Source organism: Erpetoichthys calabaricus, chromosome 15 (genome assembly GCF_900747795.2).
Source record: "Erpetoichthys calabaricus chromosome 15, fErpCal1.3, whole genome shotgun sequence".
In the NCBI taxonomy this organism is placed as follows: domain Eukaryota; kingdom Metazoa; phylum Chordata; class Cladistia; order Polypteriformes; family Polypteridae; genus Erpetoichthys; species Erpetoichthys calabaricus.
In genome coordinates this window covers 59,102,003-59,174,091 of record NC_041408.2, presented here as the reverse complement: position 1 = coordinate 59,174,091, position 72,089 = coordinate 59,102,003, and the positions used below count along the sequence as shown (strand labels likewise).

At 39.3% G+C, this 72,089-nt stretch overlaps 1 protein-coding gene across 1 annotated transcript; it reads right to left on the bottom strand.

Annotated features, from left to right (window-relative positions):
- Window positions 1-35,904: 35,904 nt before the first annotated feature.
- On the bottom strand, window positions 35,905-53,366 carry gch2 (GTP cyclohydrolase 2). The gene is made up of 6 exons (XM_028820326.2): window positions 52,979-53,366; window positions 49,708-49,817; window positions 46,959-47,014; window positions 44,233-44,264; window positions 41,917-42,001; window positions 35,905-37,063 (listed from the first exon to the last, which is right to left on the bottom strand). The coding sequence occupies exons 1-6, from the start codon at window positions 53,253-53,255 to the stop codon at window positions 36,937-36,939; spliced, it is 687 nt and encodes a 228-aa protein (XP_028676159.1). The 5' UTR covers window positions 53,256-53,366; the 3' UTR covers window positions 35,905-36,936.
- Window positions 53,367-72,089: the final 18,723 nt, after the last annotated feature.

Genomic DNA, 72,089 nt, shown 5'->3' with positions numbered 1-72,089 from the left:
GCATCCTGTTTCTCCTGATCATCTTTGAGATGTTTCTGCAGCTTAATTGGAGTCCACCTGTGGTAAATTCAGTTGATTGGACATGATTTGGAAAGGCACACACCTGTCTATTATAAGGACCCACAGGTGACAGTTCATGTCAGAGCACAAACCAAGCATGAAGTCAAAGGAATTGTCTGTAGACCTCCGAGACAGGATTGTCTCGAGGCACAAATCAGGGGAAGGTTACAGAAAAATTTCTGTTGCTTTGAAGGTCCCAATGAGCACAGTGGCCTCCATAATCCATAAGTGGAAGAAGTTCGAAACCACCAGGACTCTTCTAGAGCTGGCCGGCCATCTAAACTGAGCGATCGGGGGAGAAGGGCCTTAGTCAGGGAGGTGACCAAGAACCCGATGGTCACTTTGTCAGAGCTCCAGAGGTCCTCTGTGGAGAGAGGAGAACCTTCCAGAAGAACAACCATCTCTGCAGCGATCCACCAATGAGGCCTGTATGGTAGAGTGTGCAGACGGAAGCCACTGCTTAGTAAAAGGCACATGGCAGCCCACCTGGAGTTTGCCAAAAGACACCTGAAGGACTCTCAGACCATGAGAAAGAAAATTCTCTGGTCTGATGAGACAAAGATTGAACTCTTTGGTGTGAATGCCAGGCATCACGTTTGGAGGAAACAAGGCACCGCTCTTCACCAGGCCAATACCATCCCTACAGTGAAGCATGGTGGTGGCAGCATCATGCTGTGGGGATGTTTTTCAGCGGCAGGAACTGGGAGACTAGTCAGGATAAAGGGAAAGATGACTGCAGAAATGTACAGAGACATCTTGGATGAAAACCTGCTCCAGAGCGCTCTTGATATCAAAGGAGTGGCTTCAGGACAACTCTGTGAATGTCCTTGAGTGGCCCAGCCAGAGCCCAGACTTGAATCTGATTGAACATCTCTGGAGAGATCTTAAAATGGCTGTGCACCGACACTTCCCATCCAATCTGATGGAGCTTGAGAGGTGCTGCAAAGAGGAATGGGCGAAACTGGCCAAGGATAGGTGTGCCGAGCTTGTGGCATCATATTCAACAAGACTTGAGGCTGGAATTGCTGCCAAAGGTGCATCGACAAAGTATTGAGCAAAGGCTGTGAATACTTATCTACATGGGATTTCTCAGTTTTTTTATTTTTAATAAATTTGCAAAAACCTCAAGTAAACTTTTTTCACGTTGTCATTATGGGGTGTTGTGTGTAGAATTCTGAGGAAAAAAATGAATTTTATCCATTTTGGAATAAGGCTGTAACATAACAAAATGTGGAAAAAGTGATGCGCTGTGAATACTTTCCGGATGCACTGTATATTAGATTAGGATAGATTAAAGTTGTCTCCAAAGGGAAATTAAAGTTTTACCGAAGCTCCCAAAAATGCATGAATAAAATAATAAAAAAACAACTCCTCAAAACACACATAAAAACTTCTGGTTTGGAAAACGGGGAGCTGCCACTGTCAATTACAGGCTTGTAGGTGGCAGTCAGATGAGGTCAGACCTGCTTGGCTTGTGCCACAGGTTTATATTTAAAGTCATTCATATTTGGATAGAGCGGGTCAAGCTTTTGGTGTCCATGGCTGGCTCATGCATAACAGACACTTGATTCCTCATCTGAATTCACCCGCATTCAGAATGATTCATTATTAAGATGTTGGAACAGAGTGAATCATTTTCCATTGAGGAGTCAGCAAGGATGATGTAACTTATTTTCATGAGAAGTGACATGACCGAATTCAGCCTGCATTTCAGTGTTATGATGACACATTTTAGTTTTAATTATATTCTGCTCCCTTTTCCACCATTGCACATTTACAAAACTCTCTGGTCCCTCTCCTGCTCTTTCTGCTCTGTCTGATTAAACCCATGCAGTATTAAAATCTTGAAAGCTGGTTCTCCTGGTTCTCCACAGTATCTGAACTTGTCGTAACTCACTATGGGATGTAACAGTTCAAACAAAGTATATGAAAATCAATATAACATTTCTAATTATGTGAAGTCTGGCCAGGTCAGAATCCTTTCCACGTTTATCCTTGCTCCGGATATTCACTCTTTCGTCCTCTTTATTTTTGGACATGCAGCTCTTCTGGGTGTAACAGGTCTCATTAGGTGGCGGTAATTGCGGTGCTACCAGGTGAATACAGAAAATGTTTAATATATGCCACTTCACATTCCTCACAGCTTCTTCTATTCTCACAGATGTTATAGTCGAAAGTAGCCGTCAGATCTTTTACACTCACCATGTGACATTTCTCAGATTTGCAGCTTGTCTGAGAGACAGTTGAGGTAGGCCAGTGCAAGGGTCTGCTTTGACAGCAGCATCTCTCCATTTTGGTGTGAAAATTCATGTAAAAATGTATGGTAACAAGCCAGAGGCAAAATCTTAACATTACTATTAAAAACATTAACCAATCATATTAAAATATTAATAATTCTAAATGAAATAAGGCAAAAGGAAAAGAGGAAGAGAGCTTCCGTAAAAGTATGGCGCCCAGAAGTAGAAAAAGTAGGTGTCCATTTTTCATATGAAAACCTTTGGGTCTTATGGATAAAGGTGGAAAAACCAAATGGCACCATATCCTAACCAATGGAAGAAGTCCATGTAAGCACTATCTGAGGTGGGCATTGGTAGGTGTGTATAAAAAGCAACTTTCTGATTTCTCAGTGATATCAAAGAAGTCTCTTGTGTGTAGAACATCTAATGTCCTCTAAGTAAAGCTCCAGTGCACAACATGGGAATATACCTCCAGAAAGATGATTCAAACAAGTTGTGTATAATGGTAAGAGAAGAGACTAAGATGGTTTTTCAAAAAGGCTTAAATGAGGACTAACACATAACAAAGTGTTGATACAACAAGTTGAGGGCTGAACAACATCAGGTGGGGACCAGCCAAAGAGAACCAGAAGCAGGTGGAGCTGGGAAGATGAAATTTATTGACAGACCATGGGAATGGAGGTGTTTTAGCACGTAAACCATAAAATGGAAATTTAGTATTGGTATCCAAGTGAACGTACCCCCTCCGTCTATCAGAGTAACAATCAACTAGGCTGGCCAAGCAACAATAAGATCCTGAAAGGGACACTAGAATAAACTAAATGCCCGGGGCAGCATTAAGTTACAATTAATTTTAGTGAAGGAAAGAGTATAGCAAATAATTACAAAGGAGAGGCAGGCATGTTCAACGTGTTAAGAAAAAGTTTAAGGCAGAGACACTTCTACTTACCGCTCCTTTATAGTTATTTTGTGTTTTATATTTATATTTATAATTAGACCTCTTTCAGATTTCCTTTTTCACTTTCATTTTAAAGATTTTTTTTTCTTTTGTTCAATGTCAAAAAGCCAAATTATATCCATTGTGATTTAATGCTGTACAACAATACAATCTGAAAACTTCTTTGGGGGGGATTGGGTGAATGCTGCACGCAAGATCACTCATTCAAGAAAATCGGGGTGCAAACATCTGATAGAACTCCAGTGCCCTCAGAGAAACTTGTGCTGTCTACCATACCATATTACATAGTATACAGTATATAAAGTAGGGATAACGGCTTGTTAGTCAATGTCCATCCATCCATTTTCCAACCCGCTGAATCCGAACACAGGGTCACGGGGGTCTGCTGGAGCCAATCCCAGCCAACACAGGGCACAAGGCAGGGAACCAATCCCGGGCAGGGTGCCAACCCACCGCAGGACACACACAAACACACCCACACACCAAGCACACACCAGGGCCAATTTAGAATCGCCACGTAACCTGCAGGTCTTTGGACTGTGGGAGGAAACCGGAGCGCCCGGAGGAAACCCACGCAGACACTGGGAGAACATGCAAACTCCACGCAGGGAGGACCCGGGAAGCGAACCTGGGTCCCCAGATCTCTCAACTGCGAGGCAGCAGCGCTACCCACTGCGCCACTGTGCCGCCCGTTAGTCAATGTGCTGAACTTATTATTTTCCTTTCTTAGTGAGTTAATTTGGACCAGTATGGAAGACAGTGATGCCTAAGGAAAAAAACGTAGGTGGATGAAGACAAATCCGCTACTGAACCAAGGACTGACAATTCAAAAGCCAGGTCATCAACTGTCTGCTGGGTCTGTCAGAGTCAAAACAAAGGGGTAACAAAGTAAAATTGTAATTAAGAGTTTTAACCAATTAGTGCAATATTGTATTTATTATTATTAATAATATATAATTTGTAATTTGTATTAGATAAACTTGGGAAAAGTTGGAATTTATACAATGAACCTTGGGGAAATAAGGAAAACTGGTTTTTAACTTTAGCTTGGAAATGATTACAAAAATTCTAAAATGATTCTTAAATTTTGATATTGAAAATTACAGATTTGCATACATTTGTGCTTACAGTGAAACATGTATTCCATACAGCAGTACTTAAATAACTGTGTAGCACTGAGTTAATGACACCATTCTATAAACCATCACATATGACATTAAAATGTATTTGACATTCTAATAATCCATCTATCCACCCATTTTTGAATCCTTGTTTTCCATTAGACGATCATGGAGAGTTGATGGCTTTCCCAGCAGCTTTAGGTCTATAGCAGGAACCAGCCATAGATGCAGCATCAGTTCTTTCGAGGGCATTCCATGCACACAACCACATACCCCAGCTTAGAGTACCAATCGTCGTGACTTTTGCGTCTTTGGAATTTTGAAGAAAAACTTTTTACATCAGTGGTTCCCAAACTCCGTCCTGGGGACCCACTGTGGCTGGTAGTTCTTGTTGATTTTGAGGACCACTGGTGAATATCATGTACAGTGTCTGGCCTTTAGGAAGAGGTGATTCTGAAACATGTCAGCCTGAAGGTCACGCTGGTGTTAAAACTTGGATACCTTTGGATAACATTATGGAAGACATTAAGTCTTTGATGGTCATTTGCATTGTTAATAATTTCTGACCCCAAAACCTATAATTATGCAAGCTGATAAACTCAAGTTATAAAGATTAGATGTCTTGGTGCTCAAATTTAATTTTGTTTGTATTTGGAGGTTGGTAAATTTAATGAAAATTTTTATGTAACTTGTTTGCCATTTCTTTGGTGTTTATACTGAAATATACTGAGAGCAGACTTCAGTGTTGAGGGTGTATGTTATATGAAGAAAAACAATACTCCGCCATAAAGGATCAGTGAACCCATTGTGCATGGGAAAGAAGAAAAAAATTAAGTGCAAACATTAAAACTCCACACACACAAAATATTCTGATCAGGAGTTGAAAACTAACTACTGTGCCACCATGCCATTGTACAGAATGAAACTGTATTGGACTGCTGTTTTAATCCAAGTGGGTGTGGTTGTTTTAAACCCCGCCCAGTTTTTCCTCGCGAGACTTGCCGAGACTGCTTTAAATAAGCACCACACAGCCACAATACCTCAGTTAGTACTCAAGAGTGAGATAGAAAGGATTCCCACTGTACAGTTAGGTTGGACAGTTAATGCACTTCGTGTCGCCTTTCATTTACATTTGCTGAGCAATTTTGAGTAAGGATGTCAGATGACAGGGAAAGGCATAACTCAAATAATCACCCCCTTGCACGAGGCGATGGGCCACACATTAAGGCAATTCCTCAACGCATTCAACACGGGCCATTCAACAGAAGTATAGCAGGTGATGGGCTGCACAATAATGCTGTAGTGTTTCGAATTTGCCTTCCAAGACACGATAATGGGGCAAGGCCAAATGCAGGGGGTCTGCCATACCCATCTATGATGGTTGTGCTCGATCATATCATGCGTCACCTTTTACGAGGTGACAGACCACCACCCAATGAGGCAACATGGCATGTCGACCGTTCCCCCATGTAGATGTTACATTTTGTGATCTATATCATCTCTCTCTATCCTATAACTGCAATTAATTTTTAGAAGATGAAAAGACCATCTCAGAGTTTGTTAACAAGCATCTGAGCATTAACAGTATTTGATCCCGTTTCTGTAAAGAATCAATGGTTTGTTAGCAGATCTCTTCATTAGATGAGCATCATACTGTGGAGGATAAGGTGTTAGTCATTTAATGCCTATCAAAGACTTTTGTTATGATGCAGAGAAACTCCCTGAGCATCACATGCTTTGGTTTCACACAAATTTTATTGATATTTCTAACTCTGGACGATGGATGAAATGTAAATGTGTCCATACATCCTTTTTTTTTCACCCCAATCATTGCTGTTAAGGATTGTGGGAGGCCAGGGCTTTTCCCTGTAGCATAGGGCACAAAACAAGAACCACACCTGAACACATTAATGGTCTGAGTAAAATATTTTAATAAGCAATTAAAATGGCGGCAGTAAAATGGTGAGTCAGGAGAGATGCACATGGTGCTCTATCTGTTGCCATTCATGTATCAGGGCAATGATATCGTAGGTAGGCACCAATCTAAACTGAAAAATGCACATATATCTCAGCTATCAAATTGTTCACAAAGCAAAACGATACAAAAGCAGTCTAACTTTGAATACTAAGTGGGTTGTTCACATAGGAGCTTCAATTCAAAATTTTCCTCCAGTGAGAATGGAAATGATTTTGTGTTGGCAGCAATTTGCTAGTCAGCTCTTCTGCACTTCTTGATTTTACGCTGTGTTACTACAGAACTGTGACAAAAGCTGAGTCAAATGATAATCAGATTATTCAGTTAGTCCACAAGCAAGCCCAACTCACTCTTGATGTCTCAGCTAAAGGAGACAAAAGACAACAGAACCAAGATGGCACAATATTATTTGTCTTAATTTTACTTAAGTGGCCCTGAATGGTTTAAAAAAAGAAAAACTCCAGTCATTTTATATTTTGAACAATCACATAGTGAGTATTGAGAGTTGCTCTTACATGGACATAAATTGGTGCAGTACGATTAAGATTGCCATAAGTCAACTGCAGAACGTGTGTGCATCGAGACATCTTAGACTCCCTGAAGTGCAGAACATATAACATGTCATCCATGAGATGCTGCCTGTTCATTCAAGTCGGAGGCGGTGACACGGAGCTGTGATTCTTTTGTGTTAATTTCAGATCTAAAGGCACCATAATGCTGTGGAAATATTTAACCCCTGCAGGATGTACTGAAGCTCCTCTGTTGAGTAATCTGGGGATTGTAATGGAGTTTGACTACTTAAGATTACAAGTAAAAACAAAGCACTTATGTACAAATTGCAAACTGCCTGTCTCTGCATATTCCCACCATTTTCTCAACAGATTTCTTTTAGCGTGCACTTCTAGCTTAAGGTCTTTGGGGCTGTATTACTTTGCCACATTTTGGATAGGACAGTTAAAACAGAGCAGCTGCCCAAGGAGACAATGGTGATTTGATCTGTGTGATCTCACGCTGAGATTGTAAAATTCTCTGAAACCTTAATGAAAAGAGACAAGCGCTTTTGAACTGATGCAGAAACATGAATCACTATCAGGAAAAAGCCATTCAGTAAAACTGTTAGACAACTGGGCTCATTCTGGAAACAATTCAAGCAAGCAATAACACTTGGCGATTTGGCTTTACAAGTCTGCCTGACTTGGTTGTGGCAACAAAAATAATTTCAGTATTTGAGATCAGTTACATTTCTTGTTAATAAACTACAGTATTTGTTCCAAAGACTACACTCTGCATAATTTAAAAAACGAATTACTACCTGCATACAGAACTTCATTATTACCTTTCATTCATTCTTTCATTCATTTATGAATCCTGCCACTTCCAGTTCAGGATCAAGGGGCGCTTATCCTCACGATATCTTGGCACTCTATCAAAGACATTTTTTGAATTTCTTTCACACTGTATTACACACTCACACTCTGTCACACTGGCTCAATATGGAGTTGTCAGTTAATCTAACATTTACATTTTTTTTATCTTGTCTCATTTCATTTTCTAAAACCATATTTCCTGGTGAGGGTCGTGGTAGAAGCAGATCAAGTAGGTCAGCCCAGACCTCCCGATCTCCAGGTACAGATTCCAGCTCTTCCTGCGGAATTCCCAGGTATTCCCAAGCCAGCTGACAGATATAATTCCTCCAGTGTGTCTTGAGTCAGCCAAGGGGTTTTTCCACCATGTGGAGTGCCTGGATTAGCTGTAGAGAGAGCCTATCATGGAGTGTCATCCCAGCCACCCTTCAAAGAAACCTAATTTCTGCCACTTGCACTCATGGTAGAAATTAGAAGAAAGTGTACTCTGCTGGGGATGGGGTTACCGGAACTCACTTCTGGAGCTAGGTCTTTGAGTGGCATTTGCTGGTGAATGCCTGGTGGTTGGGCAACCTATATAACCTGAAATGGTGACATCCTCAAATATTCTGTGTTCTTCCAGTTTATATTCAATCATCTGTCTTCCAAAGTTGTTTTCCATTCTTCCAACTTCATCTCCACACCTTCCTTTCTGGTGCTACCCAACACAATGCCATCAGCAAAAATCCAGGACCTGGGAGATTGGTCTTTTATCCCATAATTTAAAACATCAATAATGATTTCAAATAGGTAAGGACTTAAAGAAGATCCCTGGTGGAGACCTACTCAAACTGAGATCTTGTCTGTTACCCCAACATTGCTTTTAACCTGAATCCTCACTCCATTTTACATATCCTGGAAAATCCTCACATACATCTCTAGCCCTCGTTTCTCTCTTATGGACCTCTAGACCTTTTGATGTGGTACTCTATTGACATGATGAACACCATATGCAATCCTTTCTGTTTTCTCAATGCTTCTTTATGATCTGTCTCAATGTAAAGACTGCATCAGTTGTTCCTCTCCCTGGCATTAAATCAAACTGCTCTTCCACTATGGTAGTCTCTTCACTAAGCCTTCCCTCTGTAACCTTTTTCATTTTGTTTGATATCAGCTTTATCCTTCTATATATTTTCCGTAATCCTGAATATCAACTTTTTTATAAATGGGTACAATAGCTTTATTGTTCCACTTATCTGGTATTCTCTCCTGTTCACAGATCTTTGGATTTTGATCGCACAACACATTTACCCCCCTTCCCTTAATTTCTTCCACTGGTACTTCATCTGGTCCTGTTGTCTTTTCATTCTTCACTCTTTTTAGTGCCTCCTTTACTTCTCCCATCCTTATTCTTGGTACTGTCCCTGGTCCTGGGTTTGAACTCTGGGCCCAGTCACTGTGGAATTCTATTGTCTGCAAGAGTTTTTTCCAGGGTACTCCAGATTTCCCCAACTTACTACAGGGATTCAACACCGGGATGATGCAGGGATAGGATAAACGCCCCTCCAATCCTGAAATGGATTAAGCAGACCAAAAAGTGACATCTTAAGTTAAAATAACCAGAAACCTTCAGGGTGACCAGAATTCTTTTCATAAAATATAGTAACAGCAAAAAGTATATAGGATTACATGCAACCTAAGAATTGTGCATTCGGCTTTGAAGTCTGACTGAATATACAGTCAATAAATTGTCCCTGTCTTTTCAGCCATCATATTTGTTAACCCAACTGTCTGCTTCAGAGGTACAGGGAGTCTGTGTCTGTCAGGGCACCATAGCAGAACTCAACCACAGAAAGGACTCAAGCCCATTGGCAGGTCCACTTGTTCATATGGGGCAGACTTAGTGTCTACAGTTGATCTAACATGCATGTTGTTGGAATGTGGGGGGAAAAAAAGATTATCCAGTGTGAAAATAAAGAGAGAGTCCGCATAAAGGCTTAGGGTACCACCATGGTAAACCCCATTTAATGGTGGAATACTAAGTTGTTAAAGAAAAGCGCACACAAGGGTGCAAAACAGCAATGTCTGCTGTGATTAAAAGGGTTCAAAGAAATGTTGCTTCAGATTTGGAACTGTGTCTCCCTCAGTCATGGGTCCATAAAGAACATCCACTTTAGGTGGCCCTTGTTGTTTTACATCAGTCTCCTGGGAGGGGTGGAGCCTCCAAAGTTGGTGTGGAAATGATGTAATTTGTCCTCCGACTGGTGTCCCTGTAAGCTGCAGGCATAAAAGGAGATTGTGTTAGTGACAGAGATCCCTCTCTACTTGGGGTGAAATTTCTCACCTGGTACAAGCCTTGAAGATGTCCCCTAATTGCCCATGCTTAACTCCAAAATAATCCACACGATCACTGGGCGAATGAGCAAACTCAGAACAAACAGTGATCAAGATGTGATTCAAACTCAGGTTCAGGAGTTTGTGAGTCAGCAATGATTACCACTGTGGCACCATTTATTGGGCTTCTTTCTATTCAGTTAGATACAGCCTATGCTTATTTTGAATTGATTGGCTATTCTATGAGTGAAATTGCTTCATGTCTTTTGGACTTTCAACCTGTGGTTTATGTAAATCGGATGGGTGTTATGGCTGATACCAAAAATTTGTTCATTTGATGTGACACAGCATGGAATGCCTGTAACCCAGTGATGCAATCCGGCTTCCAGTTCCAGACAGTCCAACAACAGCAAAAGTGACATAAGTAGTTAAGTGTGTGAACTGCTGTAGGTACGGGTTACGAAAGCAAGGAGAATCTGGCCGAAGGCAGCGTTAGCTGTAAGGCAGTGCACTGCGAGCTGATAATAAACCGTTAAACCTGATCACCTGAAGGCGGCCACTGGGCATGCAGGAAAAATCACCTTAGACCAATGAATCTCACCCTTTTGTTATAGTGGACCCCATTTACAATAACCATTCATGGTGGAGTTCCATATCTATAGGTAACCACTTTGCTAACTATCATGAATGCATCTGTTGCTGGAATCTTAAAATCAACATGGAATTATAGAGACAAGCCAATATCTATTCCTCTGTGTTAACTATCTGCAAAGTACTAGTTTGATGATGTCCAATGTCCAAATTATTTCTGGCATTTACAGGATTCGAACCGACAACCTTCTGAGAGCACAATGGTCAAAGGTCTCAGGACCTGGAGGACATAGTGGCTGCATTTGCTGTAGCCAAAAGTCTACAAACAAAGCAGTTCTGAAATTACAGTAATACCTTTATAAGATTTTTTTTCAAATTTCTATTATGTACATTTATTTGTTTTTTTTATATGGACACCTTACATTTATTTAAAATAATTTCAAAAAAGTAACTAAAATGCTATTGTGGGGCAGCATGGTGGTGCTGTTGCCTCACAGTGAGGAGACCAGGGTTCATGTCCCTCGTCCTCCCTGCGTGGAGTCTGCATGTTCTCCTCATGTCTGCGTGGGTTTCCTCCCACAGTCCAAAGACATGCAGGTTAGGTGGATTGTTGATCCTAAACTGGCCCATGTGTGTGGTTGTGGGTGTTCACCCTGCGATGGACTGATGCCCTGTCCAGGGTTTGTTCTTACCTTGCACCTTATGCTAGCTGGGATAGGCTCCAGCAGACCCCCCCAAGACCCTGTTCAGGACTAAGCAGTATAGAAAATTACTTATTATTGTGCTTTTATTTTCTAACCAAATGTTCTATTTATTGTGCTGTTTTATTTATATGATCTGTTTCACAAAATGAAAATAAAGGATTTGTATTTATTATGTTCTCTCTGTTATCTTATTAATGTAGACGTTGCAGTAAAATAATGGTAATATATTTTAACCTGTCGGGATGCAGGGGAGGATGAGTTGGAGGGCCCCATGGAGTTTTTTCCTAGCGCCCCTAGGGTCCTTAGAATTACCTCTACTCCTTCCATAATTCAAAAGTGCAAGTGAAGTTGATTGCCATGTGGAAAGTGGTCCGGTGTGGGTGTGCATTAAAGTGAATGTGTTTTGCTTCTTGTCCTTTACTTGATGCTGCCAGGTCAGATTTTGATCCATGATAACCTTAAATTACAGTAAGCAGGTCTAGATATAAAAGATTGTCTTCTCAAGGACAGGCCAGTAGGACATAAAGGATGAGTACTGGATCATTTTTAAATTGCAATTGTCCATCCCCTACTTAAAAAGCCTGATCGAGACTGGTCTAATTTAAATAATTATAGGCTTATCTCAAAGCTCCCTTTTTTATCTAATGTGCTTGAAAAGGTCAGAGTTGGTCAACTTTTAGTGGTTATAAATAAGCACAATTATTTCTGAAAAATTTCAATCAGGATTAAGAGGAAACCTCAGCACTGAGACTGCACTCCTTAGGGTCACTATTGACCTTCTTAGAAATGAAGACTCGAGCAAGAGCTCAGTTTTAGTTCTCTTTAATCTAAGTGTAGCCTTTGACACCATTGCTCACTCTATAGTGCTGCATAGACTGAATTACTGGGTTGGCTTATCTGGAACATACGGAAGCGTATTAGGGCCACAGTGAAAAAAAAATACGGACACAGTGAAGAAAAAAAAAATTAAATGTCGAGATTAAAGTCGACATGTTGACTATATTCTCGACATTTCCACTTTATACTCGCCATTTATGTCGAGATTAAAGTCGACATGTTAACTTTATTCTCGTAGTTTGTCATTAAAGTAGAACATTGTAAACTAAACTTCATCTTCCCAATCTCCATCATGAATTATGCAGCCCATGAAATGCTTTGTGTTAAGCGTTCCTCAGTCATATTAATCACTACGTGCTTCTTACACTGATTTCCTCTGCACAAAGAGGAGGCGCAAGCAGCGATCATCATACAGAATACATTAAGTTTATGATATCCCTGCTCCCTGAACATTTACAATGCTAAGATAAATACTTGATATCATTTTCATGATGAAATGCATTAAAGCATGTACTAATCATGTTGGGGCACGGTGGCGTAGAGGTTGCACTGCTGCCTGGCAGCAAGGGGGTTTCGAGTGTACCCTGCCTTGAGTTTGCATGTTTTCCTGCTAAGTTTACTCCGCGTGCTTCAGTTTCCTTTCAAAGTCATGTAGGCAGTGGGGTTTTGTTATGTATTATTGACCCTGGGGTATGTGTGAGCTCGTATTCACCATGCAATGAGCTGGCGTCCTGTTCAGGATTTGTTCCTGTTTGGCACATGATGCTTACTGGGATGGGTGCAACCCCGAATGGATGGCATATTTAAAAATGTATAACGAAGATTTTTTAAAGTTCTGAACACTCCATGGTCTAAGTTTATAACTAGTTTTAATTTCACAAAGACGTTTATCGTGTGGTGATTGATTATGTGGAGAATGAAAAAGGAAGGATAGGAACGGGGGTTTGGTACGTCAGATAGAGACAGCATGCATACAATAATGAAAGTCCGCACAGAAGAATATCCATTGAATTCTGTGTTCGTGTCTTCGACCACCAGTTCATGAACCCAACGTTTACCTAGAGGTGTGACCACGGGGGGGCTGGGGTGGGCAATGCCCCCCCCAGAGACAAGCTGTGCCCCCCCTGCGAAATGCTCTGTCTGTCCAATGAAAACTCTGGAGAAGAATAACATTCCATTTTCAAAACTGAGTTGCTTTCCAATCGGCCCGTTTGAATTTGGGGCGTATCCGTCAGTGTCTCCTCCACTAGACAGGCACCGTGCTGCTCACAGTTCACTTCGCCGCACATTTTGCAGCACGTTTTGAACTTGCTGACCGCATTCTTTAATTAAAACCGCGTATATGTTCCATTCCTCTTTTATTTTCTGGTTGGTAACGCCAAAGGCTATGCATAGGTGGTTTATTAAAAAGCAGACATCTTCAACCTCTGTCCCTCTGCTAGCTTCTGGCTCCACGGTTGAGCCTAGCACCGCTGCTACCAACACGGAGCACAGCGCACCCACGTCGAGAACTGAAACTCCAAAAGATGTCGATAAGCCTACACAATCCTCCAGCCCTGCGCCCGTGTCGGGTACTCCAAAACTCTGCCTTCAAAAAAATATACAGTCCGGTCTGCCTGACTTAAATATGGATAGCCCATCCCAGCCCATTTTAATTAATTATCCCAAGCACGCATTCGGAAAGACACTCAGATGTTTTAGTGCAAGCTGGTATCAGTCTCGACCATGGCTTGAATATTCTGTTGTCCGTGATGGCAGCTTTTGCTTTGCCTGCCGCAAATTTAGTGTTTCCAATTCGGACCGCGAGGACATATTCACCAAACACGGCTACACTAATTGGAAAAAAGCTCTAGAAAAAGACGGTGGCGGCTTCCACAAACACGCGTCTAGTATTCCGCACATCAGAGCCATGTCTGCATCACAGCACTCATCATTGGTGCGTCTTCAGCTGCATGCGAAAGCTCTTTCTCTACTTTGAACCGCATTCTCACTCCACTCTGCCGAACAATGCTGCATTCAAGGAAGAGAAATTTAGTCATTCTGGCACATGAGAAAAACATCACAGAAAATCGAGACATGAATGAATTTATTTCAGAATTTGCCAAGAGTAACCGCAGATCGGTCCTGTAGATAATATCCAGGTTAAACACTGGAAACTGATGTCTTATAGCCTCCCATGACTACAATAAGCCATGTTTCTGTTCTTGCTCTCATATGTTGTATACATTTGACTTTATTGATATTTACCTTGGGTGGCACGGTGGCGCAGTGGGTAGCGCTGCTGCCTCGCAGTTGGGAGACCTGGGGACCTGGGTTCGCTTCCCGGGTCCTCCCTGCATGGAGTCTGCATGTTCTCCCCGTGTCTGCGTGGGTTTCCTCCGGGCGCTCCGGTTTCCTCCCACAGTCCAAAGACATGCAAGTTAGGTGGATTGGCAATTCTAAATTGGTCCTAGTGTGTGCTTGGTGTTTGTGTGTGTCCTGCGGTGGGTTGGCACCCTGCCCGGGATTGGTTCCTGCCTTGCACCCTGTGTTGGCTGGGATTGGCTCCAGCAGACCTCCGTGACCCTGTGTTCGGATTCAGCGGGTTGGAAAATGGATGGATGGCTGGATATTTACCTTGTAGATGTAGTTCTATATTTGTTCACAAAAAATAATAATACAAGTTCCATTGCCTCTGTTAATTTTATTGAACAATAGGTTATGATTTATGCCACAAGTTTTGCTTTTATATGTTATATAAAACTATGTTGTTATTATTATTTGACCCCCCCTACAAAAATGGGGATGGATGGATAGATGGATATTTTTTGCTCCCCCAGACAAGCCAAATGCCCGCCCACACATGATGTTCTGGTCACACCTCTGATTTACACAATATTTCAGTTAAACCTTTGCGATACCCATTCATACATCCAGTTTTTTGGAGCCTCGTCATACCTGCCATGAAGTTCTCTCCACTGAACATACACCAGAGTGCATGTTTAATACCTGCTTTAATGCATTTCATCATGAAAATGATATCAAGTATTTATCTTAGCATTCTAAATGTTCAGAGAGCAGGAATATCATGAATTGAATGTATTCTGTGCGGCGATCGCGGCCTACGCCTCCTCAATGCAAGAGGAAGTCCGGTTAAGAAGCATGTAGTGATTAATAACTGGGTCGGGGAACATTTAACACAAAGCATTTAATGTGCTACATAACTTATGATGGGGTTTGAGAAAATCTAGTAAATTAAATATTTATTTTAAGATGAAGTTTAATTTACAACATCTTACTTTAATGACAAAATAAACTACAAGAATAAAGTGGAAATGTCGACTTTAATCTCGACGTAAATGGCGAGAATAAAGTGGAAATGTCGAGAATAAAGTCAACATGTCGACTTTAATCTCGACATTTAGTTTTTTTTTTTTCTTCACTGTGTCCGTATTTTTTTTCACCGTGGCCCTAATACACTTCTGTAGGAACAGCATTAAAACAGTTTTCTTCTTTTTTGTCAAAATAGAAAATTTAAAGTCAGCAGTGGCAACACAGTATCTTCCACATCAATCTTAAATAATGGTGTACCACAAGGTTCTATCCTGGGTCCCTTATTATTTTCTGCCTATATGCTACCCTTAGGCCTAATTAGAAAGCATGACATTCAGTTCTATTGATATGCCGATGTTCTATAGCTTTACTTGGTTTTGGATCATAATAATTCAAGTAGTTTTGCCGTGCTCCACAACTTTATTACCGACTTAAAGGACTGGATGTCTTTTAATTTCCTTGTAACTAAAGTCAGATTAAAAAGAAGTGCTAAATATGGGTGATCAACAAAATACTAATCTGGTTAAAGCTTCCATGGAAAACCTGTTGAGAATTTTGATCAAGGATCAATGTGCTGCATTATTAGTTTTTGTGCTCTCAGCTATGAAGAGTCTAGGCCTGAAACAACTTTAAAAGCACGCCATTTATTTTGTTAGAGAGGCCTCTTGCCTGCCTGTCCTTCTTACTTGGCTTTGTTTTTGAGTTTCTGCAAGGCAAGCTGTGAGACGAGGTTGTCATGCTCTGTCTCGGAGAAAGCAAGCAGGAAAACTTTGTTGTGAAAAATGCAGGATCAGAGCTTTTTTAAGACTAAACAAACTGCATGTAAGGCCTTTGCCTGTGTGAGTAAAGCTAAGCGAATAAAACATATAAGCAATTAAAGGGCATTTAGCAGCATCAGAGCTCATCAATACCTTAGGTGATAAAATTAAAACACAATGTATTATGATATTAGTTAGTTTGAACACTATAGGGGCTTAAGATTTGATTATTGAAAGTTGGGGGACTTTTTCCTGAACATGTGCTGTGACGTAAGCAGTAGCTTGGCCTCTGTCAGACCACTGGGCAGGTGTGTGCCATGACTTAACAGCGCTGCTATCTGCGTTCATGGGCTTTTTATATTAGCATGTACTTATATGTTTTACAGTAGCATTTACATTTATATGGCAATGTTTCTTTATACAGCTTAGTGATAATAATAATAAGATATAGTAGCACATATGAGTGAGCTTAAAGAAGCAATTGTTAAAGGCTTTGTCTTTTTTCTTTTCTCTCAAGCGAGAAGCACTGTGCCATGTCAAGGTTGTTTATAGCTTGGCCCTTATCAGTGAAGCTGTGCGCTGCTGCTCACTGGCACAATTGCCTGTTATGTTAGCCTTAGCCTTACAGGATGCTAGTGCAACATGTAATCATTTATTGAATTATTAATTAGGCAGTCCAGTTTTCATACATGGCCCCTTCTGATCTCAGCTCAATTGTTAAGAATTGAATATTTAAGAATTGATTAACTGATCTTAATAGCGAGCGGCATGGTGGTGCAGTGGTAGCGCTGCTGCGTTGCAGTTAGGAGACCCGCGTTCGCTTCCCGGGTCCTCCCTGCATGGAGTTTGCATGTTCTCCTCGTGTCTGCGTGGGTTTCCTCCGGGCGCTCCGGTTTCCTCCCACAGTCCAAAGACATGCAGGTTAGGTGGATTGGCGATCCTAAATTGTCTCTAGTGTGTGCTTGGTGTGTGGGTGTGTTTGTGTGTGTGTGTCCTGCGGTGGGTTGGCACCCTGCCCGGGATTGGTTCCTGCCTTGTGCCCTGTGTTGGCTGGGATTGGCTCCAGCAGACCCCTGTGACCCTGTGTTCGGATTCAGCGGGTTGGAAAATGGATGGATGGATGATCTTAATAGCTCAGGATTAGGCCGTAAGAATGAAGGAAGGGGTAATCAGGAGATGCTTATCGCCAGATGGCAAATATGTCCTGCCAGCAAAAATATTGTTATGGAAAGGAAACTGTTATGGTGATGTCTTCAGTTGTAAGAATATTGTTATGAAAAGGTCTGGAACATCAGGTGATTGTTATGAATAAACATACTGAGAGGGGACAACATCATGGGAAACTCTATACAGTAGATGTTGGGAAACTAGTCTGGAAAGGGGGGCATTTGGAGATAAGAATTGTAATATATTCAGGGCTCTCTGGACACCCGGGGCTCACTTCATGAATTGAGACGGCTTTATGTGCTCTGCAATTGTTTTCTATGCTGTGCAATAAAGTCTTAAATTCTGACTGCCTTTCTGAAGACTCTGCTTGTTTTTACTGAGATTTCTCCACAACAAACCTAGCTTTTAACTTTAAAACAGTGGCCAGGTGTTCTTTTCGGCTCAAGGTTAAACTTTGAGTTTCAGGTCAAAAAATCTAGTTCGGTTTTGTTTTTATCATTTAAGGATTATTGATAAAGTCAGACCCATACTGGGCTTCCGGGACACGGAGAAATGAATTCAAGGTTTTATTACATCATGGCTGGATTTTTGGAAGTCCTTGCAAATCCAGTCTGTCTAGGCTGCAACCGGTGCAAAATGCTGCTGCAAGACTCCTCACCGGGTCTCCATCCTCTGCTCATATCACCCCATTGTAGCTTCATTGCATTGGCTGCCAGTTTTAGATCTTACTTTTAGTCTATAAAGCTCTGAATGTCTGGCTGCAGTATATTTTAGAGCAGGAGTTTTCACACTCTGTCCTGGGGACCCCCTGTGGCTGCAGGTTTTTGTTCCAACTAGCTTCTTTTTTAATTGGACTCCTGGGCTAATTAAGTGAACTGTTATTTCCCAGATTCTGTGTTTTGGGAACAATATAGAAAACTAAGTTTAAAAAATAAAAAGTATTAAAATGTACTAAGCAGTTATATTGGAATGATGTATTTGTTAACAATATTTTCATCTTGATTTCCATTCTACTTTTCTAATTGTTTAATTAATCCATTATTTACTAATTAGTAGGTCTGGCACTAAAGTAGTTGCAGCCTTTCACGATTCAGTGTTGTTTACCTGGGTGTCTGCTTTGCTAGTTTTAATTGTCATTATTAAGATACAATGAAGGGAGCAGACTACTCAGCGAAAGGGTAAAATATAATGAACTCAACAAATGAGAGTTAAGTATTTAAATCTATAGCAAAAATAGAAATATTTGTAAATGTCTTATAAAGGTAAAAATCATGCTGCTGTGCTTTTCTGAAAGTAGAATAAGAGAATATCAGCTAATTAAATGAGATCAGTGTTATCAGTTGTTGTCACTGATCGTGAGTCTGGCTGGAATAAAAACCTGCAGCCACAGTGGGTCCCCAGGACTGAGTTTGAAAGCCCCCGTGTCAGAGACATGCTGAATTTTTATTATACAGGTGGACCTCTTCGATCATCTGACCAGTGCTTACTTGTTACTCCACGCACTATTATAAGCAAAAGGGGACAGAGCCTTATCAGTTACGGCCCCCTACCTCTGCAACTGTCTCCCCCTTGATATCAGTCAGAGGTGACTGTGTGCAGAGGGTGCAGACCTATAAATACCTGGGAGTGCAGCTGGACGATAAATTGGACTGGACTGCCAATACTGATTCTCTGTGCAAGAAAGGACAGAGCCGCCTGTACTTCCTTAGAAGACTGGCATCCTTCAACATCTGCAGTAAGATGCTGCAGATGTTCTATCAGATGGTTGTGGCGAGTGCCCTCTTCTATGCAGTGGTGTGCTGGGGAGGCAGCATTACGAAGAAGGATGCCTCACGCCTGGACAAACTGGTGAGGAAGGCAGGCTCTATTGTTGGCATAGAGCTGGACGGTTTGACATCCGTAGCAGAGCAACGGGCACTCAGCAGGCTCCTATCAATTATGGAGAATCCACTACATCCATTAAACAGTATCATCTCCAGACAGAGGAGCAGCTTCAGCGACAGACTGCTGTCACTGTCCTGCTCCACTGACAGACTGAGAAGATCATTCCTCCCCCAAACTATGCAACTCTTCAATTCCACCAGAGGGGGTAAACGTTGAACATTATTCAAGTTATTGTCTGTTTTTTACCTGCATTTTTTATTACTCTTTAATTTAATATTTTTTGCTGCTGGAGTATGTGAATTTCCCCCTGGGATTAATAAAGTATCTATCTATCTATCTATCTATCTATCTATCTATCTATCTATCTATCTATCTATCTATCTATCTATCTATCTATCTATCTATCTATCTATCTATCAAAGCACCCTGAACATGGGAAAGGGGCTATATAAATAAAATGTGTTATTATTGTAATTACATTTAAAACTCGATTAAAAACATACAATTTTAGACAGGCACTTCTTTCTTAGGTTGTTTTTAGATCATTCTAATATGTATTTTATCTGTTTTTTAGCTATGGTGACTTGCTAATTTTTTATTCCTTTTTTTATCCAATTTTATATGAAATATTGTAATGTTTCTTTTCTTTTGTGACTTTTTGTTTTGTCATTGCAAAGCACTTTGTGCATATCAATAGCAAAGCGCTCTATAAATAACCTCCTTCATTTATTCAATCATTTATTTAAGATTCAGAAGCATGGCACTTACCAGTCCTGGTTTTTGTGTGCTTTGGAATATGTTGATGACTGAGATTTTTGTTTCCCAGTGCGCTAGTGTGCATGCGACTCAGAATGAAAGCCAAGAGTGGCACAGTGATGATGTGGTTAGCAAGGCTGTTTCTCGCATACAGTGTCCATCGTGGGTTTAGATCCCATGTCCAGTCATCATCTGTGTGGAGTATGCATGTTCTCTCTGGGTACTCAGGCTTGCACCCCCTTATCCCAAAAAATGTGCACTAAATGTTAAATGGAAACCTAAATTGAGGGCTGTGTGAATGTGCCCTGTGCTGAGCTGGCACCCTGTTCTGGATTGCTATTCTGTTGCTTTACCCACATGACTGAATTAGATTCAGAGGGTCAGTCATTATCCAACCCGCTATATCCTAACACAGGGGTCTGCTGGAGCCAATCCCTGCCAACACAGTACGCAAGGCAGGAACAAATCCCGGACAGAGTGCCAGCCCACCACAGGGAACACACACACCAAGCACACACTAGGGACAATTTCAGATTGCCAATGCATCTAACCTGCATGTCTTTGGACTGTGGGAGACAACCGCAGCACACGGAGGAAACCCACGCAGACACAGGGAGAACATGCAAACTCCACGCAGGGAGGACCCGGGAAGCAAACCCAGGTCTCCTTACTGTGAGGCAGCAGCACTACCACTGCGCCACCGTGTCACCCATTCAGAGGGTTTGATTATGTTATTTTCATATTTTGATTCTGTTATGTAGAAGGAGTAGTACTAAGGAGATGGATGTAGTTCTGATATGCCCAAAGGATGATATTTTTTAAAACTGGTGTGCATATCCCCCAGTGGAAATTACTGAAAAACACAGAATCCCATCACCTCTCAGATAGAGCCATTTCTGCCCAAAATTTTTTAGATAAAATAATAAGATAATGATGATATGTGCAGGCACACAGCTATCAACATTAATAATAAAAGTGCTTGGTGAAGCAAGAACCAATAGTAATTTGATTTTAATTTACTCAGAAACACAACAATCCATTACTTAGGAAGAGCAAAATGATAAAATAAAAAGTCAAAAAGCTGGAAGAGAACACTCCAGGTCACAGTAAAGGCACAATAACAAAGTGATAAAATGCATTTTCTGGTAGATTAGACAGTTTGAAGAGCACCCATGGGTTGTTGCAGGAAGCAGGCCTTTCCTCTGATGATTTCTGTACTTTTTTCTTATTTTGAAATGTTTGCTACATTAATGATGGACATTTCCCTCTCGATGCCGCCAGTGTCAAGATGGTTGCTGACTCCTCCACTCCGCAATCTTATTGCTTTTTCAGAAAAAACAAGTGCACCACTGAAAGTTGTGTGACCAGCAGTCAGATAATCACACTTGATACGGGATAGCCAGAAAATTGGAAAGTCTCAGGTCAGTCCATGAGTTTCTACTTTGTCCCTTCTTGTCTAGTGATGAGGCCTTCACAAGGAGCTCTTGAGAAGGCTTCAGATCTGTTGCTGTTAAGCAGGCTGTGAAGTGTACCAGCCAGCCTTTAACATAACCACCAGTCCAAAAGTAGAGGTCTCTGTCACTGGCTGCCATTGTGGCTTATGATCAAGTGTATGTGCCACACTGAGGTGTCAAAGTTCTTTACTTCTGTATGGCATTTGAGTGCAAATGAATGAAAGTCTTCCATAACCTCACATTAGATGAATGTGGTATGCTTGATCATTTCATATACTGTATAACGATGAGTGACAGCCTTCTCTCCATCTGGTAAGTTGCTAATACTCTTTACAGATAACGTCCAGTGTTTCAGTGCAGACTTGTACACTGATGCTCTGTGGTGGCCCAGAGACAAGATGACTTTGACCTCCTTTAGGGACATGCATTTAAGGGTGAGTCGTAGCTGGCTTAATTGTATCAACTGGTTTTGTCAGATTTTTCATTTTCGGGACATGACAAGAGAAGCCAACAAATTGCAAGTTTCAGAGGTCAATAGAGAAATAGAACAGTGGGGACCTATATACCATTAGCTCAGTTAAAACAAGAAACAACTCAAGCATCAGCTACTGCTTCATTATTCATTCTCATCACACAAACTCCATCTTAGGTAACAGATAGAGACGCCAAAGGCCCACTTATATACGTATTGCTGCATAAAGGTTTGGCCAGTCCCCAGGGGGCTGGTGACGTACAATAGCATCAGGCACAGCTGCCACATTTGGGTTAGGTAAAGGCTCAATGGCTATGATCGGACCATTCTCATGTGCATGATTAAGGTGAATTTGCTGTGGTCCTGCATTATTGAGCAGCCCATTCACTTGTGGTGGCTGTTGAATCTCAGGATCCTGAGGTAGAGGTGGAGGGATAGGAACAGCATAAGGGAACTGGGGCGCAACAGCCGGAGCTCGGTCAGCCTCGTACCTGGGTTGACGATGAATCTGCAGCACTACCGCATTGTTGTGTGGCCCATCACCTGATGCATTTCGGTTAAAAGGCCCTTGCTGAATCCGCTGAGGTCTCGCACGAATATGCGGCCCATCACCCCGTGCAAATGGATGATCATTTATGTTGAATGGTCCTCTACCAATGTTGGCCATTCTCTTTACCAAATTTTCTAATGAATATTTCAAAAAGTGGAGGAATGTATTAAACCAATTATTTCTCATAAAATACTACTAATAAAATGAGCTACTACTAATAAAATGAGCTATGACTCCCCTAATCCCTTCAGCTGGGCTGCAGACAAAGCACGAGATCTAACTGACTAACAACAGGTTCTGGAGTTTCTATTAATCTGGAATAGTTTATTTGCAAGTTCTCACGAGAAAATAATTCAGGTTTTAAAAGAGGTTAGTACTACAAAGAGGAGCCACTGGGTGGAGAAAGGAAAAAGGTTGCTGAGAAATACTGTGCATGGTATTACCCAGCCAACTTAAACAATGCAGGAGTAAGCATCACATGGCAGACTGCACTGTTTGGCCATGCAAAAGCCTTACTTACACAGAATCTGAACCTCATTTTTCAAATCAGATAAAGTGGAATCATTTTGTCCGACCCTACTGAACCAGACTGTGGTTCATGTCATGGCGGGCAAAGCCACCCGAGCTGTCATTCAGATCTGACTCTCAGCAACAGTATCTAAGCAACATATCTGATGCTTAACCCTTGTTTGAATCCATCCCCATTTCAGAGTGAGCTTTGTCTACAGGCTTTTATTCCTCCTTTGTCATTACACCAATTCTTAAAATAGTCATTTTCCATTTCATAGGGTCCATTTTGTCACATGTATGGAGTACAGTGAAAGTCTTGCTTGCATGTGCTAACCATTTCATCCGTTAATTTTTTGGAACATTGTTTCATTGTTAGGAGCTGCCATCTACCACGGCAGCACTAGGAAGGAGCCTTCAACAAAGTAGCAGTTGATTGTAGGAGCTGCTGTCATACTGGCTCAATTCCAACATAGTGATTCTCTGTAGGTATGCATGAGTGATCCACTGGCACATGAGCATTCATCTTCATTATCTCTGGTGACAAAAAGGATTTTCTCTCAGCATTCCAGGTTGTTTTATTATTGGGAGCGGTAAAGGAGAAGTTTAAAGATCGTCTTAAGTGAGTGTATACCAGTTTATTGTAGTGTTCAGGCTGGGGACCGTCACACAATTCAAAGTCGGTGAGGAACCCAGCCAACCTTTCTTTGAAACTAAGTGGGGAAAGCTTAATTGGCCATGGGAAGAAAATGCTGGCTGTGTATCAATACACTGACCATGTTAGCTGGTCCATTGATCCACAAGACAGCATTATAAATTACTGTACAATTTACGGATTGCTGAGTCACTGTCATTCGCTGGTGCTCACTTACTAATGCAGTAGGCTTTACGATAGAAAAAGGTGATAATGGAGGCAAGTCAGAGTACAGCAGGCTGAGGGAGAACTTTGTCTTGTGGATCAGGGAGAACCATCTGCAGATCAACATCAACAAGACAAAAGAGTTGGTGGTGTACTTCTAATAATGTTAAGATGTCCCTAAGTCTTGTCACCATCCAGAGCTACAAGTACCTGGGGGTCCAAATGAACAGCAAAATGGACTAGCCTGACAACACAATGGCGCTGTATAAGAAAGGCCAAAGCAGACTCCAGCAATGTGCTGGAGATTTTTTTTTCTTTAAACCAGTTCCTTGTTGCCGGTGTGTTCTGGGGAAGCAACCTGAGTTCAGGTGATACCCAAACAAACATATTAGTAAAGCTTGCTCCATGACAAGACTAACTCTGGAGACTCTAGAGGCTATTATAGAAAAGAGAATGGTGGCAAAATTGGATGCCATCTTAGACAATTCTGTCCATCTCCTCCAGGAAGTGCTTTCTTGGAATACTTTCTGACAAAGGCTTTTACCACCACTGTGTAATAAGAGTAAATCTGGGGATCTTCTCTGCCTGCTGTTATTAGGTGCTTCCTCCCAACATCCCTTCTTTCACCCACCCAGAAGTTGTAGGAACCTAGTATCATAGGGGTGAGGTGAGTGCAATGATTTTTCTCTGTGAAATGTTGTGAGGTTTGTTTGATATACTGGACAAAAGTTCCTCTGCAGTGTCTTGATGCACGTCTACCAGACTGTCCCGCATGACATCAGTACTCTGTGATGTTATAAAATGTGCTGTTGCTATCTACTGTATGTTACTTGAATGAATGTCATGGTTTTGCTGGAGCTCCATCCCTAACTTTTTGTTTTCTATTATTTGTTTGTTCTGCTGTTATTTTGTAAATTAATTGTGTTAATGAAACTTTGTTTGTTCAGTTCCTGCCATATCTATTGTTCTTTAGTAAGAGGAGGAGGCCACTCCGCAGGCTAAGTAACACAAGGTTGTGCTGGACGAGGTTCCTTTGAAACCCCTCACATTAGAACCACCGGAGGGAAGGGAGGAGGGGGAGCTCAGAAAGAAGTGGGAGCAGTAATTGAGGAGGAAAGATCATACAGGGCATAAAACAACAAGAAGTGTGGACTAGATGAGAGAATTAGGTGGAGAGGAAGGTGACCTGTGCTGGGGTATGGAAATCTGAGCCACACTGCATAAAGCTCTCTAGACTGGGTGTTGTATTATGTACTGCCCACTCCTTCAAATCTGCACATATAGGGTTAAGCAGAGTCTCTCTAGTCTGCCCATTGTGCTCCAAGCAAGGCACCTTGGAACACATCATGAGCAGCTGCTTCAAAGCACCTGGTGAGGGATGTAATAGATGGTGGCATGACCAAGTCTTGAAGACTGTTACCAAAACTATCAGTGTAGCCAATTATTTACGCCTCTCTAAGCAGATGATTGCTTTTGTTAGAGCAGGTGAGCAGCCTAAAACCACAGGATAAACATCTGTAGGCATCTTGGCCTCAGCAAGGGATTGTCAGTTGTTGGTGGACCTCAAACAACAGCTGAAGCTGCCCAGCCATGTTGCTGTCACTACCTTGTGACTAGACACTGTTATCTTGCTTGAGGCCGCCAAGCAAGTAGTGATATTTAAGTTGACAACTCAATGAGAAAAACATCTGGAAGAATCCTCTGAGAAAAGGTTGCCAAATGTGTGGAGCTGGTCAGGTAATGTCAGCAACTAGGATGTAGAGTCAAGTGCCACCCTGTTGAGATTGGTTGCTGGAGCTTTCCAGCCTGATCCTTAATCAAGGTTTTCCACCAAAGCAACAAAGAGAACTTCTTGATAGCTGAGGCTCAAGAGAGGAGAGTTGGGGTCTGAGCAACAAGTGTGCCAACCAGACAACAAGCTGGGATTTGATCAGCCACAGCTGTGTCAACTGGATAAGGGTGTATGATGCTGAAACACCCAAAACACCTGATGATTCCAGGAACATCATTGATAACATGTCCAGTTACATCAGTAGATGTATCTGAATATATGTTTTTGTGTATTCTGATTTAATCTCCTTTATTTGGTTTTGTAAGTGTCTTTTATGTTGATTTGTCTTTTTGTCTTTTATGCGGAGGCCAGGAAAGCATAGCCTTTCAACCCTACAAGTAAAACGTTAATGGCGCTGCCATCAGAGGCCTTATTTAACAACTTAGCAGGTCCTAGTCATCTGCTGAGGCATTGAGAAAGTTTCTCTGTGTCATCGACTCCCTTGTTGCACTTGATCAAGTGTGACCCCCAAACTCCACACACAACCGCACCCACAACTGTCTTGGAACTCAGAATGTAACTCAAAAGACTTTTTTATTACACAAAATACCTTCAAAACAGGCTTCTTCTTTCCACAACAAAATTGTTTTACTATTCCTTTCTACTTTTTGGACCTCCACTCCTCTCAGATGAGCTTTGTACTCCTCAACTCTTGACTCACCTGGCTGAGGCAGAGTGGCTCCTTTTCATGCTTCTGGTGCCTCAATGTTGCCTCTAGGGAGCACTTCCAGGTCAAGTGGAACTTTAGTAAAACAGGGGAAGCCTATTCTGAGCAGCATCTCCTGATTGCACCTAAAGATCCCAACATGGTTTCCCTCCAGAACAATGACTCTCATGCAGCCCAGAGGGTAACCAAACCTATGCCACACCAGAGGGACACTGCGACCTAGTGTACAAGGTTAATACCTGGTCTCCTTCTGTCTGTCCATTATCCAGCCCTCCCAACTGAGGCAGGAAACAGAAACCATTCCAGTCAAAAAAGACCATCCTTCCATGTTATCCCTCTATGGCATCTTCCCATCTAGGACAGTGAACAGCAAGTGTGATGGGGTTTTATTCAGCTTCTGTAAACATTTTTTTATTTATCTTGGTTCATGCTGTGTTCTGTATTTCAACTACATGTACATCAATCATATTGATCATTTGTTCTCATATGTATTTACATCATGACCTTAGTAGGAATACCTATTGGACCAATGTTTGCTAATAAGCAGAAGGGGAAGCTCTTGGCATGCTGGCTTATTCCTGGTAAAGAGTCTCTACAACAAGCCACCTTTTGGGATTTCACTGTTATTATGTATACTTTTTGGGCATGCAGATAATTAGTGTTGTGATTTAATAAACAGAATTAACATTAGTAGTATATTGTACATATTTTGGAAAAGGATTCTGAAAGTTAAAAAGTGCCTTTTGAATTGTAGTGTAACAATGAGAAAACTGTTAAATGAGCTCTTTAGCATGAAATGCACAAGATTCCTGCGTGGTATGTGTTTGTTTGCTGGCATTTCTTTTGTTACTTATTGTGGCCAAAAGGAGGCGCCCCAGAGCACCCTTATAGTCAAGGAAAGTGACTTTTATTACACAACAGTACCTTTCGTTGGTTCTTTCTTCAAAGTGCAAAATAATCTCTTGAACAATCTCAATCTCCCTCCACACTCCTCCAGGTAAGGGTTGTATTCCTCCACCCAACTCCACCTCACTTGGATGACGTCAATCTACTTCTTTTATACTGGACCTGGGAGTATTTCTGGTGCTGAATGGCAGAGGCATTTCAGGACCATGTAGGAGTTGCCCAGAGTTGTCCTTTAGGACTACAAATCCCATGGATCTCCGTGGGTGTCCATACTGGGGCCATGCCAGAGGATCACTGCCATCTTTTGTACTACGGAAGGAACTGCTCTTGACAGACAGTCCCCCCAAGTCCATTCATTAATCTTCCACTCTGACTAGGATACAGTAATAATCAAGAACCATCCTGTCCAGGTTACTCCACTACATGCAGTGTCCATCCATTATGGCCTCCCTTCAGGGCCAGGATTAACCCCTCATCCCAGTCGGGGTGCGAGTCCATGCCTTGGGGCACATACATTATTTAAAGTAATAATAATTTATTGAGTATTTAGTATTTATTTTTTTTATTTTTGTATAACTTGTCATGAAACAATGTAAATAAAAACACTACATTTCTGCTAATGTAATTGAATCTATTTAATGTAATAAGATGTTGGAATAAATAGTACAGTATGATGACATAATACTGTAGCATAGTTAAATTAGCCTAATTAATTGCTATCAAGTTTGCTTTGTAACTTTGATATTTTACATAGTAATATTTGGCATTGAAACAATGTGATTTATTCTCCAACTATAAAAATAGTAATTACAGTAAGAATATTAATGCACAAATAGATATAAAGTGGTTATACAGTTTTCTTCTCTACCATGTTTGTGAACATTTTTAGACTTTTAATACTTAAGAAAAAAATCAACATTTTGAGTTTGGAAATGGGATGCCTGGGGTGAGGCCAATTTAATGGATCCAGGAGGGCCGGTCAGGCCTTTTATGTCAGTTTATGGAGCCTGGTCCACGTTTTGTGTTTCATTTGGAAGGATTTCATGACAAAACTACAGACCATACAAAACCAGATGCCGAATCTATACTAATAAAAGGCAAAGCCCTCACTGACTCACTCACTGACTGACTCACTCATCACTAATTCTCCAACTTCCCGTGTAGGTGGAAGGCTGAAATTTGGCAGGCTCATTCCTTACAGCTTACTTACAAAAGTTAGGCAGGTTTCATTTCGAAATTCAAAGCGTAATGGTCATAACTGGAACATATTTTTTGTCCATACACTGTAATGGAGGAGGCGGAGTCACGTATCGCGTCATTACGCCTCCTACGTAATCACGTGAACTGAAAACAAGGAAGAGATTTACAGCACGAGTCACACGCGGGAACGAAGGTAAATGACGTTAATTTTTGACTGTCTTTTAATACTGTGTAAGCATACATATTAACACGTGCAAGTAAACGTGTGCATTTACGGGGTGATTTCTCAGGCTTAAAAGCTCGCCTTTTATGAAACGCGGGAACAAAGGTAAATCATGTTCTTCACTGTCTTTTAATACTGTGTAACCATACATATTAACACATGTGCAATTAAACGTGTGCATTTACGGGGTGATTTCTCAGGCTTAAAAGCTCGCCTTTTACTAAAAAGGTAAATGCAAAACTATTTTCAATCATTCTATGATCTGCTTCTCACAACTGAAGGCACCGTGGCTGATGTTACGTCACTTGCTGTCCAACCATAAGCGTTACCTGCTAGGTAACCGGACACTCATTTCACTCCCTTTCGGGAATCGAACCTCTCAGGTTTTCTTTTGTTCTTAATTAAAATTTAAAACCAATACTTCACCGCTGCTAAGCCCCTCTAGCGCTAACGTCTGAGGTTCGATTACCGTAAGCAACTGCAGTGAGTGTGTAATTACATTCACGGCATTCGTAGTCTGATTCACAATCTGATTGTATGGGTGCTTACTTCCAGGTAACGCTTACATTTGGCCACCAAGTCAGCTCGAAGTGATCACTCGAGTAAAGGCAGCTTCACAAAAAAACTGATCCTTAACAAACTGTTATTAGTATATTTTCCCTCAATTTAAAAACGTTTTATTTTCTTCTTAATAAAAATTTTAAAGCGGTACTTCGCCGGTGCGAAGCGCGTGGATTTCACCGACTGACACATACAGACATATTCATGAGTGCAGGTACTTCGGAAAGAAAGCACCGCGTAAACCTAAACTTTAAATTAACTTCATAGACCTACAAAAGGTTGCCATTCATTTGAGGCAAGATTGCTTTTCTTCTGTACAACTATACGTTGCATTCTCAAAAGAGTGTGCTTGCACGGCTTCGGATATACATATATATATATATGTATGTCTATATATAAATATGTAAGCTTATAAGTACTGCCTTACTTCTCTTTAAGAAAGGAAGATGTAATGATACTTGATTTAAATGATTCCATGTCTTCCTGGGTTTGCGTAGCTTATTGTCTAAAAAGGAGAAACCCTCATTTATAAAATTTTGCTGCAGATGACTTAGCTTATTGTCAATATCTTTACACGTTTTTTTAACACTTATTGACTGAAACGTGCTTTCACGAAAAAAGTTACGGCTTTGCTACAGGATACACCCTCCACAAGTTAAGCAAGTAAAAATAAAATATATATTTCTGTTTTATTTAAACCTTTTAAGTTCGTATGCATAGCCCCATTTGGCTGTTTAATTTTTTTTTTTCTTTCTTCAGTAATATTTAATCTCCTTAAAGAAAAAGAACATATCCATTTTACTTTTTTTCTATCTCTGTAGTAATATTTTAGTGTAAAACAATAACCAGTATTTAAAGTTTTTATGTTACTTTATACATTTATTTTACACAATGTTGAAAAATTAATAAAAAAGCTACATATTTTGGCAGCTGCTGCTTTCATTTTCAATAAAATGAAAAAAGCTCTCCAAGAGAAAACGTCAATAAAGAAGAAACAGTTTGCACTATCTAAAAATCAGAAACCCTCATTTATAAAAGTTTGCTGCAGATGACTTAACTGAAAATAAATGAATAGTTCCTATGTGTATAATACATATTTATCTATTTTACTTATGCCTTTATTCCACCAACTTACAACATCTGAGGTACAATTTGTTACATTACTTTTGTTTTTTGCACAACATGCAGGTGAAGTGACTTCCTCAGGGTCACACAGTGGTGTCAGTACCAGGATTTGAACTATGAATATGTATATATATATATGTATATATATATGTGAATGTATGTATGTATATATATATATATATATATATATATATGTATATATGTAGATATGTGTATATGTAGATATGTATATAAGTATATATGTTTATGTATATATATGTTTACATAACCTCTTTAACACACTACTTCTCCGCTGCGAAGCGCGGGTATTTTGCTAGTTAGTAATATACAGTAATATACAAAATAATATTAAAAAGCACATTATGTACATCAACCTTAAAGCCTGGCTTGACTCTGTCCTTATACTGTGCCAGCCATTCCTGTTTGGCAACTCTGTATGGACTAGGTAAATGCATCACAATGTCCACAGGCCATAGGTGTACTGCATGGATTGAAAAAATCAGACTAGAAAAAACATTAAAGAGAGCAAAAGATTGACTAACCCAAAATCATTTGTCAAAGAACAGGCCAAGGTCAAAACTGAAAACCCAGACTCAGTAAACAAAGCCCAAAATGTGATCCAAAAGCACAGTCAAAAGGACTGCTAAGTAATAAAGCCAAAAGACACTAAAATATTAAACACTGCAAAAAAATCTTCATTGTTATCCAGAAACGTAGACAACAGGAGATGTGCGACTCTGACCTTTTCTACTGTCGAACAAGTGAGATCACATGACAAAGCCTCTTATTGTCACATGCTAGTAGCAGACATAACAACCACAAGGGAAACAAAATGGCAGTGTGCCAAGACTTCAGATATTTTTGACAAACTGAAAATCACTGCAAATAATAAAGCTAATTCCAGAAATGGGCTCCATGTATTCTGAAACCTCTAAAAAGATGAAAACAATGTAGAAATACAATACATGGAATTGTCATATTTAAGCCAGGTTTCCTCCCTTGGCTTATGTTAAATTTTTCTTTCGTCTTTTTTTATATATTTGTTTACATTATTTGTCTAATTATGCATTCTCAGTAAATTTTATTTTGTCTATTATTTAGCTTCTATGTGGGTAAATGTGTTCTGTTTTTTTTTTTTTGTTGATGGACCCCTGAAGAGGTAGGGCCCCCATTGCCTCACCACAAGAAACTGTCCCCAACCTATACATGGAAAGTGGGAAAGTGAGTTACCCGCAATTCATTTGAGTGTGCTTTGGTGGAGGACAGTTTAGCGTAGAAGAAGAATGTTCTCCTCAGCACCATGTATTTTGTGTGTTTAGTAAATTAAAATTTTTATAATAACTATTTTGTAACTTGCCAGTGAGAGACGCTTTGGCTTATGAACTAATAAAAATATGTTATTCCAGGGTTCAGGAGAAATAGTGTCCACATGAATAAAATCTAAGCTGTTTCTTGTTTTCCCTTTCTCACAGTGAATGTTTCAGGGACAAGGTCACAAGGCTGCAGAAAGTACATGTGGTTTATGCAAAGGCGTCTCTCCTGTGCTTAGCTTTGAGAACACAGATAATGCTTAGCTCAACAGACATATTGTTTAACTTTACTGGTTTGATAAGGATGTTCTTTCTGTCTTATTAATCATGAAATGCTGAATTATAAAAACCCCTCCTAATTTTTTCTCGGTGTTCAAATTGAGTTTTGCGGCAATAAGTTATGCTCTTTTGAATCTCTACTTACTGTGACTCCGAATGAATAAAATAGAGAATTGAGAAATATTATCTGCCTGTTGTCAGTGTGCCTTTTTCGTCCACATTAGTATTGCAAGTGTTGCCCTTATTTTGATTTTTTTGGTTTGTTGAAAATTTGGCCCCTCTTTAGATTTTGTTTGCTGGATTTTATATTGGGACATTGTCACTTTTAGGCAAATCATTTTTCCTTGATATATGTTTTTATCATTTAATATTTTCCTATTTTTGTTAATAAATTTCCTTGTGTAAAGATGATTTTGTGGCCCATCACTCTACAAGCCACTGGTTTATAGTAACAATCTCTTTTGTGAGGGAATTTTAAGTATATTTTATTGATTCTATATTTTGTCACGCATGTTCATTAGAGGTTAACACTATCGCTCTAGGACACAAGGGGGTGTTGTCACTGACAACATTATCTCTTTTTCAAACCACAGCTCTTGATTAATGAGGGCAACTGCCTCCGCCCCTTCTGGTCCGAGGACTTTAATACCAAGACACTCCTGGAAGGTGGCATCACATTTGGGAAAGAGCAGACCGCTGGAGAGAGCTCCGACCTAACCTGAGTGTTCTACAGAGCGACCCCACCCTGTTTCTGAGGCTCTACAACCTGCTTTTTGTTCGTGTTTTGCGCAATCATGTGCTTGTTTATTTTGACTTGCTGCCACAGATATTTAAAGGGACGATTTCATTTTGGACTGGTGTGTTCCCTCAGTTGGACTGGTGTGTTCCCTCAGTTTGAGTTATCATCAACTGAGGGAACACACCATTCCAAAATGAAATCGTTCCTTATTAGTTATTATTACTGCATCAAGTGACAGCAAGTAAAGGTTGATTCATATTTGCTACGGCTATAGTAATAATCTGTGGTGCGTTCCCAAAAACTTTACAATGCATGTACATTACATTCGAGCTATATATTTGTGTGCTTCCCCAAACCCCTGTTAACAGGCCACTTTCTGAGCAAGTGCAAGGTACTACTTTGTTACCCTTGCCCCTGAAGTTGCCAATAGGAAATCATCATAAATTGATTAAAAACAGTTGAGTAGTAATGCTTTCATAATGAGATGATGCTTTAATCCTGCTGTAGAATGAAGTAAAATTGGTAAAAGTAATACGAAATAAACATATCATACTTTAATAACCAAATACGACAAAGTGATGAGTACAAAATTGGACACCTGTTATTTGTAATGCTGCATTCACACGTCATTGGACAAACGATAAATACAAATTCCACTTAAACGCCCTATGAACTCAGAGCTATGAGTCGGACAATTCGGAGCAGACGTAGCTGCCAGAATGCTCTGAGTTGTGATGGAATGCTGACCATTCACCTTAGTCATCTGTATAAAATACACAATTTAACCTGGTCAGCCGGAAAACACTTTTTTTGTGGTTGAACTGCATTTTGGAGCAAAGTGATATACAGTACATGTTCAATATATTTAGTGTGCTCTTCATTTCTGTGGAAGACAATGCAGTTAATTGCCTTCTTTGCAGATCAAGTTAAAAATGAACAGCAACTGTGCATATTTCTGAAAAGTCTAAGCAGAAATTCACATGAACAATTGTGAAATGTCACAACCTGGAGCTTGGAATACTCTGACTTATGAACGCAGCATCACATAAAAGCAAAAGAACTGACGGACACACACTGTAGAAGCAACCTCCACTTTTTCTGAAACAGAGCTTGTTGTATTTTAGATAATATCATTTGCTAAGGCACGTGGGACAAACAGACACCACTTGGACAGCCTTGAGGTAATTTGTAAATGGTTTGTGTATATATTTAATTGCATGATATTTTTTTTCTCAGTCCTTAAGAGCAAGAGAGAAAGGAATGGGAAGTTAAACTTGAGCTAAAATGCAACACATTTACAACATGGTTTAAATAAAGACAAGAGTTTTATAACAAAATATGAGGATTGTTTACATCTCTCTGACTGACCAGACGACCTGACTACAGATCTACAGTGTATGGAAAAACTCATCAAAAACTTTAAAAGACTTTGTTGAACAGTTATTTGATCAAAAGATCTTGATTATACATTATTTTCAGTCAGTCATTGTCCAACCCACTAACACAGGGTGACGGGGGTGTGCTGGAGCCAATCCCAGCCAGCACAGGGCACAAGGCAGGAACAAATCCTGGGCAGGGTGCCAGCCCACTGCAGGACACACACACACACTTTAGGATCACCAATGCACCTAACCTGCATGTCTTTGGACTGTGGGAGGAAACCCACGCAGACACGTGGAGAACATGCAAACTCCACGCAGGAAGGACCCGGGAAGCGAACCCAGGTCTGCTTACTGTGAGGCAGCTGCGCTACCACTGCGCCACCGTGCTGCCTGCTACATTGTTTTCCTCTCTTGCTAAATGAATTTTAGCCTGGAGAAATCTATTAATCTTTACACCTAAGATGTCTCACTTAAAGGTTTTCCAATGTTGTATCTGTCCTGGTGTCCATATAAACACAGGGAATTTAAGTTTCTGTATTACATCTTGCCTGAAGAAGGAGCCCGAGTTGCCTCGAAAGCTTGCATATTGTAATCTTTTTAGTTAGCCAACAAAAGGTGTCATTTTGCTTGACTTCTCAGTCAGTCCTTAAATGAAATGAATAAATTCCATAATGCATTAAATATTCCCATACTCCTTTGGGACAGTGTACAGTTTATTTCTCAAATATAACTTCAGTATAATTCAAAGCAAACAAAGTTTCTTAACTTTAAACTTCTGTATTATGTAAAAATGGTAGTGGTGATGGCTTGCACAGCCTTCACCCAGGCCTGTTATACACCCATATACCCATGCTGCCCAGTCCCATCAATGGGCAGGGGAACGCCTACTCTAACAACTATCATAATGCAGCATGGCAGAGGAGAAAAATCTGATGCCACTCTGAAGACAGCAGAAGCACACTTTGAACATGTATGCTTGTGCTCAGGCCTTGCATTCCACCAGGCTACTGATTCGCTCATGTGCTCTGTTGTATTGGTCTTTGGCTGCCAGCAGGAAGTTAATCTCCCGAAATTTACCCTGCAATTTTCATCTTTCCGTTTTGTTTTGTTCCATAAGTATCTGCGGTACAGAAAATCTGCATGTCAAGAGTAAAGTTAGCTGCAGCCTTTGAGCACAGATTCCTCAAATGTTTTAAGGAATATAGAAGTATTACCAACCTGTAAATTAAACACACTATGTGCAAATTATATTTATTTATTTGCAAAATATAGCCTTACAAATGCATTAATGTGGCTCACTGTGAAATTGATTTCACCTCAAGTATAAACCTTAGCATTTTATGCAAATTATATTTATTTATTTGCAAAATATAGCCTTACAAATGCATTAATGTGGCTCACTGTGAAATTGATTTCACCTCAAGTATAAACCTTAGCATTTTAAACGTCCAGAGAGTTGCTGTGATGTGACTTTAATGTGCTCTGTCTGATCACTGAGGTAGCCCATTTAAGGATCAGTTATCCATCAACAGGTGGGTCAGTCAGCACATAGATTATGAAGGATATAACATGGCTACTTTTGTTATGATTGGGGCCGAGAAATACTTGTAAATCAACGATTGAATTTAAGATGAAATTTACTGTTTTCAGGAATAATTTTTTCAGGTAAAGTTTGTTGGATCTCCAGTTTTCAATGGATTTTCAAATAAACTGGAACAAAATCTCTTTTGTTCTTAAGAAATTTTATATTGATGAAAGTACAGCATCTCAAGTTTAAACAGACTTTACTCAGCACCCACTCATTAAGTCATACTGTGTCATGTTTATTAGGCATTGAAAATACAGTAGTGGAAAACATCTGACACGGACAGCACAAAGCAATTCAGAATTACAGTACACTTCAAATATCTGAGATAATGCAATAAAAATCTAAACAAAAGAGTATGCTCTAAGGCCATTGTTAAAATCATGACTATACATGATTTAAAGAAACAAAACATTAGATAAATCTGAGCTGCACACTGGCATTTCCTTCTCAAAGTTGTCAATGAGCACTCAGGCTATTGTCCTGTTATTATGTTGCCACTGGTTTGAGCCTCAGTGCTCTGGCATGTGACTCATGGCCGTTTTCTCTCAGCCACTCTACTAATAACAAGTACCACACATATAAAGTATGTTTCTTTAAGAAGTGCAAGGCTCATTTGAAAACCCCTTATGGTTATAATAGTAGCATTTACAGTACAAATTCTAGTTCAGATCACATTTTAATCAGTATCACTCATCAAGAAAGGACTGCAGTGCGCACACAAACCAAATCAAATGTTCCTTCTTGTGAGGTAGTACAGATCCAGCTCAGTCTGAAGTAGAACAGTTACCAAAAAAAAAAGAAAGAAATATCTTAAATGTGAGACTGCATATTTTAGTAACCTAGTAATCGCCATAAACTACCACTGCAGACACTCATCCATCCTTTATGACCTGGCCCATATGAAAAGTTTCAAAGTCAAATTTAAAAGGCCACATAGTACTATGACAGTCAGTACACAAAAGTAGTAGTCTGTCTGTATTTTTTTTAATTTTACAGTATATTGCTAAAAATTCCAAATGGATATTGGATATCATTGTTATCATAGTTAGTATGTCATAGTTTTTGTATATAAAGCTGGTATGTCTGTCAGAGATGTAGTTGACACATTTTGTAATAAACGTTGGAACTATGTTTAAAAACAAGTAATAGAAAAATACCTTAAAAAAGTGTCCTTTAGACCAAGCAGGTCCTCAAATAGCAGAGCATCAGAGAGTTTTATGTACCTTGATGAGATTACTATAAGAAATTAACTCTTTATCAATGAGAGGAATTCTTCACGGGTTTTGGGATCTTCTCTGAACACTCCCAGCATGGCACTGGTAATGGTCCGGCTATTCTTTTTTTGAACTCCCCTCATCACCATGCACATGTGCCTAAAAAAATCACAATATTTCTATTAATACTTTCTCTTTCAGCAAGTGAACAAAAGCATTAAACATTTATTCTATCATATGCCAGACATTTCACATATTGGTTTGAGTAAATAGATGAGGTAGCAGGCCCAACTAGAAAATGTATGGAGAGCAACATGACTGAGTTTCTGACTCAGATCTCAAAGGCATCTTAATTATAATTTTACATTTTAATGTCGTGGTTAATTAAAGGAATCCAACAGATCAGTCTTATAATGATAAATATGTCTATAACATCCGTCACTCAACTGCCAACATTTGACATTCAGATCGTAAATATGAAATTATTAATCAGTACTCAAACTTAATAAAAGCACTATTCATACTGCACATTTTCATTATTTAATCTATGCTCGTAATCCATCTTAATTTACACAAGTAAGCAGTATTTTTGGATTTCAAGCAAATAATGACAGACATAGTTTAGAATGACCAGGGGAATAGGAATTGTTGCTATTTCATTATTTTCACTTTTATTTTAGAACTTTGGTAAAAACAATATTTGGAATTACGTTTTCTTCAAGATCACATTGAACTTTGATTCAGTTTTTGGACTTACATCGTGACAACGCAATGTATAGCTGCCCATGAGTGAATATTGCTTTTTTTTCTCTTATAAATAAACCAACTGTCATAGCAAAAGCTATTCTAACGGGAAACTGTAAACGTTTTAATATGAATGGCATATCTTCGTCTCCTTTGGTGTCTAATGTTATTCGCGGAATATATACTATACAGTAATCCCTCGCTACTTCGCGGTTCACTTTTCGCGGATTCACGACTTCGCTGATTTAATATGTAAGCATATCTAAATATATAATGTGGATTTTTCGCTGCTTCGTGGGTTTCTGCGGAAAATGGGTCTTTTTACTTCTGGTACTTGCTTCCTCAGTTGGTTTGCCCAGTTGATTTCATACATGAGATGCTATTGGCGGATGGCTGAGAAGCTACCCAATCAGAGCACGCAGTTTAGTTCCTGTGTGCTGCTGATTGGCTCAGCGACAGAGCGCTGCATTAACCAGGAAGTCTCATCTCACTCATTCAGCATTAACGTGCTACTGCTTCAGGGGCCGTGTCCAAGCGCCAACAGAAGATGCAAATGATTGCAGAAAAGGTAAAAGTTTTGGATATGTTGAAGGAAGGGAACAGCTACACTGCTGCAGGACACCATTACAGCATCAATGAGTCCACGATTCTTTTTATTTAAAAAGGAGGAAAAGCATACAAGATCTACGGCCGCAGTGTCCTTTAACCAGGGCGCAAAACGAGTTGCAAGTGGACATGATAAGGCAGTAGTCTGGATGGAATCTGCTTTAGGAATCTTTGCAACAAGGTCGACGACGTCATGACCTCCTACAAGCTGCTACGTGTACTTCGCTATACAGTAAGTGTAAACTTATCTACCGATTTCATATTGCTTAGCAGTTTTCCCTGTTATTAAGAGTAAAGGGTGGGTTGTAAACAATACAGGGAGGGTTTAAAAATGTCCAAATACACGTTAAATAATTAAATAAATATGATGTCCCTACTTCACGGAAATTCAGTTATCGCGGTCGGCCTTGGAACCTATCTCCCGCGATAAGTGAAGGATTACTGTATATATATAATATACTATATTAACTTTTTTGTCACATGTTAAAATTTTACATGATAGAATTATTCGACCGATTTTTCATACAACTAATCTTGTCCCATTGCATAGCCCATCACTCATACATAAATTACGCAATAACATTACGATATATCCTTCTTTTAAAAGTAATTCAGCCGGTTGGAGACTGGATGGTGTTAACGCTTATAGATATTCTATGGGATATTGTAGGTTGATGTTTTCATCTTCCGCACCATCATCACCAACTGCTTCAGCATAGTCTATTGATACGCATTTAACCAATTTGCCGTGTAACCGATCGATAATTGTTGCATTAATTCGCTTGACTTCATTGTTTCTCGCTGCTAGGATTGCCCGTGTACTCATTTCTTCTGTTGATAATCCTAAGGGATAAAATTCTTCAATAAGATTTTTACATAATAAGTCTTCTTTTATTTGGAGATTTTGAATTTTAAAGTTGCCAATGTCTAGTAGCCAGTTTGCAAAATCGCATATTTTTTTTTTTTTTAATTTTAATTGTTGGAACAAAGACCATAAAGGTCCACTCTTTAGGCATACATCAAATCTGTTTTCGGCCTCCTTTCTTGACTACTGGTAGAACCTGTCTAAAGTCGCCTCCCAGTATAAAGGTTTTTCTTGCAAACAGTTTTTCAGATCCAAAAACGTCCCTAAACGTTTTGTCAATTACATTTATACTGTTTGTGGGATCATTGACGCTTCGTCCCAAACAAATATTTCATTCTGTTGCATTTCTTGTTTCATCTTCTTTTTCCAGTTCAATGTAACATTTTCGTCTGTGATATTTAAAGGTAAGTTAAACGTTTTGTGAGCTGTTTAACCATATGGAAGAAGAATTGCTACTATACCTGTCCGTGCTATCGATGTAATGTTTTTGCATAGCTGTTTGCAATAATGGACTAAACATTTATACAAAAATTTAACTTTTTTAACTCTTTCGATTCTACGTTGCATCGTTTCTCCGTGATCATAAATATACACCTGACCGAATTGTGGTTTCTTCGAAATTAAACTTGTCGTTGCTTTAATTGTTGCTGGACCACAGATTCTTATAACGTATGATCCATTCTTGTGTAAATCTACACTTTGAGCATTGAATGATGCAAATGCAAAAAGATTATTGTAGACTCGGATATTTTGGCTGTTGTGTTTGTGGATTTCACTTTCCCCAAACATCAAATCTTTTAATTCTCTTGGATACGCCACCTCATTGTGTATAAACACTACTTTTCCCTGAAGGCAACATGAATTAGACGATCTACAAGTCTCTGACTTAAACTTCAAAGCCTTACAATATTTATATACTTCTGACATATCACCTATGTCCATATATTCAATCTCTATTTTTTTGTTACTTTCGAATTTTCCTACTTTCATATTCTTTAACTTTCTCTGGATTTGTATTGTGCCAAATTTTTTTTTTAGCCTTTCGAATTCCACTGCTTTCAAAAGCTCTAACCTGTTCTGCATGTGTATCGCGCCAACATTTTTGAACGTCTTTATGAAGTTCTACTTTGTCTTTTACTCTTTGTCTTTTATTTCTGAGCCCGATTGGACCTGCTTTTTTTTCAATTCCACTTGTTCCGGGCTGATTATTACTTTCCTTATTTTCTGAATTTGCACATAGATTATTCTTTTTTGCATTTTTTTTCTCTCCAACTCTGTTGGGTCTCTTTTCTCCGCGCTGCTCTTTCTTCTTCACTTAGTTGTCCACATTTCATCTAGAATGTATTGTCCTTATACGCTTTATATGAGCTGAGAGCACAGGATCTGTGTCTGCTAAAAGCCTTTACACGACAGAGTCTTGCTGCCCGTGGTCTTATTTGATATTGGTTGTAAGTAGGGCGTGTCTTGCAAGAATCTCATGTTCCACGTCCCCGCGAGACAGTCCTGGGACAATCTCTTGGGACAAAGTCTCATGTTCAAGGTCCCCGCGAGATGAAAGAGACTGTTTTAAGTGTCTTCCGTGAAGATCACGTCTCATCTCCTTAGTCTCTCCTTCCCAGGATTTTTTTCTTTATAATAGAGAAATGCTAACTGCAGAATATTGTTTATGTTTTGTTGCACCCAGTACACTAATTAGTTATTGTTATTAATCAAAGAAGACATTGCAGAGCTACATATAGTAAACATCTATTTAAATAGACATACTGCAGTAAAATGGTGTTGTACCATAGCCATTATGGATGTAGTGAGACATTAAGCAAAATGACACCTTTTATTAGCTAACTAGAAAGATTACAATATGTAAGCTTTCGATGAAACTCAGGCCCCTTCTTCAGGCAAGATTTCACAGATAGTAAGTCATTCAGAAACAGTGTCCATTTTAAATTTAAGTCTCCTCAAAATGTTTGCTGTTTTTCTAACAAAAAAAAAAACAGTTGCTTTGCTTTGTTTTGAATATATTTTGAAATGCTGCATCATGAATTAGAATTCAAACATCAATGTCAACATTATTTAACTTAAGAGGTTCATACCTGTGTGTTTGACAAATACGACTACAACTATTTAGGAGCAATTACTCTCCTTCTAAACAGAAGTGGGCCCTAACAGAGCCAACAGCAAGTCACGGAGCAAACCTAGTCAGGACACAATTCCATGAAAGGAAATGGTCACACACGTAAACTATTCAATAATACTGGGCAATTTTAGACTTTCCCATTGACTTCAGTCTTTCGGATGTGGGAAAAACTTGGGAGGATCCACATGAACAAATTATAAAAATAAATACTCTATAGTATATAAACGTATAGTTTTAAAAATTTTCCCAGATTAAACATTTAAAATTTCTGATATTGGCTTAAAAGGACATGTTTCATAAGTATGCATAATGCAGTGAGAGTGAAGATATAAAGATTAAAAGGACATGTTTCATAAGTATGCATAATGCAGTGAGAGTGAAGATATAAAGATTGAATTTACTGAAATAGGCTATTGTACTATACTTTCAGTAGAGGTATTGTCTTCTTTTTTGTTTTGTAAAGTACTACCACTGTTCTGGCCATAACAGAATTTTTAAGAACGTGTTCAGATGGAGATTTAGTGTAAAACATATGGAAAGATTTGAAGCAATGTGCTATTCTTTTATTGGATGAAAATCGTATGCCTTCCAACTGATGGGAAGCCAAGTGTGTCAGCTGTTAGAGCAAACAGGTTTGGAAGAAATATAAAAGTAAATACTCACTCTGCTTCAACTATTACTGCCACTCCAGCTGGCTTCAGAGCTTCTACGATTGCTATAGCAATCTGCTTAGTTAGTCTTTCCTGGACTGCGATAAATCAAAAAATATACACAGATTTACTAACTGAAAAGACAATATGTTTTAAAGATGTAAATTAAAAAGAATAGTATACAATCAGTTTTCTGAAAAGAAAATTGGATAGTATATTTTTTCCTTATATTTCAATAGAAGATACAGAGAACATTAAAATTCATACTTATACTTAAAGCACTTAATTAAAAATAGATAAATAAACATAACAATGTAAGGTGAACCTACAAATCAAGCGTTTTTCACTACACCAAAGATGTAAAATGTACTTTACTATGTCTGTTGGTATTTCATTTTTATGTCTTTGATGAAACTTGTTTTCATTGTGTTGGCCAAGTTAACAGTCAGTGGTAACAAAGTAGGCCAATAGGGAGGGGGAATATTTAGACATAATGTAAAAATACTTGTATTTGTAACCAGACAGTGCGGTCAGTAGCTAAGACACTGGACTTTAAACTCCATGACTGTCATCTCACTCTTTGCTACATTTGCAAAACAGAAATTTTAAAAACTGTACTATATCTCTGTAACAGAGGCAGTGGTGCTGTAAGAATTATGTTTCTGGACTTCTCTAGCGCCTTCAACACCATCCAACCTCTGCTCCTTAGGGACAAGCTGACAGAGATGGGAGTAGATTCATACCTGGTGGCATGGATCATGGACTATCTTACAAACAGACTTCAGAATGTGCGTCTCGGGAACTGCAGGTCTGACATTGTGGTCAGCAACACAGGAGCGCCGCAGGGGACTGTACTTTCTCCGGTCCTGTTCAACCTATATAGTACTGCTACGTGCAAAAGTTCGCTGACGACACTGCTATCGTGGGCTGCATCAGGAGTGGGCAGGAGGAGGAGTATAGGAACCTCATCAAGGACTTTGTTAAATGGTGCGACTCAAACCACCTACACTTGAACACCAGCAAAACCATGGAGCTGGTGGTGGATTTTAGGAGGCCTAGACCCCTCATGGTCCCCGTGATCATCAGAGGTGACTGTGTGCAGAGGGTACAGATCTATAAATACCTGGGAGTGCAGCTGGATGATAAATTGGACTGGACTGCCAATACTGTTTCTCTGTGCAAGAGAGGACAGAGCCGGCTATACTTCCTTAGAAGACTGGTGTCCTTCAACATCTGCAATAAGATGCTGCAGATGTTCTATCAGACGGTTGTGGCGAGTGCCCTCTTCTATGCCGTGGTGTGCTGGGGAGGCAGCATTAAGAAGAAGGACGCCTCACGCCTGGACAAACTGGTGAGGAAAGCAGGCTCTATTGTAGGCACGGAGCTGAACAGTCTGACATCTGTGGCAGAGCAACGGACACTCAAAAGGCTCCTGTCAATCATGGAGAATCCCATGCATCCACTAAACAGTGTCATCTCCAGACAGAAGAGCAGCTTCAGCAACATAATGCTGCCACTGTCCTGCTCCACTGACAGACTGAGGAGATCGTTCCTCCCCCAAACTATGGGACTTTTCAATTCCACCGGCGGGGGGGGGGGGTTTGGGGGGTAAACGTTTACATTATTCAAAGTTATTGTCTGGTTTTACCTGCATTTTTATTACTCTTTACTTTAATATTGTTTTTTGTATCAGTATGCTGCTGGAGTATGTGAATTTCCCCTTGGGATTAATAAAGTCTCTATCTATCTATCTATCTATCTATCTATCTATCTATCTATCTATCTATCTATCTATCTATCTATCTATCTATCTATCTATCTATCTATCTATCTATCTATCTATCTATCTATCTATCTATCTATCTATCTATCTATCTATCTATCTATCTATCTATAATGTGCCTATTAGCAGCACTCAGTTTTAAAAAGTTCTGTTTTCTTCTTTCAGTTCTGGCATAGTCTTTTGTCTAGAGCCTCCTGTTTCCCCTCCCTCATCTCAAAGATGTGTGTACTGTGTTAACTGGTGGGTCCAAGTTGAATTATGAGTGTGTATGAGTCTGATCTACAAAAAAAAGCCTTATTGGAGGTTTAGTAAATCTGATACTGAAGCAATGACATTCACTAACTCTGCTTAGGCTATTCTAACAATTAGTTATTTTCTCAGAAGTATCCCTGGAGTATTTATAACATAAACTTGAAGGGAAAATTGAATTCTGAGTAGTTATTTATGAATTACAATACTCAAGCCAAACAAACATGTTAAATATAAGGTAGTACTTTAAAATTGAAAAGCAAGAATTTTAGTTGCATTATTAAAATTTATAAGTACCTTGTAGTCTTCTGCTGTACATTTCTACAACCCTGTAAAAGATAATGAAATTCTACTGAATAATTTCTTTTATTAGCTTTGTTTAATATACTTTATAATATATATATATAATATATATATACTGTATATACATATACATATATATACTGTATATACATATACATATATAAAGTCTCACAATTGTTTATTTCATATTAAACAGCCAATTTAATACTTACTTCTACATCAGACTACAGTAATTGCTTTTTCCATTGCATAAGTATAAAAATGAAAATAAATGCTGATTTTGATATTTAAGGCAATCACATAAGTAGAGCAATGTTCATGCCTGTAGCTTACTGTTGACTTAAACTCTGTAATCTGCACACTCAGCGCCACACTAGGCACCCTTCCAAAGGTTTAGAAGGCCTGCTATCATTATGGTGATCGACATTCTCATGGTGTAATTAACCTTTAGGCTTTTAGAGAATGGCTCGAACATCTGATAGAGCCAAACATACAGCAGTTCTTTTTATAAAAATCTGAATGACAATCCATATTATTTTAGTGCCGTGCCTTGTACAGATCAATAAAGAAACAAGAATGGTTCTCAGAATGCTTTGCTGAGAGGCTGAAATAACAGAAGAACGCAGCCACCCGTGTCTAAAAAGTCATGCCTTGTCTTCAACTGCTATGAAGTCTAATACTCCCGTTCTAATCAGCATGTTTATTTACCCAATTCACTGCAGTGATCCCAGTTATAATAACTCTTTTGTGGTCCCATATTAGGCATCTATACTTTAAATCAGCAGAAAAATATTACACAAGACATGACAGGAAAAATGTCAGCCTGATTCGGCAGATACAGTGCATCCGGAAAGTATTCACAGCGCTTCACTTTTTCCACATTTTGTTATGTTACAGCCTTATTCTATAATGGATTAAATTAATTTTTTTCCTCAGAATTCTACACACAACAAAATTGAGCTCAGGTGCATCCTATTTCCCCTGATCATCCTTGAGATGTTTCTGCAGCTTCATTGGAGTCCACCTATAGTAAATTCAGTTGAATGGACATGATTTGGAAAGGCACACACCTGTCTATATAAGGTCCCACAGTTGACAGTTCATGTCAGAACACAAACCAAGCATGAAGTCAAAGGAATTGTCTGTAGATATCCGAGACAGGATTGTCTCGAGGCACAAATCTGGGGAAGGTTACAGAAAAATTTCTGCTGCTTTGAAGGTCCCAATGAGCACAGTGGCCTCCATCATCCGTAAGTGGAAGAAGTTCGAAACCACCAGGACTCTTCCTAGAGCTGGCCGGCCATCTAAACTGAGAGATCGGGGGAGAAGGGCCTTTAGTCAGGAAGGTGACCAAGAACCTGATGGTCACTCTGTCAGAGCTCCAGAGGTCCTCTGTGGAGAAAGGAGAACCTTCCAGAAGGACAACCATCTCTGCAGCAATCCACCAACCAGGCCTGTATGGTAGAGTGGCCAGACGGAAGCCACTCCTTAGTAAAAGGCACATGGCAGCCCGCCTGGAGTTTGCCAAAAGGCACCTGAAGTACTCTCAGACCATGAGAAAGAAAATTCTCTGGTCTGATGAGACAAAGATTGAACTCACTGGTGTGAATGCCAGGCGTCACGTTTGGAGGAAGCCAGGCACTGCTCATCACCAGGCCAATACCATCCCTACAGTGAAGCATGGTGGTGGCAGCATCATGCTGTGGGGATGTTTTTCAGCGGCAGGGACTGGGAGACTAGTCAGGATAAAGGGAAAGATGACTGCAGCAATGTACAGAGACATCCTGGATGAAAACCTGCTCCAGAGCACTCTTGACCTCAGACTGGGGCAACGTTTCATCTTTCAGCAGGACAACGACCCCAAGCACACAGCCAAGATATCAAAAGAGTGGCTTCAGGACAACTCTGTGAATGTCCTTGAGTGGCCCAGCCATAGCCCAGACTTGAACCCTATTGAACATCTCTGGAGAGATCTTAAAATGGCTGTGCACCGACGCTTCCCATCCAACATAATGGCACTTGAGAGGTGCTGCAAAGAGGAATGGGCGAAACTGGCCAAGGATAGGTGTGCCAAGCTTGTGGCATCATATTCAACAAGACTTGAGGCTGTAATTGCTGACAAAGGTGCATCGACAAAGTATTGAGCAAAGGCTGTGAATACTTATGTACATGTGATTTCTCAGTTTTTTTTAAAATTTTTAATAAATTTACATAAACCTCAAGTAAACTTTTTTCACATTGTCATTATGGGGTGTTGTGTGTAGAATTCTGAGGAAAAAAATGAATTTAATCCATTTTGGAATAAGGCTGAAACATAACAAAATGTGGAAAAAGTGATGCGCTGTGAATACTTTCCGGATGCACTGTACATAACCTAACCCTGCTATGGATTACTTTTCGTATTCACATGTAAATCCTACAAACTGGCTTTAAAAAATGACATTTACTGTACAGAGTTTGTATCTCTCTATTAAGAAAAAGCAGGGTTTCTTGGTGCCTTTACTAAGACTAACCAGTTAAGAGGAACATGGATGGTGAAAGGCTTCGTAAACTCTGCAGCTACGTTTTTACTTTTCTACAAAGTCAGTATTGGACTCATTGGTAAAATTCCTGGAGCAGTCATATTCTAACTGCTAGTAAGAAATCATTTCTCTCTCTCTGTATTCGTCCCTGTTTGATGATTTAGTCAAAGAATCCATTATACAAATAATTCAACTTACCTTGCCAGTTTGCTTAACCCAACAATCTTCTGGTTTGGCAGATATCCTATATGGACCTAAAAGTATATAAAGATATAGAGTAAAAAATATTTGTAGGAGAATTGGACAGTTTTAGAAGATGCTTGTAATGCATTGTATTGGGGTGAGATTAATTATCTATTTTGAGAGTAGACATAAGTTGCTTCTGAACACCTCAAGTTCACAAAATAGTCCTAATTTATGAAATGTTCCCCAGCTTGATGACTGAGCAACTTTTAAGACTACAGATGAACTACATATTTTATTTATTGCTTAAGCAAAAGGTTCATCCTCGTCAAAGCAATTGTTTATTAAACAGGAGTGCACAAATTCCTACAAAAGCCAAAAGGGTGATTAACAACTAATCCATCTATTTTCTAAATCTGCTTATCCAGAGCAGGGTTGTGGCGGGGAAGCTGCAGCCTATCCCATCAAGCACTGGGTGCAAGGCAGGAACAATACCCAAATGGAGTGCCACTCCATCACAGGTTGAGAACACCCACACACAAACACACACTAGGGTCAATTTAACAACACTAATGCACATAACCTGTATGTTTTCACTAGTCTTGAGTATATTTTTATTTATCAAATTAAATTTAATTTTGTTTGAGTATAAGTCTTTTCTAAATCTGCCATAAGTTAAAGTTTGGAAGCTTTCTCAATGTGTCTGGCCAACTTGTCATCTTGTGACAGGTCACATGGTGCCTGTAATATGTGCCTAGTATCCACACAGCTTCATGGCAGGCAGAAGTAAAAAATGGTGACACCTGCCTCGAAAGCTTGCGTATTGTAATCTTTTTAGTTGGCCAATAAAAGATGTAATTTATCCCTGACTTCTTAAAGTAATAAAACAAAGTAAAATGATTTTAACATATGCCTAACAATCAAGTTCTGGAATTAGGGTCACTGGTTTCACTAAATTGATCAAAATGACCTGTTAAGGTCTCTAATATTAAAAAATACATAGTCAAACATGATTCATCCAAATGAGTTGCAATTTCAAAAGCTATATTAAATAATAAAAAATAATTTAATGTAATAAAAATCATGAAAAATTACTTCATTCTGAATTCCTTTCTTTTTTATTTTGCTGATCCCATTTAAATAAGATGTACTGGCATGTCTTAATAATTTGTGTATTTGTTGTTTCAAACCTAGTTTTGTAAAACTTGACTCGTTTGTATGGAAAGTTATTTGATTTTAATAAAATCAATAAAATGCAAAGAAAAAAATGTTATTTACATATCATAGTAGTAGGATGTTGTACCATGTTAGTCATTATGGATGCAATTAGAAGTCAAGCAAAATGACACCTTTTTTTGGCTAGCTGAACAGATTACAATATGCAAGCTTTTGAGGCAGCTCAAGCTCCGTCCTCAGGCAAGTTGTAATACAGGAGCTTTGAAAGCTTGCATATTGTAATCTGTTCAGTTTAACCAATAAAATGTGTACCTGTAATTGTACTTGACTTCTCATTATTTACATATTGTAAGACAAATCATAAAATCAGTAAAATATAAATTGTTTAATTTATATTTTCTATATGAGGCTGCAATTGTCACTATTAATATATTTCTTTATCTTTTTGGTTTTTTTTTTTTTTGGCCAACAGTAGCCCAATTTCCGCAAGCACCCTGTTGGCTAACAGTATTGGTGGCGGTCGTTGTTAACCCAGGAGTCAACTTGATACTTTATGGAAATTTGTATTGTTGTACGCATATTGATTTGGCAAAATTTTACACCGGATGCCCTTCCTGACGTAACCCTCCCCATTTATCTTGGTGTTAGGAGACAAAGTCAAAGAGGCGAGATTGTGTTGGTTTGGACATGTGTAGAGGAGAGATGCTGGGTATATTGGGAGAAGGATGCTAAGGATAGAGCTGACAGGAAAGATGAAGGGATGTGGTTAGAGAGGACATGCAGGTGATGGGTGTGACAGAGTAAGATACAGAGGACAGAAAGATATGGAAGAAGATGATCCGCTGTGGCAACCACTAACGGGAGCAGCCGAAAAAAGAAGAAGAAGAAGAAGAATATATTTCTTTATCTTAATATATTTATTAATCCATGGCAGCCGTTTATTCATTTTTGTAATCAGGGTTAACTTTTTTCTTCCATTGTGTTTATCTTACTTACCACATCAACTACCAAAAATGTATTTAAATATCTCATTGCCTACTATCCATTATAAACTACAATTTTAAATTTATAAATGAAAATAAATTCCATGTGTTGCCTATATTTTACTTTAACTATTCCTACTCATATAATACTAGTATTCAACAATTCTTTCATTTGGGTTGCAGTCATTACTGAACATCCCAGGTACAGCATTAAAAAGAAAAATAATTGTAAAATGTTTTAAACCCGTCAACAACAGTTATAGCAAAGTTCCTTCATACAGATTCCACATAACACCTTTTACTCTGAAATGCAGTTTTCATTTCACAAAACTCAGGTTGTGCTCAATCTATTTCTTGCAGGTATGGGCTTAATAAAATAGTTTTAGAGTTGCCTCACACTGGCATATTTGAATACAGTATTAAAACAAAGTTAGTAAAATAATAAGTTCCCTTTGTATTTTCAAAAATATTATTTCAGTTGACATCAACACTGGTTCAATGGCCATTTTTGAGGTTTATCCCGCAGCCACACAATCTTTAAACTCCACTCTCCATGGTCCTGAGCATCCCGTTGAACTGAAAATTTTAAACTTCAAACAAAGTACCTTGCCAAAGAAAGGCACCAAGTGATGTTCACAGAGGGAAAACATTTCAATGTCTTTCACAATCACCATTTCATCATGGTCTTCATCAAAGACAGCGTCATTGAGCACATCTGCAAAAGACGAACAGTACAAGCTTAATAAGAGAATAGCTGTCATTTTAAATGCACAGTTGACTTAGTGGTCACTTATTGTATTGATTTTTGAACCTGTTTTTTTTCCTGTAAATGTTTTTGGGTGCAAAGCAGCAAGAGTTTCTTAACAAGGCACCAGTCTTTCACAGGACAAACGCGTTCACTCAGGCGCACTCGCCCACAACTGGCCAAGTCGGAGTCACCAATCAAACTAACTTGACGTGGGAGCTATTTCAACCTGCATAAAAGGATTTAGGTGAAAAGAACGTTCATTTCCATTGTGGAGTTCAGAAGAACTCAGATACTCCCAAGAATTCTATTGTAATTAACATTCTCTGAAAATTTCACTAGCTCACATGATTTAGTACTGTATATCTAACAATTTTAATGAAAAACTTGGAATTGCAGTCAGTGATTTATGTCTGTTGTGTTTGAGAATATATTTTCACTTAAAAACATAGTGGTGTGAAAAACTATTTGCCCCCTTCCTGATTTCTTATTCTTTTGCATGTTTGTCACGCAAAATGTTTCTGATCATCAAACACATTTAACCATTAGTCAAATATAACACAAGTAAACACAAAATGCAGTTTTTAAATGATGGTTATTATTATTTAGGGAGAAAAAAAATCCAAACCTACATGGCCCTGTGTGAAAAAGTAATTGCCCCCTTGTTAAAAAATAACCTAACTGTGGTGTATCACACCTGAGTTCAATTTCCGTAGCTACCCCCAGGCCTGATTACTGCCACACCTGTTTCAATCAAGAAATCACTTAAATAGGAGCTGTCTGACACAGAGAAGTAGACCAAAAGCACCTCAAAAGCTAGACATCATGCCAAGATCCAAAGAAATTCAGGAACAAATGAGAACAGAAGTAATTGAGATCTATCAGTCTGGTAAAGGTTATAAAGCCATTTCTAAAGCTTTGGGACTCCAGCGAACCACAGTGAGAGCCATTATCCACAAATGGCAAAAACATGGAACAGTGGTGAACCTTCCCAGGAGTGGCCGGCCGACCAAAATTACCCCAAGAGCGCAGAGACGACTCATCCGAGAGGTCACAAAAGACCCCAGGACAACGTCTAAAGAACTGCAGGCCTCACTTGCCTCAATTAAGGTCAGTGTTCACGACTCCACCATAAGAAAGAGACTGGGCAAAAACGGCCTGCATGGCAGATTTCCAAGACGCAAACCACTGTTAAGCAAAAAGAACATTAGGGCTCGTCTCAATTTTGCTAAGAAACATCTCAATGATTGCCAAGACTTTTGGGAAAATACCTTGTGGACTGATGAGACAAAAGTTGAACTTTTTGGAAGGCAAATGTCCCGTTACATCTGGCGTAAAAGGAACACAGCATTTCAGAAAAAGAACATCATACCAACAGTAAAATATGGTGGTGGTAGTGTGATGGTCTGGGGTTGTTTTGCTGCTTCAGGACCTGGAAGGCTTGCTGTGATAGATGGAACCATGAATTCTACTGTCTACCAAAAAATCCTGAAGGAGAATGTCCGGCCATCTGTTCGTCAACTCAAGCTGAAGCGATCTTGGGTGCTGCAACAGGACAATGACCCAAAACACACCAGCAAATCCACCTCTGAATGGCTGAAGAAAAACAAAATGAAGACTTTGGAGTGGCCTAGTCAAAGTCCTGACCTGAATCCAATTGAGATGCTATGGCATGACCTTAAAAAGGCGGTTCATGCTAGAAAACCCTCAAATAAAGCTGAATTACAACAATTTTGCAAAGATGAGTGGGCCAAAATTCCTCCAGAGCGCTCTAAAAGACTCATTGCAAGTTATCGCAAATGCTTGATTGCAGTTATTGCTGCTAAGGGTGGCCCAACCAGTTATTAGGTTCAGGGGGCAATTACTTTTTCACACAGGGCCATGTAGGTTTGGATTTTTTTTTTCTCCCTAAATAATAAAAACCACCATTTACAAACTGCATTTGTGTTTACTTGTGTTATATTTGACTAATGGTTAAATGTGTTTGATGATCAGAAACATTTTGTGTGACAAACATGTAAAAGAATAAGAAATCAGGAAGGGGGCAAATAGTTTTTCACACCACTGTAATATACTACCAGCTGTTATAGACACTTTGCATTCTAGCTTTTCTTAAAATTACTGAGGAAAATTTCCCAGCAGGCAATAAGCAGAAGCACATTATCTAGCAAATTATGTGCTATTGGCATACAAAGAGTTCAATCTATACGCTAAACGAATGGCTGGACATATAAAGCAAAACTTGTTTTTACTACTCTAATGGCCTTTCTGACTTTGACTGATTAATTAGTTTTGAATATAATGCAGCACATATGTCAGCTTTTAAAGACGAAAAAGAATGAAAACACTACAGAATTAACCTACTTTCACAATATGTCCTCAAAGGCCTGATTATACGATTTCGTTTTGTTATCATCAGTAAACAAACCATGTTATAACCCGCTACTTCATTAGAAAGCTCAGCAACTTTCTGTTAAAAGTCCATTTCATAATACACTTGTGCAACGGCCTGGAGAGCACAATGCAAACCCCATAACAGGAGACATCACGACATAGCTGTGGTCGACACGCGAGGGCCACACGTCACGTCAAAGATCTCACACACTTTTACATGGCATAGCATAACTGGCAAGTCTGAATGCAGGACCAGAAGCCAATAAACCCATCCATTTCTAACCCGCTGTATCCCTGGCCATTTCTGGACCGGGAGGCAGTGCCTCGCTGGGCACATGTCTTTATATATTTTGACTAAAATATAATTTGCAAATAAAAAATGAATATGTATAGCATCCAAAACCGTTTCAGCAGTGCGACTGTATGGGTCATCTAACCGGAAAAACATATCTATGGTGAACTGCCAATTAGTGAATTTTGTACTATTGTTAATTACGCAATACAAAAATAAGTAAAATATTTCAACCACATTGACAGCTCGTAACTAATAGACTGAACCACAATTTGCACAATGTGGTTTTCTGATGAGTAACACAAACACTTGGACTATTTACTGCTAGTCCGCATGCAGCGCTTTTATTACTTTTCTCAACAGAACCCTTTAACCAGAAGCCGCGCTCCACACCCAGACGCACAGAGCGAATTTCACGGTCTTGTCATCGCTAAAATCGGCTCACCCTGGACGGTTTCGCGGTAGCCCTTTGTGAAGAACTGCATAGCTCGGGCTGCTCTGCCGGGGGTGCTCTTGAGCCCCTGGCGCTCTGTGTTCTCGCCCAGTCCCCTCAAGATGGTGCTGTAGGCCTCCTCCATCGTTGACAGGGTCACCTCGTCGGGTTTGTTGTGCTTTTTCTTGTCGAGCGCCGCCTCGCTGAAGCCGTTGACACTGCACAGATCCGCCACCTTCTTCACATTGCACAGCCCGTTCATTTGAACTGTTGCTTTCTGGCACTGCATGATGCTGTAGAGTTCGAGGAGACTTTGACTAAATGCGTTAGTCAGTTTAGTGTGCAAACAGTGGGCTTTGCGTTGTAGAATCGCTCCATTGCGCGAATTTATTTATAGTGCACGTATACGCCCCCCCCCCCCCCCCCTCAATCCCGCCTTCCCGTTGCAACCCCCCCCTCACCTTCGCCTGCGCTTCCCGCACGCTGCTTTCCACCGGCACTTTCGACTTGACGAGGACATCCAGAATCGATGATCGCGCTTGAAATACGACTTACAGATTTTCTAAGGTGTGATTTTCTCCCATTTTGTGCACATTTGACCGTTGACTAAAAAATTTTTAATACTGTGCATTTATTTTTTCTGCAGAATAATAATGGTTTTACAAAATATGCCTTTGGACAATAGATGGGTGAATGGATGGAGTTCAGATTAATTAAATGCAACTCTTTAATTCAACCAGCATGTTTTCACAGTATATGGTTTCTTTCATGTTCTATAGCCACAAAATCTAATAAAATAAGTAAATAAATAAATATACAAAGAAACATGCCTGTTACCAGTTATTGTTTTGTGAGCCTTTTTCTACACAGAGAGACACCTTTGTTATACGAACCTAACTTGACCAGGCACTGTATGACCTCAGAGGCACCTAAAATTTGCCACCAGGATGTTGTCCCAGTCCATGTCATCTCTAATGTGCCCCTTCATTACTTCTCTTCCCTTTACAGAGCATTCTGTCACATTCAACAAACACTAAAGTAAGGGATGTGGCAGACAGTGGAGGACTTCTTTTTTTATTATTATTATTTGAGGTCATGTCCCTGGAACAACTCCAGGACTCAGCCTTGGAATTTTTCCAGCAGGAATTGTTCCAGGGACATGACCTCAAATTTAAAAAAAAAAAATAAAATAAAATAATTAGGTGTTCCACTGTCTTCCAGATCCCTTAGTTTAGTGGTTGTTGAATTGAACAGAATGCTCACACATAGAACATGGACACACTAGAGATGACATGGACTGGGACAACATCCCTGTGACAAACTTCAGGTGCCTGTGAGGTCATACAGTGCCTGGCAGCCTAATGGTATCGAGCACTAACCTTTTAAAGAAGCCCACTCACAGATTACTACTGTGATCTGTCGTGATGTTCAGATACCCTTCAGCTTTACAAGACTTCTTTTCTCGTACCAGGTTTTCCAGTAAAACACGGCCGTCACCCACCAGCATTTTTGAACCCTTCTTTTCATCTGGATTTCAGTTATCCATTCCAAACACTGCCCAGCCTTTTGTTAGTTTGCTCTACAGGTATGTTGACTTAATGGGAGAAACCAAATTTCTCTGTGTGGCTATATGCCCTGTGATGGAGTGCCACTGTGTCCAGGGTTGGTTCCTGCCTTACATCTGATGCTGCTCTGATAGCTGCTCCCTCACAATTAGTCCCTGGGTTTAGCAGGTTTGATAATAAACTTGAACCTGAACTTTATTGCCAGGCAACATAGTTGCTAGGAGTTTGTGCTGGTGTTACGTCGATACACATAATTATGCTGTTTTATGATATTTAAGCAGTGATGTTTTCAGCTTTAATAATCCTTTGGTGGGTCAGTAACACCATTTTTTTTTTTTGTTCTTTATTTCGCCTTGTACATTTTCTTGTATTAGGAATTTGTTAGTTTTCACATACCCCTTGGGGTCAGAGCACAGGGTCAGCCATTGTACAACGCTTCTGGAGCAATTACAGGTTAAGGGTCTTGCTCAAGGGCCCAGCAGAGTAGGATCTCTTTTGGCAGTGATGAGGATTTGAACTGGGAACCTTCTGGATACCAGCACAGATCCTTAGCCTCACCATATTGCATTCTTTCCTGATTCTTCTTTGTTACATTCGATTTTCAGACAGTCTGTTATTTTTTTCAAAGGGTTAATATGGTTTAACAGTCTTTATTTCCCTATTATGTTTTTAGATTACATTTTGCCTGAAGAAGGGGCCTGAGTTGCCACGAAAGCTTGCATATTGTAATCTTTTTAGTTAGCCAATAAAAGGTGTCATTTTGCTTGGCTTTTCTCTACATTCATAATGGCTAACACGGTACAACACCCTAGTACTACCTATTATGTTTTCAAATGAATATTCTGGAAACGAACATTCACTGTTTTGGTGAGCTAAAACAGAATGGTCTCTTCCCCAATGTAGAAAATTGTCACTGAGTACAATCCTTTCATTGATTCCTCCATTGGAAAAATGTTCCCTCCTGCTACACAGAAACAAGAATCTTTCCTCATTTTCTTGGCCTAATTGATGGTGCCTGCTGCAACAGATTAGTCTGACAATAACGATAACGTAAATGATAAAAGGTCAAAACTGAGGCACATATTAAAAAGTAGAAAAATCAGTTTATTAAAATCAAAGCAAGAAATATGGCTGATTAGCTCAATTTAGAATTTTTTTTTAGATTTTATTAAAATCACACAACATTCCATACAAATAAATCAATTTTTCAAAAATAGGATTGAAAGCAAATTAACCCCCACCCCTGAGAAAGAGAGCTAGGCCAGCAGAGCAAAACTTAAAGCTAGTAAAAATAAGTAAATAGATTAATTAATAAGTGAATAAAGATAAATGGGAAAAAGGGAGAGAATCTGCTTCCTCAGTGCTTTAAAAGCTTATTCTAAAATGTTATTGATTAGATCCTGCCAGGTTTTGAAAAAGTTCTCCATAGATCCTCTAAGTGTGAATTTGATTTTTTCCAGTTTCAAAGTAACATAATTTACCCACTGACTTAAAAGAAGAGAATTAGGATTCTTCCAGTTGAGGAAGATAAGTCTACGTGCCAATAGTGTAGTAAAGGCAATTACAGTTTGTTTGTCGTCCTCCACTTTAAGCCCATCTGGGAGTACACCAAACACAGCTGTTAATGGGTTAGGGAGGATTGTGACACCAAGGCTGTCTGAAAGGCATTTCAAAATTTTGGTCCAGAATGATGTTAATTTGGTGCAGGCCCAAAACATGTGACCCAGTGAGGCTGGAACTTGATTGCAACGTTCGCAGATTGGATCTTGCCCTGGAAACATTTTGGACAATTTTAAGCGAGACAGATGTGCTCGATATATAATTTTGAGTTGAATAATTGTATGCTTTGCTCATATGGAGCTCGAGTGGATTTTCTGCACTGCTACCTTCCACTCCCTTTCTGAGATATTGCGTGAGAGATCCTTTTCCCACTGTCCTCTTGGATCTTTGAAAGGGACGGACTGTAAAATGGTTTTATATATTATAGAAATGCTGTATGAGTCCTCTATTCTGGAATAGAGGTAGGTGGGAGATGAGGAAAATTGGGCAGGTTCAGTTTAACAAAGTTTCTGATTTGAAGGTAGTGAAAGAAATGTGTTGCTGGAAAGTTAAATTTGGAATGTAATTGTTCGTAGGATGCAAAGACGTCTATGTACAGATATCTAAGTGATTTAATCCCAAATGTTTTCCAGACATTAAAAACTGCTTATGTTTGAGAGGGTGGAAAATTTAGAATATTATTATAAGTTTCACAAACAAAGCTCCAGGGAGTTCATTAGTTAAATGAGCATTGATTCGTCCAAACGGGCATAGTGTTCCAGTTTTTGAAGAATCTGTCATCTGAAGAGCTCACTTGTTTCACAAGTTTATTCTTTTGTTTAAATGTATTTAAAAGTTTATATTATGGCTAAAGTGCAGAGTAAAAAATAAGAAGATAGTCCATCGTGGGCAGTGTTGGTCAAACCCCATTTGGATCCCTAAGTGGGGAGGACGATGTTTGCCCCTTATTATCCAACATGAATAGTTGGTATTATTTGACTTTGGGAGGACATCCCCCTCAGTGTTTGGAGCATGCTCCTCTTAACTTTCATAAATGGCACCCCTCAAATAATGTCACCCTAGGTGTGCGCCTACATCTCCTAATTGATTGCCCGACTCTGATCACTGGGCACACTCATGCACACACCCACTCTATGTCATATATGGCCAATTTAGGCACCAGCTAATCTAATTTTTGTGTTGATTGGATGTAGGATGAAGTCAGAGTACTCAGACAGCACCATCTGTACAATGAGAGAACCTGCAAACTTCGTGTAGATAATAACTGGGCCAGAAATCAAACCTATGTCTGTAGATGGCACAGTTGTTATCAGAATAACTGTAAAGATAAGAAGAGGGAGTAATATCAGCAATACTGTCAAGTGTAATTAATATTCTTCAGTTAGAGTTAAATTCTTATTTTTAGTTGCTATAGTGCACTTTATGTATGACCCATAAAGGAATAAACTTTATATAATCTGAGCCCACTTTTTTCTTTGTAAGGTTGTGGGGAACCAGAACAAACCCCACTGGGGGCACACTGTAGATACTAACACTGGATATAATGTCACTCTGCTGCAGAAGACACTCGTGCACTCATTCACACTCATGCATATATGATTTTCCTTCAGGTGCTTTCCTCTCATGATCAAAAAGCTGATTAAAGACTTGAATTTTACCTTATGTAAGTTTTATGTGGTAGTGCCCTGCACAATTACAGATTTCCCATGTAAGGCTGATAGTTTCATTTTGCTTTATTACTGATTTAGAAAATGGATAATGTAGATGCCACATGGGCTGGACGGGCATCCCAGGCAGGAGAGGGGATGGTTCCTTGCCTGGATGGGAGACTCCTAACAGACAGATGAACATCCTGGACGGGGAGGAGAAAGGGAGCACACCTGGAAGGGATGGACCGACAGCCCATTGAAAGGAAAAAATGTCACTGGGGGTGTTTTACTCCCCCAGCACGCTAGATGGCAGCAGCCCTGGATATTGGTGCCCAGTGAAAAGCCAGCAGGGCATGAAGGGAGATGTAGTCCAGCAGAGCAGCCCTGCTGGGGTCACTGCATGCCACAAGAGGGTACTACAGTGAGACAAGCTCCCTGCTGTGATGGACTTCCATATGACCTGGAAGTGCTTCCATTGGGCAATGGCCCTGGCACCGGAAATACTCCCAGGTCCTTAATTTAAGGGACTGCACTCCCATGGCCGGACGAGTCAGAGTTGGGAGGTAGAGAGGCAACACTCGACTGGAGGAGGGCAGTGCGGTGGTGGGAGAAATTATAGTGGTGAATTGAATTGAATTATGGAGAAAGGAAACCTGTGTTTTTTTGTGCTTTTGTTACTGGTCGGAAATGTTTGGTCAATAAACCCACCTTTATTTGAACCCGGGACTGTTCTTGTGTGTTCATGTTGGGGTTTGGGCTCATTGATGCCCCGGTTTCCATCACAATGGCTTAGTAAATGCAATTCACTTGTTCTTGAAACATTTTACATTAGCACTAGGAGCACAATAGTGAACACCGACTGGCGTCATGTTTTTAAATCTGCAATTATTTTATAAGTGTGCATCTCGTACTCTTCTGTGACTTTTCCTGAATTGCTGCTCTTCAGAAGATTTGACTAATGATTTTTGACCATATTTACAGTACATATTCCTTTCACCTCAAAAAATCCAGTCTAGGCACTTTTATTGAGGTTATTGTATGTTGCTACCAGAATGTGAATTTCTATCTCCATCCTACAGATGACTAAATACAAAATACAAAAAAATAATGTATATATAAACTCATCTGAAATTGCATGGCAATATTTTCACACAACATGAATACAAATTGCACAGTCAGCATCAATTTGATATGGGGAAAGGAGAACACACGTGCTGGCACCTTGTGGACAGAGCAAGCCGTAAGTGAAGAGCACAGAGACCTGGGTTGGTAAGCAACTCACTCACAATGTTTTTACATACACAAAGATGTATGCAGTTGGCTTTCTTTGTAGTAACAGAAGGATCAATGGAATGTGGTATTTGACCGTGAGTGAGGTACCTTTTAGGAAAAAAATATGATTTCAGTACAGCTGTATTGAAATGTTGATGCATGTGTTGAATGGGATACAAACAATTCCATGTATTGAATTAAATACTCAAACAATGTAATTTAGGAAATGGAACAATTTTGTTCTGAGCTCACTTATAATAATCAATTTTGTACCCATGTCCTGTAATACTTGTTTCCCAAACTGCCCCCTAGACTAATGTTTACTTGATTATGTTGACCTCTTTTATAAGTCGCTTTGCATAATAGCATCTGTTAAGCAAATAAGCATAAAATGTAAATGCAAGAAGACATACCTCCCAATGTGTCATTCAGCCATAACCTTGGAAATGTTGCTGTGCTTTCCTTTAAAAGAAACTTCCTATCCTTGGCCTGATGAGCTTGGAATTGGAGCAAAGTGGAGACAAGGGCTTGTCTGGCAAAGAAATGAAGGAGGAAGAGAAAGAGATGCCAGTGCTATTAGCGAGAAAGAAAAGAGGAGGAGAAAGGTAGGTAGGGGGCAAAATATTTGTGTATTGTGGATTCAGACTCTGGAGTGGCTTATAGTTTTGCTTTATTTACTGTAAACCTGGGCCCTGTACATCCCCAAGACTTTTTTTCTTACAATAAATCTGTTATTATTGGGCATTTGTCATGTCTGTGGGTTATTCTGAGTGTGGATTTTGTTCAGGTGCATCCTCAGTGGTCACAGTGTAATACAAGTATGTTTGCCCTCATTTTGAGTATCATGTTGATAGTACCATAGGATTCATTTGTGAGGTTTGGACAAGCGGAAAGGTAAAACATATCTATTTGGAGATGGTGTCAAGTGTCAGGACGAGATTCATAAGAGTATTACAACTAAACCAACAGAAAGTTTGGGTAAGAGAGATATTCCCTTTCATAGATTTACTTTAATTCCAGTGTGAAATTTAATGCCATCTTTATCAAAAAATATAATTTGTATCAGGTGGTGTTCTTGTTGCTTATTCATTGAACAAAGATTTTTCAGGGAAATTGGTGTTTAATGAGTGTTCACTGCTACTGTCTATTAAATTCAGAGTCCTTGATTCAAATCCTCGCCCTTGCACTACCTGTGTATTCTCTCTGGGGTATGTGAGTCTTCCTTTTGGTAATCTGAAACATTTCAAAGATTTAATGTTCGGTTAATTGATGACTGCAGATTGGCATGGTGTGAGTGACTGACAGGGTTGGTTCCTGCTTTGCACCCATTACTTCCAACATTGCAGGTGTCGGGCAGAATTTATCAGTGGCAGATGTCAATGTCCACCTGTGATCAACAGTTCTAAATCACATTTTTCTTTTTCTATTACTTTTATTTTTGTTACTCCGCAAAATGTGAATATGCATAAAAGTTTTGCAGGCATTTTTATACTGATTTAAGCCACGGTTTTCATGGAATAATGCACATGCACAAAGAACAAAAAATAACCCATAGGACATTTTTTACTGCTCAAATGTTGATCTTTGATGGCTCATGAGACTTGAAAGAGATTCTCATGTACAGTATGTTTCATTTAAGAATCAACTTTGTCATAGATGACAAAAAGGAGACATGACATACAACTGAGGAAAATAATTTAAAACTGAGAATTTGGTTTGAAAGTTAAATTTTGTGAGATCTCTTTCAAGACTTCATGTTTTTTCATATTATTAGACCGATGCCTTTATCAAAGGTGACTTACAACATCTGAGATACAATCAGATACATATTTTTTGTTTTTCCATTTGTAGGAAAGGCTGGTGAAGTGACTTGCTTGGGGTCACACAGTGTCCGTAGCAGGATCTGAACTCACAATCTCGGGGATTGACGGTCAAAGTCTTAACCACTGTGGTACCCTTTTCTTCCAGTATGAGTTTGATCTAATTGGAGCACAGCAATATAAATTAGAGCAGCTAATAGTATTACTCAGGAGCAAGAGCTACAGTTTCGTAATCATAATACAGTGTTTTAAAACAACAACAATATTTATTTATATTGCACAGTTTCATACAGGCAATGTAGCTCAAAGTGCTATACAAAATGACAAAAAGAAAGTTATATGAAATGAAAAACAAACAAGATTAGGAAATAATATTAAAGAATAAGTAAAAAAACGCAAAATGAAAGGTCCGATGGCTATGAGGACAGAAAAAGCAAAACAAAACAAACTCCATTTAGGCTGGAGAAAAAAATAAAATCAGCAGGGGTTACAAGGCCAAAAAGCCCACCCAGCTCCCATTGGGCATTCTACCTAACATAAATATTCGTAAATCAGTCCTCTTGGTTTTCAGGCTTCACATGGTAATAATTGATGAAGTTGGTCTCGTGGGTAGCTGAGACAACAGCCTTCAATCCATGAACACGGGCTCAGCATGGTGCTTTGATCAGGTTGTAGTGGCGCAGATCACCACCACAGAAGAACCGGATGAAACAGCAGAGAATAGTGGGGATTCCTGAAGAATATGATAATTCTATGCCAGTAAAATCTATCGAGAAATACAACTAAAATGTAGCTATGAGAAAGCCATATTAAAATAATAGAATTTTAGCACTTTTTTTAAAAATGTTCACAGTATTAATCTGCCAAATTTCTTTTGGTGAAGTTTCCAGATTTTGGGTGCATAACAGTTCTTTTAAGTTTGGCTCTTGGAATTCAAAGATCTGAGGTTACGACTCGGGGCGTAGAGGAATAGGCATTCCAAAATATGGGACAGAGCGAGATTATTTAAAGCTTTATAAATCATTAGTAGTATTATAAAGTCAATTCTGAATGACACTCTCAATCAATGTGACAACGCTAAAACTGGTAAGATGTACTCAGATTTTGTTTTTCTGGTTAAGATTCTTGCTGCTACATTCTGCACTAATTGCAACCGATTGATGTCTTTCTTAGGTAGTCCTGTTAGGAGTCCATACAGCAATCTAGTTGAATAAAAACAAAAGCGTGAACTAATTTTTCAGCGTCTTGTAAATTAATAAGAGGTGTAACTTTTGCTTTATACCTTAAGTGAAAAATGCAATCCTAGTAATCTGGTTAATGTGGGATTTAAAGTTTAGGTCAGAGTCACCAATTACCCCTAAATTTTTTTACCTCCGTTTGACTTTTAAATCTATGGGACCAGGTTTATTCTAACACCCTCACTATATCCATGTTTGCCAATCTCAAAAATATTTTCTCTTTTTATTTAGTTTGAGAATATAATTGCTCATCCTTTTGGAAATACTTCAATGACTTTGGACCAGAGAGCCAAGAACATCAGGGTCGTTAGGCGCAATCGATAAGTAAAGCGGTGTGTCATCTGCATAGCTGTGGTGGCTCACCTTGTGCTTTGAGATGATCAGACCTAATGGAAGCATATAGATAGAAAAAAGCAGTGGACGCAGAATAGATTCTTGGGGTACACCATATATCATGTATCTCTGAAGTTCAATCACCGCAACTAAAAAAGAATTTTCTACCTGTTAAGTGAAACAGAAACCAATTTAAGACACTGCTAGGTAGGCCCACTCATTGTCTAAGGCGATTTATAAGAATACTGGGGTCTGTGGTGTCAAATGCTGCACTCAAGCCTAAAAGAACAAGAACAGATATATACGGCCTCTGTCTGTATTAACCCGCAAATCATTTACTACTTTAACCAGTGCAGTTTCTGTACTATCAGTTGTTCTAAAACTTGACTGGAAATAGTCAAGAATGGAATGTATATTCAAGTAATCATTTAGCTGCTTTATTACTGACCTTTCTAGACTTTTACTTAAGAAAGGCTTATTAGAAATTGGTCTGAAATGATCAAAAACAGAGAAGTCGAGATTATTTTTGTTGAGCAGGGGTTTAACAACAACATTACCATAAAGAACTGTTCATACCTTTCACCATTTATTGCTGAGCACACAGTGCAAATATTTTAAGATTGTAACAAAATATCAAAACACTACTTTGAAAATCTGAGCCTTTAGTGTGACTTTGCTGAGATCTCTGCTGAAACCCGAGAAGAGGCACTTGTGAGAATTCCAGGGTATTTTGTCTCAGAAGAAAAATCTGAGAAGAATGAGACAAAAGAAAATTTCTTCGTTTAATTTCTTTATAATCTCATTGTTGTCTAGGAGAAACCAAAAAGATATTAAAGAGATCCCTTTTTTTTTTATTTTTTCATTCCTATGGGAAAGCAATTATGCAAAATATACATTTTTGCCTACTCATGCTCATATTCTCTCATAGTAGTAATCATATATATATAAATATATAAATATATATATATATATATATATATATAATATATATATATATATAAAATACAGTATGTAAGCCCATGCTGTAAAAAGCCTGGGGTCCTAGAAACTATTGAAATCATCCGAAAATAAACTGAAATGTAGAGATATCAGGTAATTGAAAGGAACTACTCTGGGCATTTCTCTCCTAGGAGGTTTTGTTTTGCCGATATGCTGTCATTGCTTGTGCATTAGCAGCGGGAGGAGAAGTAAAAGGGATGTCGTTTTGCCGATGTTAGCAGCTAAGCGACTTTGTCTTTCTTTGGAGGTTTCATTTTGCCGACGTGCTGGCCTCGCTTGCGTATCCTTGGAGGTGGAGTCCTTACCTCGACTCCACCTCTCACTTCCGGGCCGGACAGACCGACACACTTCCACGCGTAGACATTTATATATAAGATTATTGCCCAATGCAAGGGACCTTCTTTGATAGCCTATTTAAAACTTGCAGTTCATTTAAGAGTTGGAAGTAAAAATTTTGTTATTGTGTTTGTTTGAAATTAAGGAAATAACTTAGTATGAGGGTTTGGAAGACAAAAAATGTTGACGGCATAGTGCTTATTGCCATGCTTTCACCATCTCCATTTGCCTTGCGTACGAATGGTCTCTCTTTAGTCTGCTTTATCCTCATATTTTTCTTTAAATTTAAAATCAACACTACTTGATTTTATGGTTACTATGTTATCAAAATGGATTTAAAGTGTATTTATTTATGAAGTCAACCTTCAAAGTAATGGGCAATGAATAATTTTATTTAATGGGTGTTTAATAATTTTATTTAAAAAGCAGAAATGGAATGCATTTCTCAATTTGTTACAAACAACTTCTACAAATGCATTACACTCTGCATGATCGTTTCATGCTATGCTGCATCACTTGTGTTTTGACATTTAAAAAAAATCATGAGTAATATACCTCATATTCTAAAGTGTATGTGTGCATTTGTCGCAGATATAGAAAGATCTAACGATAGCAAGAAAGTGGCTTCTCAATCTGATTCACTGCTGCAGGGTGAATGCTGGCCTTATTTTCCACTGTTTCTAGTACAATAATCTGAACTTGAAACGGCAAATGACTAAAAATAAACTCATGTCATGTAGCCACTAATGTGGTCCCACTCTGACTTGCTGCAGATTTTGCTTCTCAGTCCACTGTACTTTAAGGTATATACAGGAAAAAGTAGCCATCTACTTGGTTGTCTTAAGTCTGTAAGAAGCCAGCTAGCCTAACCACAAGCTGCCACAGCTTTAGTCCACTTACTGTTACTGTATCTGCAGCCATCACACTAACATAGCAATGGCTCTAATGTTTTCCTCAGTATCTGCCAATATTTTTAACGAAAAAAGTTTCAGAAATAAAACTGCTATGTGTTTATTAAACTTTAGACACAGAGCTTCCTCGTGTATTTTCTTCAGGTCTGTACAGTGACTATAAAAAGTATTCACAGTTTTTTTATACAACACAGTAGATTTAATTTGGCTTTTTGACACTGATCAACAGAAAAATACTCTTTAATGTCAAAGTGAAAACTGATCTCTACAAAGTGGTCTAAATTAATTGCAAATATTAAAGACAAAATATTTGATTACTTAAGTATTCACCCTCTTTAATATCAGTCAGTCATTTTGTAACTCACTTACAGTCATATGAAAACATTTTGGAACCCCTCTCAGCCAGCATAATAATTTACTTTCAACAAAAAAGATAATAGTGGTATGTCTTTCATTTCCTAGGAACATCTGAGTACTGGGGTGTTTTCCAAACAAAGATTTTTAGTGAAGCAGTATTTAGTTGTATGAAATTAAATCAAATGTGAAAAACTGACTGTGCAAAATGTGGGTCCCCTTGTAATTTTGCTTATTTGAATGCATGTCACTGCTCAATATGGATTACTTGCAACACCACATTGGTTTGATTAGCTCGTTAAGCCTTGAACTTCATAGACAGGTGTGTCCAATCATGAGAAAAGGTATTTAAGGTGGTCAATTGCAAGTTGTGCTTCCCTTTGACTCTCCTCTGAAGAGTGACAGCATGGGATCCTCAAAGCAACTCTCAAAAGATCTGAAAATAAAGATTGTTCGTTCTACAATTCAGTGCAATTTGCACATAGAACATCATCTGTATGGCAGGGTGATGAGAAAGAAGCCCTTTCTGCACTCATGCCACAAACAGAGTCGCTTGTTGTATGCAAATGCTCATTTAGACAAGCCAGATTCATTTTGGAACAAAGTGCTTTGGACTGATGAGACAAAAATTGAGTTATTTGGTCATAACAAAAAGCGCTTTGCATGGCGGAAGAAGAACACCGAATTCCAAGAAAAACACCTGCTACCAAATTTGTTGGAGGTTCCATCATGCTGTGGGGCTGTTTGGCTAGTTCAGGCACTGGGGCCCTTGTTAAAGTCGAGGGTCGAATGAATTCAACCCAGTATCAACAAATTCTTCAGGGTAATGTTCAAGCATCACTCACAAAGTTGAAGTTACGCAGGTGTTGGATATTCCAACAAGACAATGACCCAAAACACAATTCAAAATCTGCAAAGGCATTCATGCAGAGGAGAAGTACAGTCTTCTGGAATGGCCGTCACAGTCCCCTGACTTGAATATCATCGAAAATCTATGGGATGATTTGAAGCAGGCTGTCCATGCTCGGCAGCCAACACATTTAACTGAACTGGAGAGATTTTGTATGGAAGAATGGTCAAAAATACCTCCATCCAGAATCCAGACACTCATCAAAGGCTATAGGAGGACAGCATCTAGAGGCTGTTAGATTTGCAAAAGGAGGATTGATTGATTGATGTAATATCTCTGTTGGGGTGCCCAAATTTATGCACCTGTCTAATTTTGTTGTGATGCATATTGCATATTTTCTGTTAATCCAATAAACTTAATGTCACTGCTGAAATACTACTGTTTCCATAAGGCATGTCATATATTAAAAGGAAGTTGCTACTTTGAAAGCTCAGCCAATGAGAAACAAAAATCTAAAGAATTAAGAGGGGTTCCCAAACTTTTTCATATGACTGTATTTCCGAACAGGGTCCTGGTGGTGCTGGAGCCCAACCCAGCTAGCACAGGGCTCAAGTTTCAGGAGCAGTTCTCTGAACAGGGTGCCAGTCCATCGCAGGGCAAAAACACACACACACCACACACTAGGGCCAATTTTGTGTTGCCAGTTCACCAAACCTGCATGTCTTTGGACTGTGGAAAGGAAACTGAGAGCACCTGCAAGAACCCACCGCAGACATGGACAGAACATGCAGACTCCACACAGATTTCCAACATGACAGGGGCACGAACCCTGATCTCTTTACTGCAAGACAGCAACACTACCACTGTGCCAGTGTGCCAACCCTTCTTTAATATGATACACGTAAATTATCCCTGGTGCAGCTAGCTGGTTATAGAAGAGTTAGTTTGATGGATATCACCGGGGCCTCATTTGTAAAGCTTGTATAAGCACAAAAAGAGGCTTGAAATGTGCATACGCAACTTCCCACACAAACATTGGGATTTATAAAAGAAAACTTGTGTGTGTCTTTATGTAAAATCTGACTCATGTGTCTGCAATATACTTTGGAGAAAACTGGGAAATGATGACACCCTTGATCAGGTAGGGAAATGCAGCCAAAGCAGCTAAAAGAAGACTTGCACACATAATTCATATCACCATGCCATTTCTATAATGTGCGTTGATGTCATATATTACACAACAAAAGTAAAAACTATGAAGTGCAGACATATTGTATTTCCCTTTTCGAGAATACAATAATTTCTTGAATGGTGCCCTTTTCAGTATCTGCTCTAACCAAATGAAACAGAGCATGTGCAGTGGTGTATTGCCCTGGAAACTACTTTCAGTCTCAATACTCTTCACTCAATATTTGCACACAGTTTTGAACGGGTTATAAATTACTTCTAACAGCTTGTGGCCTGTGACCAAGTCAACTGTTCAGCCATAAACACTGGGATGATGTCTTTCACATGCCCACACTAAAGCCAAAGCCTCCGACTCTGTTTGTGAATACCTCCGTTCAAGCATATACAGTAGAGACCACCTCGCCCTTCCTGCACTAGCACTGCTCCTATGCCTGCTGGACTAGCGTTAGTTATAGAAGCTCCTCTGTCAAAATTATCAAGAGGTACAGCACAAGGCAGTTTCTGCTTTAACTCCTGAAGAATTTGTTTTATGTTCATGAAAAATGTGAGCTTTGTATGTTTCTATTCCTCAGTAGTTTAGAAAGAGTAGCAAACTGTGGGATAAATCTGCTGCTGTATCCCAATAGTCCCAGAAATCTTTGCACCTCAGATTTGTCATTTAGCTCCTTGACCTCAAGCACAGCTGAAACTGCTTGAGCTGTAGAGCTAATACCCTACCCAAAAGACAGGGAAAGTTGTGTTCGCCAGCCACTTCGCGTCTCTGCCGCTTGTGTATGTGGATTTCACTTTCACCAAACAACAAATCTTTTAATTCTTGCAGATACGCCTCTTCATTGGGAAGAAACACTACTTTACCCTGATGGCAACACGAATTAGACAATGTACAAGTCTCCGACTTAAAGTTTAAATCCGTTCAATATATTCGATTTCTTTTCACTGTTCCATTATTTTACCAAGTAATAATTTCCGTTTTTTGTGCTAATGTGATCTTTACTATCATTTTTTTGAGAATTTGCAGACATTTCCAATTCCACATGCTCACATTGTAGAGCAATCCCAAGCAACCCCACTAATGTGAACCCTGAACTTCCTCCTCATAAACTTTGAATTGCACTTGCTTTATATGACACCTCTGGTTTGATTCTCTGTCTTTCTCTAAGTCACAACTTTTAGCAGCTTGCGTGAGTCATGTAACGACATATGTTTATATGGATTCGCCCTTTTTTGTGACAATTGGTAGAAAGTTTGCCTTGTAAATGCAGTCTTTCACCTGGAGCGTGAAATATTAATACGACATAGCTTCTTTGCTGTTGTAATCTGCATGCCCTATGGAACTTCCCAGAGTTTCAAATACACCCAGAATTCCGGGACACACATGATGCAAAAGTACTGCTCTCTTTTGTTGTGTTGTTGCATTTCATGGTTTACCTTTCAGAATGAATTCTTTGCTGTTCACGCTGCTAGCCATCTTGTTCAGTGTGATCCTAGTGTGGCAAGTTCAACATGGCAGTTGAATTTCAGCACCGATGTTTCCACCATGAAAATTGATTAAAGTCACTTTTTTTGTGCCAGACGCTAAAATTTAGCAATATCCTCATCTTCACTGTCCGGTCTCTGCCTTACTCCAGTTTAAGATTACCAAACTAAATAAGTAAACAACGAGACCTTACAGCACTTGAATATTGTTACTTCTTTTTTCCTACTCCATGAGGTGTGCAGACAAACATCAACACTCATGCCTGTGTATTGTCATCACATTTCAATACATGAGACTCTCCTTTACACTAAAGTGAGGTGAAAATAAATTCCCCAGCTTCACTGTTGGTTTTATAATAAATTTGGCTGCTTAGTTGGGTGTTCATTAAGGTGAGGCAGAAAAATACTTCAGGGAGCATAGAATCCTGCAAAATACAACAGATAAGTTGAAGCAGCTCTTTAAATAGAAATAAGCCATAATTCATTAAACAATGACTACAAGAAATTTCTGGTTACAATATTGTTGCCACAGTAGAAATAAGGACAGTAATTATTGTACCTCAGAGTGTAATTCAAATTTTACACAGATCTTGGGATATTGAATAACTTTGTTTAGTAACTAATTGTAAGACATATCTACATTTTATCTAATATTAGATTATTCACCATGACAAAAATGCAATAAAGCAGGAAACCACACTTTTCACTGTGATATTTTAAAGACACTTACACGAAAAGCATACCAACAACAGAATGAAACACTGTCACAGTGGATTCAGAAAACATTTAGACCGCTTCATTTTAATTTTAAATGGATAAATTTGACATTTGTACTTTATCAGTCTATACTCACTAACTCATGATGACAGAGTGAAGGTATGTCTTCAGTAAGGTTGGCAAAATTATTAAAAATGAAAAACTGAAATCTATCATTCTTGTCACTCCCTTTGCTGTGGCACTCCAAATTATGGTTAGATTGAGTTGTGTCTAGAACTTGATAGGAGTCCATACTTTATTGATTTATATTTTTTGATTTACTTTATTAATTCCAAAGGGAAAATTTTCTTTTTGTATGATGTTTTAGGAGTCAGCCATTATATAGCACCCCTTGATCAATTTTCAGGTTAAGGGCCTTACAAAGTAGGATCCTTCTGGCAATAACAGGATTTGAACCCACAACCTTCCACATACCAGCACAGATCCTTAGCCACTCCAACCTGTTAATGCACACTACATTTCATTAAATACAGTGGATTCAGAAAGTGTTCCACCTTAACTTTCCAGACAGTTCATTGTGTTGTAGATTTAATTTTAAATGGATACATTTCACATTTTTGCCCATCAATCTACACCCTAAAACCCATAATGACAAAGTGAAATCAAATCTTCAGAAGGGTTTGTAAATATATTAAAAATCAAAAACTGAAATCTCTCATTCAAAGAAGTATTCAGACCATTTGCTGTGGCACTCCAAATTTTGCACAGATGCATCCTGTTTGCTATAATTCGCCTTCAGACGTCTCTGGGCCTTCATTTGGAGTCCACCTGTGAAAAATTGGATTGGTCATCATTTAGAAAGACATACACCAGTGTATATGAGGCCCTACAATTCAGACTGTGTCAGGTCAAAAGCCAAGCCATGAATTCCAAGGATCTTTCTGTGCAAAACTAATTCTAAAGCTTTAATTGTTCCCAGGATCACAATTACCTCAATACTTGAGAAACTCAAAACGTTTGGAACTACCAGAATTCTTCCTAGAGTTGAGTAACCAGGTAGGAACTCAATGGTCACTCTAAAATATCTTCAAAAGACCTCTGCTGAGATTATAGAACCTGTTGGAAGGATGGCAACCTCATTCACACCCCATCAATGAGGTGTTTATAGAAACAACAGCAACATTTATTTTTTATTTTTTTATTTCTTATTCCGAAATACAGGATGGAGTGTGATTATTTAAGGTGTGATAGACGGCCGGGGTGCCCTTTTGAGGAGAGGACCGGGAGAGTTGACATATCTCCAGCAGTACCTGGACACGAGAGGGCAGCCCTCCTGGTTTACATTGGGGCCAAGGGACTGGAGCTTAGAAGCTCAACCCTGCATGAGCCCTTGGCCACCACCAGGGGGAGTCGGAGTCAGGAGGAGTAAGACGGAGCTTGCAAGTGAGGAGTGGAGGTGGCAGAAGAAAGGACTGAGATTAATGGGGTTTGTGCATTGTGTTGTGCCAAGAAGAAATAAATGTGTGTGTTCTGGACATTGTTGGTCTGTGTGTCTGTCTGTAGCCGGGCTGATCTTCTATAAAGGCTTTGTAAACCATAAGCAGTATTTTAAAGTCAAATCTAAATGGGACAGGTAACCAGTGTAGTGACATCAAAACTGAAGAGATGTGCTCAGATTTTCTTTTCCTAGTTGAAATTCTGGCAGCTGCATTCTGCACTAGTTGCAGTCAATTGATCTTTTTTGGGTAATCCTGACAGGAGTGCATTACAGTACTCTAGTTGACTAAAAACAAAAGCGTGAACTAATTTTTCAGCATCTTGCAAAGTTATAAGGGATGTAATTTTTGCTATATAGCAGAATGGCTAGATGGATGTGACCCTCGAGTAAAGGGTATATGATGGTCCATTTGGACTTAGGAAGAGTAGGAAGAAAAAGATTCTATGGTGAGTTGAGATAAAAAATGAACTCTTTGGCCAGAACTCCAAGCACTATGTCTGGTGAAGAACTGGCACTGTTCATACCTGCCTAATACCATCATTGCAGTGAAGCTTGGCATTGGCAGCATCAACCTATGATGAATGTGGCCAAATACACAGGGGCTCTTGAAGAAAACCTACTCCAGAATGTGCATGACCTTAGACTGGATCAATGGTTCAACTTCCATTACAACAATGACCCAAGTCATACAACCAAGACAAAGCTAGAATGGTTTTAGGACATGTCTCTGACTGTCCTTGAATAGCTAAGCCAAAGCCCAGACTTAAACCCCATAAAACATCTATGGAGAGACCTGAAGATGGCAGTTTACAGACACTTCCCATCCAGTCTAAAAGAGCTTGAGAAAATCTGCCAGGAAAAATGGGATAAACTGTCCAAATGCAGCTGTGCAAAGCTTGTGGAGACTTAAGGGTCTGAATCTATACTAATTAATAAAAGGCAAAGCCCTCACTGACTGACTGACTTACTGACTCACTCATCACTAAGTCTCCAACTTCCTGTGTAGGTGGAAGGCTGAAATTTGGCAGGCTGATTCCTTACAGCTTACTTACAAAAGTTAGGCTGGTTTCATTTCGAAATTCAACGCGTAATGGTCATAACTGGAACCTCTTTTTTGACAATATACTGTAATGGACGGCAGCTCGATGGCCGTGGGAGGCGGAGTTGAGTGTCACGTCATCACGCCTCCCACGTAATCACGTGAAAAGACTGTGAACGCAGTAGGGAGAAATGAAGGAAGAGCCGCAAACAGCGAAGAACAAAAAATTCATTAAACAATTGAGAAGGGAGCAAAACAATAAGAAGCGAGCGAGTGAAGCATACAAGCATCTTCATAAGGGAAACAAAGCACGGTGTA

Coding starts and splice junctions, on each gene's coding strand:
- gch2 (XM_028820326.2), bottom strand. CDS start 53,255: ATGCAGTGCCAGAAAGCAACAGTTCAAATGAACGGGCTGTGCAATGTG. Junction 44,265..46,958: donor GGGTTAAGCAAACTGGCAAG/GTAAGTTGAATT, acceptor TATCTTTTACAG/GGTTGTAGAAATGTACAGCA. Junction 42,002..44,232: donor GTACAGCAGAAGACTACAAG/GTACTTATAAAT, acceptor GATTTATCGCAG/TCCAGGAAAGACTAACTAAG.